Source organism: Bombina bombina, chromosome 2, assembly GCF_027579735.1.
Source record: "Bombina bombina isolate aBomBom1 chromosome 2, aBomBom1.pri, whole genome shotgun sequence".
In the NCBI taxonomy this organism is placed as follows: domain Eukaryota; kingdom Metazoa; phylum Chordata; class Amphibia; order Anura; family Bombinatoridae; genus Bombina; species Bombina bombina.
In genome coordinates this window covers 1,304,116,412-1,304,188,500 of record NC_069500.1, presented here as the reverse complement: position 1 = coordinate 1,304,188,500, position 72,089 = coordinate 1,304,116,412, and the positions used below count along the sequence as shown (strand labels likewise).

The window sequence follows — 72,089 nt, the reverse complement described above, 5'->3', positions numbered from 1 at the left end:
AAACAGGCCTTGAGACAGAAGGTCTGGTCTTAGAGGAAGTGACCAAGGTTGGCAAGTGGACATTCGGACAAAGTCCGCATACCAGAACCTGTGAGGCCATGCTGGTGCTATCAGAAACACATAAGATTGTTTCATTATGATCTTTGAGATCACTCTTGGAAGAAGAACCAGAGGTGGAAAAATCTAACCAGGTTGGTAAAACCATGGAACTGCTAGAGCATCCATCAATTCCGCCTGAGGATCCCTGTATCTGGAGAGGTATCTGGGAAGTTTCTTGTTTAGATGAGAGGCCATCAGATCTATGTCTGGAAGATTCCACATCTGCACAATCTGATAGAACACATCTGGATGGAGAGACCATTCCCTCGGATGTAGAGTTTGACAGCTGAGAAAATCCGCTTCTCAATTGTCTACACCTGGTATATGAATTGCAGTGATTAGACAAGAGTTGGATTCCGCCCAAGAAAGTATTAGAGACACGTTTTCATTGCTAGGGGACTGAGAGTCCCCCTTGATGATTGGCATATGCCACTATTGTGACATTGTCTGTTTGAAACCGAATATACAATTGATATGAATCCCTGCGACTGATTTACAGAGAGCCTTATGAAAAGCTTTCCCATAGGCTAAAACATGGTATTATCAGGCAATACTCCCTTCACATCCCTCAAACAAACACTGCACTTAGAGAGGCTTCAATATGCTTAGAAATGCCTTTCACTGGAGAAATTAAGCACATCATGCTTCACCACCTCCTAAGGAGGCAAAGTATTTAAAACTGAGGTATGAGTGAGGTGGGAGGTGTATTTATAGGCATTTGAGGTTTGGGGAACTTTGCCCTGGCGATCTGGCCTGAAGAGTGAGAGGCATTGCTGGGGGTTCACGATTCGCGGGGTGACATCATGCGCAATGACATGATGACGTCACCGCGCAACTTTATTTAAAATTAACAACAGACAATATAGGGAAATGGGGGCATGCTGCTTAGAAGCCTGTATCTCAGGCATCTAAGCAGCTACAGACCTCCAAGACCCACCGTTGGAAAGGTATGTGCCTAACCTTTCCAACTGTATAAGTCCTGGGGATCTGGAAAAAATATATATATTTTAAAAAAGTTAAAAAAAAGAAAAGCTTAAATTCAGCTTAACACCTAGGTGGGAAATGGCTTAGCAGCCAAAATATTTATTTCATGATTCAGATGGAAAAAGACTTCCCAGTTTACTAATATTATCACATCTAGGGGTTAATCACAATTCTTTAGAAACATTTATCACATTAACTCTTAAAGGGATAGAAAGGTCAAAAATAAAATGTGCATTGGTTCATTTCAATTTGGACAATAAGCATTTTTGCAATATACTTCCATTAGCAAAAATGCTTCTAATAATAGTTATTAGTGTTTTTCTGCAGCTTATGCACATATCCTGTAAAGGCTGCGCACCAGTATTTAAACACCACACCTTCTCACAGAGTCAGCAGTGGCTTGCATGTCACAAATTACGTACTCAGAAGCAATACACACAACTGCCAGCTCTCTGAGTAGGTGTGGGGATCACAACTTCTGCAAAAGTCCGCCGACATTGCCACTGAGCTGCAATGTAGGCATTGGGGGTTTTGTCTTGAATCTGTGTTTACCTCAAATAGACTGTGTTTGCAACAAAAAAAAAGAGACACTTCAAAAAGCATTCATTCTATTGGTTGATTGGACTAAGAATTAAAAAATCAGCCAATAGAAATGCAAGGGCACCCCTATATTAGGAGAAACCTTGTATTTAAGCTTCAGAGTCTGCGGAATATGTTGGCGCTCTAAAAATAACCGATAATATTATTAATTTGGACTGCGGTGGTGTCTGAATGAAGAGGACCTCTGCAAGAAGAAAAATCCACAAGTAACTATAGAGGGAGGGATAAAATAAATACCGCTATTTCCGCTGAGAAAGTAAATCCACAAACAAAATTAAGTTTTCTTAAAAATTCAAAAAACTTAAATTATAGGCACTAGAATCAAACTGAGATAACTGCCTGAAGAAATTTTCTACCAAAAGCTGCTTCTGAAGAAGTAAAATCAAAATGGTAAAATTTTGTAAATGTATGCAGAGACCAAGTGGCTGTTTTGGAGATTTGATCAACTGAAGCTTCATTCTTGAAAGCCCAAGATGTGGCAACTGATCTCGTAGCATGAGCTGTTATTCTCTGAGGCAGAGACTGCCCCGCCTCCAAATAAGCTTTGTGAATCAGAAGTTTCAACCAAGGGCTTCCGGTGGGCGGCAACAACGGAAGGGCGCGAATCTAGTGCTCGGTCCGAGGAACGCAAGCCGCGAGTCACAGGCCCTAGGCCCAAAATAGAGCCGGGCAGGAGTGCCTTACATCGCCCGAGACAAGTCCCATCCAGCCCGGGGGGGCGACAGCAGTGTATGCTGGTAAAGGCGCGTGACCGAAGGAGACAACTGTACTACACCGAGGCCAGTCAAGCATCTATAGCTCCCTGGCAGGAGCAGTACCCTCTGCATGCTGTGGACCGGTTGTTTCTGCACACAGTGAAGAAGCTAATGCACAGAAGCCGACCTCCCAGATAAGTCCGTCCTGCATTAAGGTGTTGTAGCCCGGATCAGGGGAAACTGATCAATAATATCACTGTATCTGAATGTGCTGCAAAAGAAGCCTGGATGTATGGAGGCAGGAAATTTGAATTCCAAAAGGCTGTGTGTGGATGTAAATAAAGGATAGAGTATAGACGTTATCCCAAAATGCTTGTGTGAAATCTGCTTATACATAGTCAGCAGTAAGGGGAATTAACCAGGGGGAAAGATATAAAACAGCACAGCTTATCAAGGGACATAAGTTTGGACATGGAGATAACATAGTAAACACAATGTAAGTGTGTCCTCCTTTCTGTGTAATCAGCATGAACTTTGTTGTCCTGTCTTATCCCCCTGGGGCCCCATGCAGTGAAGCAAGAAGATTTTTTGTTGATCCCCTACTTTTGGGGTATTTAAAATGTATAGCTAAAAGTCTGGTTTGCCTAGTATCACACAGGAGCGTCAGGAACTATAAGTGAATATCAGTTCAGAGAAAACTCTCTTGCTTTTGGGTAATCAGTCAAGGTTTTGTGTCAGATAGAAGACGGCCAGGCTGCTCTTTTTTATTCTCCTGAAGAAATTATAAATCTTTCACATAAAGAGGGGAGAAGTGATCAAAGGGGACTCAGACAGAGTGTTTAGTTATTAAGTCTGGGGTAAGCCCTGAATACATAATAATAGCCCAGTGAAGATACTAACACTCTAAAGGGATATACCCAAGAGACAAAAACAGATGTCTGCTCTTTGTCATTGTCTATTTCTACAAAGCAGCAAAGTTCTAAAGTGAAATATCTTAATGAGAAAGATTTGGCATACAGGCATACTCCATATCTCTTGTACTAAGCCCCAGTGAAGAAGCATACATTTAACTTATAAAGGCCTATTTAGTTGCATACATAGGCAGAACCTATATACTTGTGTGTTGGTGGAACCAGATAACACTATTTTTGCTGCAACAGTTTTTTTGGGGGGTTTTTGTGTTTTTTTCCTGTTTTTCTTTTGGTTTTCTGTTAAAGAATTATCAGGACATGGATAACACGCAATTAAGTTGTCTAGCCTACTAGTCTGGGTCGGTATAACAGTGAGATAAGACCCACAGAAATCGGGGTAACCCAGTGAAGAAGCTGACATTAGGCACAAATTTGAGAACTTTTAAACTGTTGTTTTAGAATATAAACATATGATATGTCAAAGTTGCTATATATTTGTTGTGAGAAATATTGTGCCCAAATGTAAAAGAAAAGATAATATAAAACACTAGAAAGGCGAAAGATAAAACATCAGGAATAGGGGGTAACTCTGTTAATTTAGGCTGATTGAGGTGAGAGAATTTAAGGAAAGGAAAAGAAAAAATATATATATAAGATGCAGCTTTGGTTTTTCTATTCGCAGCATGGCTTTTCAGTAACAGCAGTACTATGAAGAGTTTAATGGTTTCCCTTACAGATAGGAAATGAGTTATAACAAAAGATAATATATAAAGGAGTTTACTGATACACCTTGTACCCGATCCTGTCTGATCTCGAAAGTTAAACAGGGTCTAAGGGAGGCGTTTTTTTTTTTTCACATATTGTATTAAATATCCTCACGGTTTTTCACATATTTGTAGGTTTTTTTTACACCAACCAGAATCTGAGTACATCTCAGTCTTCCCTTTTTCCGCTTTTCACACATTGTATTAGCACTATCACTTAATCTCTGCACAACTTCATTACACCTAAGCTGACCTCAGTACAGCTTTCTAAAACAGAAAATCCTTTTTTTTTTTTTTTTTAAACTCCACATTTGCACCTAATTTTAAACACAACACTATTATATGTAATTTGAACTCAGCTTCTTAAAGTAGGGTTTTTTTTTCTCCTCCCTTCCCTTATTAAGATTATATATAAGGGAATTGTTATATCAATGGAAAAATTTGTTCATAATTTAAAAGATAAATCACCAGCAACAATGGCTGCTAAAAATAGAGAGAGAAACAGAAATAAAAATGTGACTGAACAAGTTCAAGAGAACATGGATAATAAGTCCATCACAAACTAATATAGACACACAAACATTGATAACTCAAATATCTGCCCTGTTTATGCCACAATTTGAAAAAATAAGACTAGATTTAACAGTAGTGACAAATGAGCTAAAGCAATTCAATATGAGAGTAGGAGAGGCAGAAAGCCGTATTTCTGACCTAGAGGACCAGATGAACGCTAAAAGTAATATTATTGATACACTTAATGATAAAATTAAAAAATTACAAGATAGAGCTGACATGGCAGAAGACAGAGCAAGAAGGAATAATCTAAGATTTATTGGTATACCCGAAAAATATGCAAAACAAGATCTAGAGTCACTAATTACTAAAGAGATACCAAGTCGCTTAGGCATTTCAAAAGATGGCCCTGGAATAATAGCTGAGCGAGTGCATAGAATTGGTCCAAGTAGACAGAACTCGACAGATGAGTCATCAATTAGGTATTCATTGAGACCAGTTATAGTAAAATTCCTGAATTATAAGGACAAAAAAGAAATTCTGAAATATTACAAAAAACTCCCTGCACCTTTGATAATGGAAGATAGAAAAATACTAATATTCCAGGATTTCTCCATAGAAACATCCAATAAAAGGAAAATAATGTCACAACTATGCTCTGAATTTATTCAGAAAGGCCTACAGGCTTTTGTGGTATATCCGGCTATACTTAAGGTAATAGGAAAAGGAGGGCTCAAGTCCTTTCATGATAGCGAAGAAGCTAGACAATATTTAAAGAAAGAGTCTGGAAATTGAATCCTTTTAAGAAAATTATGAAGCGAAACAATTTCTACAGAAAAAATGTGGCAATGAATAATTGGTCTGTAGAGGGTGCTAAGGTTTTATTTCTCTGTTTTTTTCTTCTTTTTTTTTTTTTTTTCTTCTCTTCCTGCTATTTTTAAAGGACATACAAGATATTTATGATATATATCAAGAATACTCTCTGTTCACTATGACAGAGGTTGTAATTTTAGATTTTTAATATGGCTTCTAGTTCAAAGAATATAATACATCTTACGTCATGGAATGTTGGGGGAATTCTCTCACCAATTAAAAGAAGGACAATTCTTAAGCATTTCAAAAAATTAAAATCAGATATTGCCTTCCTCCAAGAAGTCAGATTATCGGCAGCAGAGTTAATTAAACTAAAAACCAACTGGGTAAAAGAAGTAGTGGCCACGCCATGTACCGAAAGAAAAAAGGGAGTGGCCATCTTATTAAATAAGAAACTTGAATATAACATATTGGAAGTCAAAGTAGATGAAAACGCACAATATTTAATTGTTAAAATTGAAATAAGAAAAAGATATTCACGTTATGTAATATATATGGGCCAAACACACTAGATAGGGAATTTTGGGGAAGGGTGCAGGCTCTTTTGCTAAATTATGTCAATGATAATCTAATAATTGCTGGGGACTTTAATCTGACGCCTAGGTTTCCAATAGATAGAAAAAGTTCAAAGGGAAGAGAAAAGGACTATAGAATAACAAAAGAAATTAAAATATTACATACACTTAAAAAAAGGCTTAAAATATACGATATATGGAGGACCTTAAATCCAGACTCTAATAGATAGAGATGCCTATCTAAAACTTTTTCTTCACTATCTAGGATAGATTATTTTTTAGTCGCAGAGACTATATTGAAAGAAAACCTTAAAGCTGATATTAAAGAATTTACAATCTCAGATCACGCGCCTATAACATTAGAGATCTGTTTGGATAAATTGAATATTAACCCCCCCAAGCGAAATTCCTTTTTCTTCCCTAAATATATGTTGAAAAATGCCTCTTTTAAATCAATGTTGAAAGAAAGATGGAATGTATTTCTGAATTTAAATAAAGAGTATGAGAATCGTGTAGAAATTTTATGGGAAACAGCAAAAGCGGTATTAAGGCGCGAAATAGTTAGCTACATGGTGCGGTTTAAAAGAAAGAGGAAGAGGAGGGAGGAACAATTAACTGCACAATTAATAAACGCATATAATAGATATCTCCAAAACACTTCTAAAAACAACTGGGGTAGATATATACAGGCGAAACAAGAAAGGGATATATTCTTTCTCCAATAAACTGCTAGAGAAGATTTAAAATATATGGCAAGATTCCTAAAATTTGGGAATAAAACAGGTAACTATCTAGCTAAAATCGCAAAGTCAGAGAAAAAAATCAAATATTATTCACTCAATAAAAGTAGAAGATAAGTATATATATGACCCTGTAGATATCAATAAGGTTTTCCATCAAGTTTTTCAAGAATTTTATAGCACGTGCGAGATAGATAGATCTAATAAGGCGCTTTTTTGGGATAGTATAGTTACTCCAATCTTATCATCAGACGAAATGGAGTATATTAATCAACCAATCACAGAAGAGGAAGTGGAAGCGACTATCAATAAGATTAAACTAAACAAAGCACCAGGGCCAGATCAACTCCCAGCAGAGTTTTATAAAATATTAACTAAAGAAATTGTTTCCTGTCTGACGAAATTATTTAATTTTTATTATATAGAAAACGGGGCAATGTCAACAAACTTTTCCAAAGCAGTTACAATTATGATCCATAAGAAAGGTAGGGATCCCGAAAAACCAGAATCATATAGACCCATATCTCTGCTAAATGCAGATTATAAAATTCTAGCATCAATAGTAGCAGAGAGACTTAAACATTATTTAACTAAAATTATTCATCCTAATCAGGTGGGTTTTATGAACGGTCGGAGTTCAGTTGTTAATATACGTAAAGTATGCATTATTATAGAATATTTCAGGAATCTAACTGAAAGATCTAATGATCTAAATCAAGAGGCAGCATCAATATCAATAGATGCTGAAAAAGCGTTTGACGCTGTTCAGTGGGATCATTTATTCACATCTCTAATAAAATTTGGTTTTTCGGGACCCCTCCTGAATTATATTAAAGCAATATATAAAAATCCTGTGTCATTGATTTCCGTAAATGGAATATAATCTGCAGAAATTAGACTGGAAAGAGGTACTAGGCAAGGTTGCCCACTCTCGCCCTTTTTATTTAATGTATCTATCGAATCGCTGGCTATTAAAATACGACAGGATCTGCAAGGAGTTTTATGTAAAGGTATCGAGGAAAAAATATTATTATATGCAGACGACGTATTAATATTCTTAAGAGAGTCCAAGCAGAATATCCCAAAATTAATGGGGATTATAGAAGGATATAGTTCATTCTCGGGATATAAGGTAAACATTAATAAAACAGAGCTATTATGGCTAGATAGGAAAGGGAAATCGGCGGGGGAGAGCCCATTTGAAGTTGTAGATCAGATCACATATCTGGGGATTATCCTAAACAGGAACCCGGGTCTGTGGTACGATCTGAACTTTAAGCCAATATTCCAAAAGATATACGAGCAGCTTGCTGTCTGGAAACATTTACTGCTAGCACTATCAGGGAAAATTAGCTTGATAAAGATGATTGCTTTTCCAAAAAATTTATATAAATTACAGAACCTCCCGCTTCTCATAAAGAAAGTTGATATCAAAATATTTTAAAAAAAGATGATAGAATTCTTATGGGGTGAAAAAAAGGAAGAGACTATCACTAAAAATATTATCACATCCGAAAGAATGCGGAGGATTGGCCCTCCCAGATTTAGAAAAATATAATATAGCGTGTTTGACCAAAATAGCAGATGAATGGCTGATAGATGAAGAATATTACACAGCTAAAGCTATAGAAAAGGGGATAGTAAAACCATTTTCGCTAATAGCACTTTTACATACACAAGGGAAAGACATACCAAAGGAGATTAAAAATTATAAGTCAGTCATGGGAGTTATTAAAGCATGGCAGCAGTATTGTAAAAATCTTAAGGTGGAATATGCAGTATCTAATTATTTACCAATAATAGGCTACCCCCCCATTTCCTGAAGCATTAAAATCAGCTGTGTTCCACAGATGGAAAAGGAAGGGATTGAGAGATATTAATCAAATGATAAATTTTAATATGGTTATACCACAGATAAAAACATTTGAAACGATTAGATGTGAATTTAATTTACCTAGCAAAGACTTTTTCGCATATCTTCAACTAAGGAATTTAGTCAATAAGTTGTTAATAATTCAAAGGGAAGAATGGAGCTGGCCTATAATCTCAGTGAAGCTTGAATTGTGTAAAATAGGAGATGTATCTATTGGAAAATGGTATAAGGATTTAACACTCCAGGAGGGTCAATCGAATTTGCAACTGATTGTAAAAAAATGGCATATGAAAGGATTAATAGAATGCAACGAGGAAAATATCCAGAATAGTATCATTAGAATAAAATCTTTATGTCCACCAACTACAGAGAAGCACATATCAATATATTAAATCAAGCATACTTGACACCCTCATTAATGTCAAGATGGAATAGTAAATTGAAAGACAAGTGTGTAAAGTGTGGTAGTAGTAGTGCTGATATTCTCCATTATTTTTGGGGCTGTACAATAGTAAATCAATACTGGATTAGAGTAAGCTACTGGATATCCAAAATATTAAAAGTAGAGACAGTTGTATACCGTGACTTAGTATTTTTTCTATTTCCTGCAACAGAAAGAGTTAAAAATAAGTTATTCATTGAAACAGTGATAGGGGTAGCTAGATTCCTTTTATTAAAAACATGGATCTCGAAAAAATCACCATCAATAATTGAACTTAATAAGCAGATATTTCAACAAATGATGATGGAGCAAAGTCTGATAGATCACGATAAAGATAAAGAAGTTGCAAGTTTCTTTAAAAAATGGGAGATTTTTATTCTTTTTCAACCAATAGAAGTGCAGAAGAAAATAATATATCCGTTTAGATCTAGGGAATATGTCCTAAATGCTATTTTGAGGAATGAATTACCTTTAATTATATAGGGTATTTTTTTTCTTTCTTTCTCTTCTTGTGTTCTAACATAGCCAGGAAAGTTAACCATTTGGGGAAAAACAAAACAAAAAACAAAAAAAGAAAAAAAAAACCAGAAAGTTTTGTTAATTTAAATAAGAAGCTAAAAAGGATTGTTTAGGATATGTATTTTTTTTGAATGGTGTATATCGTGTATTGATACCCCAAATATGTTATTGATATGTAAATACCCTTTTTTTTCCTTTCTGTATCCCAAATGGTTTAACAACAATAAAATAGAAATTAAAAAAAAAAAAAAAAAAAGAAGTTTCAACCAAGATACCAAAGAAATGGCAGAGGCTTTCTGACCTTTTCTGGAACCAGAAAAAAATAACAAATAGACTAGAAGTCTTTCTGAAATCTATAGTAGCCTCAACATAATATTTCAAAGGTCTTACCACATCCAAAGAATGTAAAGACCTTTCAAGAGTATTCTTAGGATTAGGACACAAGGAAGGAATATTAATTTGCCTATTAATGTTGTAAGAATTCCCAACTTTAGGCAAAAATTTAAAACGAAGTCGGCAAAACAGCTTTATCTTGATGGAAAATCAGATAAGGAGACTCACAAGAGAGCATACAATTCAGAATCTCTTTTAGCAGAAGAGATAGCCAAGAGAAATAACACTTTCCAAGAAAGTAGTTTAATGTCCAAAGAATGCATAGGCTCAAAGGAGGAGCCTGCAAAGTCTTTAATACCAAATTTAGACTCCAAGGAGGAGAGCTAGATTTAATAACAGGTTTGATACGAGTCAAAGCCTGTACAAAACAGTGAACATCAGGAAGATTAGCAATCTTTCTGTGAAATACAACAGAGTAGAGATTTGTCCTTTAAAAATATTGGCAGTCAAACCTTTATCCAAACCATCCTGGATAAACTGTAGAATCATAGGAATTCTAAAAGAATGCCAAGAATAATCATGAGTGGAACTCCATGAAACAGGTTTTCCAAACCTTGTGACATATTTTCCTTGAAATAGGCTTGCAAGCCTGTATTATAGTGTTAATCACAGAGTCAGAGAAAGCTCTATGACTAAGGACCAAGCGTTCAATTTCCATGCCTTCAAATTTAGAGATTTGAGATCCGGATGGAAAAACAGGCCTTGAGACAGAAGGTCTGGTCTTAGAGGAAGTGATCAAGGTTGGCAACTGGACATTCCGACAAAGTCTGCATACCAGAACCTGTGAGGCCATGCTGGTGCTATCAGAAACACATAAGATTGTTTCATTATGATCTTTGAGATCACTCTTGGAAGAAGAACCAAAGGTGGAAAAATGTAACCAGGTTGGTAAAACCATGGAACTGCTAGAGCATCCATCAATTCCGCCTGAGGATCCCTGGACCTGGAGAGGTATCTGGGAAGTTTCTTGTTTAGATGATCAGATCAGATCTATGTCTATCAGATCTATGTCTGGAAGACTCCACATCTGCACAATCTGATCGAACACATCTGGATGGAGAGACCACTCCCCCGGATGTAGAGTCTGACAGCTGAGAAAGTCTGCTTCCAAATTGTCTACACCTGGTATATGAATTGCAGTGATTAGACAAGAGTTGGATTCCACCCAAGAAAGTAATAGAGACACTTCTTTTATTGCTAGGGGACTGAGAGTCCCCCCTTGATGATTGACATAAGCCACTATTTTGACATTGTCTGTTTGAAACCAAAGATACAATTGTCTCTTTAATAGAGGCCAAGCCTGAAGTGCTCTGAAAATAGCACAGAGTTTTAAGATATTGATTGATAACCTCACCTCTGGAGGATTTCAAACTCCTTATGCTGTCAGAGACCCCCAAACAGCTCCCCAACCTGTGAGACTTGCATCTGTTGTTATCACAGTCCAGGTAGGACGAACAAAGGCCACTTGAACAATAAGATGATGGTTTAACCACCAAGTCAGAGAGATACCTGAGTATAATCTCTGCACCATTGGTGCAACATGCAAAGCTGTAGAGGTCTCATATGAAAACAAGCAAAAGGGATTGTGTCCGATGCTGCAATCATGAGACCTAAAACTTCCATGCAAATAGCAACTGAAAGGAATGATAGACAAGCTGAAACCAATCTCAAACATCTCTTTTCTATTAGGCATAGAGTCATTGACCTTTAAGACACCCATCCACATATAGCAGACAGCCAAACCAGTACTGAAATATATCAGCAGAGGTAATGGTACAAGAGTATATTGTCGATCTATAAAGGAAGGCAGCAGATGAATCCCTGTGACTGATTTACAGAGAACTTTATGAAAAGCTTTCCCATAGACGAAAACATGGTATCATCAGGCAATACTCCCTTCACATCCCTCAAACACTGCACTTAGAGAGGAACTGGGCTTCAATATGCTTAGAAATGCCTTTCACTGGAGAAATTAAGCACATCATGCTTCACCACCTCCTAAGGAGGCAAAGTATTTAAAACTGAGGTATGAGTGAGGTGTGAGGTGTATTTATAGGCATTTGAGGTTTGGGAAACTTTGCCCCCTCCTTGTAGGAATGTATATCCCATCAGTAACTAGCTCTTAGACTCTCGCCACCTATATGAAAGAAAGGGGTATTTATACTCTTTTAGACAGTTTGACATCATTATGAGTAATCAGCAAATACAAACAATCTCATAACCTTAAAGTGAATGTAAACTTAACCCTACTGGCTCACGCCATTGGATAGACTTTTAAAAATGAGTCAGAGTTAAATTCATCAAATTTTTTATATATGTATTTATTTTCTCCAATTTTTATAGCTCCGACTATAAGCACAGCTCCTCCGCCCGCCATATTGTGTAATTGATTGACAGATGACAAATCTTCAAACAACTAATCCTTGTTTCCCCCTGGGGCATTCAGCCCCTTTGCACAAACATCACGTCCAGGAAAAGTAGGACTAGCGCAGGTCTTACTGCCCCTTAGGGCCTGACACTGTGATACAATTTCACTTCAAGTTGGAGAGTTTTTGAGAGTTTTCTCACAATTCTACTTCAGTAACAATCTGTCAGGTTTAAGCATGATAGGTTTTCTGATAGGCAGCAGTACATCATTTTTATGTCTTTAAATTTTGATTTGTTTTTGTATTTTCTGTACGTGAAGCGGAGAAGCACAGAATGAGTATGCTTAACCCTTTGAGTGCTAAAGACGATTGTCCCAGTCAGGTGCCGACGATGGCTCAGAGCCGTCGCTAGCCCTCACCCACCTTGAGGCCAATCTGGGGGCTCCCACATACTCCCACCCCAGCGATCTGGACTGAATAGTGAGAGGCATCGCCGGGGCTTCAAGATTTGCGCAGTGACATCACGCGCAATGACGTCACCGCGCAACTTTATTTAAAATTAACAATGGTCAATATAGGTAAATGGGTACATGCTGCTTAGAAGCCTGTATATCAGGCATCTAAGCAGTTACAGACCCCCAAGACCCACTGTTGGAAAGGTATGTGCCTAAGTAAAAAAAAAAGCTAAAATCCAGCTTAGCACCCAGGTGGAAAATGGCTTAGCAGCCAAAATATTTATTTCATGATTCAGATGGAAAAAGACTTCCCAGTTTACTAATATTATCAAATCTAGGGGTTGATCACAATTCTTTTGAAACATTTATCACATTAACTCTTAAAGGGATAGAAAGGTCAAAAATAAAATGTGCATTGGTGCATTTCAATTTGAACAATAAGCATTTTTGCAATATACTTCCATTAGCAAAAATGCTTCTAATAATAGTTATTAGTGTTTTTCTGCAGCTTATGCACATATTCTGTAAAGGCTGCGCACCAGTATTTAAACACCACACCTTCTCACAGAGTCAGCAGTGGCTTGCATGTCACAAATTACGTACTCAGAAGCAATACACACAACTGCCAGCTCTCTGAGTAGGTGTGGTGTTTGAAGAGGTGCACGGGCCCTTTGCTATGGGCATATATACTGGGAAGCATTTACTGCAGTAATACAATCAAAAGCCTAAGAATATATAGTGCAATTGAAATGCATGTTGCTTTATCTATCAAGGTGACTGTAATGGTGTTAAGGATTTAGGCTGCTTTACACTTGGGGATAAATACTAGACATTTAAAAGGTATTGCACACTTACCATCCAATGTTGCATGGATTTGTTATTTCACTGCACTGTCTTTTTAATATAAAGGGGTGATTTTCATTTACCAACCAAGTTGGCTGAGAGGGTTTGGAATAGGGCTGCAACTAACGATTATTTTCATAATCGATTAATCGGCCGATTATTTTTTCGATTAATCGGATAAAAAACCTATATTTAAAATAAAATCCATATACTGAGTGTTAAAAATATATACTTCAGTCTAAAACTTTACATTAACACAACTGTTGGTCCAATTTTTTAAGCAGCAGAACAAATTTTTATAATTAAAGGGACAGTCTAGTCAAAATTAAACTTTCATGATTCAGATAGGGCATGCAATTTTAAACAACTTTCCAATTTACTTCTATTATCTAATTTGCTCTATTCTTTAGATATCCTTTGTTGAAGAAATAGCAATGTACATGTATGAGCCAATCACACAAGGCCTTTATGTGCAGCAACCAATCAGCAGCTACTGAGCATATCTAGATATGCTTTTCAGCAAGTGATATCAAGAGAATGAAGCAAATTAGATAATAGAAGTAAATTAGAAAGTTGTTTAAAATGACATGCTCTTTCTAAATCATGAAAGAAAAAAAATGGGTTTCATGTCCCTTTAAGCAAAACAAAACCCCAAACTGTTTGAAAAGAGGTAAAACTAGTAATGGGTAGACTACCACTGTTTATAACATTCTCTACTAATGCAAGGGGCCTCTTAACATAGTAAGCCTGGTCTTCATTCTGACATAAAAATATCTTGAATATGCAATGGTAAACAACCAGCTATAAGGTTAGGGGAAAAAAATATCTAGCCCACTCTTAAAATAACAGCTATATACTTATAGAGGTTGAATTTGGTACATATTCCAATTAATTAAAAATATAAAAAAACAAAAAAAGGCAAAAGGGCTAAGGACATATCAGTAACAGGACACATCCTTACACATTTATCTATAGAGTACATATAAGCAGCAATAGCAAGCAATCTGCTAAAAATTGTGCAAACAGGTAATAGTGACATCAATTCATATAACAACTCCCATCAATCTAGGGCTATTGTTTAATATAAACAATACAAATGATGACTCCTATTTTATTTCTGGGTTGCACATAAGACAGGGGTAGTTGTAAACTTAAAAAGAAACTTATACTGTCCTGAAAAAGTGAAAAGTAAAATGTCTGTAGACGTCCTTTAGGCTAAGGACATAACCATAAAACACAATACCATGTGCAGGAGCTCATTGGAGTGAAGCAGCAGGTGCTGTGCACAGAGCAACTAATTGCAAACCAACTAATCAATTATGAGATTCGCTGACAACTATTTTCATAATCGATTATGCCGATTAGTTGTCTATAGAATAGGGGGCGCCCTATAGTATAGCACTCAGAGGACTATAGAGTGTCAATAATAATAATAAGTATAGAATACACAAAATATATATAGAATATATATAGAATATCAGTGCCGATGAGCCTATTGGCAAATGAGAATTCTATTGGCAAATAAAATTTCAACAAAATAAAATTGGCAAATGAAATTTCAACAAAATATAAGATAATTCTCACATAAATATAACAATAATATAAACTAATAAGTGGTAGTATAAAATAAAGTTTTTAATTTTCAGATAGGTGTTGAAGAGGCAGCAATCTGTAGAGGACCCGGCCAGGATCCAACAGGATAATCTAAAAGCAGAGAAAAAGACAGATGCGCCACATGGCCCAATATTGTTTGATCCACAGAATTTGATTATCAGATTGTATTCTATCAAACTCACAATTTTAAAAGCACTCCAATTAGTGCAGTGGGAGCAGTCTGGGATCTATAACAGTCACCCAGCAGACCGACCTCTTGGGGTGCAGATAGATGTTCTGTAGTAAAACACAAGGGGATACAAAGGTGCCTATATGGCCTAGTACAGTCTTATACTAGAAGCAATAGTATGTGTGGTAAGATATATACTCACAAAAAGTAAAGCATCTCCATTGATGCTAATCAGACAGGATGGGGTCAATATAGTCACCCAACAGACTGTATCAAGGCTTCCACAGGAGGCAGACAGCAGAGGTCCAGTGGACAATATTTTAATCCAAATGAGACACAGTAGCAAGTGTTTGGGTTAAAAAGGTATAAAACTTTACTATTATAAATTAAAATACAGCGACGCGTTTCTCAGTCACAGACTGTTTCCTCAGGCTTAATAAAATGATTTCCAAACACTTGCTACATATACCTAACCAAACTAATTAACATAATTGATAACACTTGTAGTGGGTGTGATTTATGACATCATAGGTGTCTTGTTTACAAGTTTGTTTTGACATAAACCAATTTGTATGCAGTGTGTTAAACAATAACAATGAATACACATTATAACAAAAAACCAATTTAGACAGTTACACATAGTTGCAATTTCCACATCTTTTTGATATCCCTCTTAATTGGTAGAGGTAGTATAGTGAGGTTTAGAGACAATTTATATCACACATAAGGACAAAGATACTGAATATTAAATACCTTAATAGTATTTATCAGGTTTCTTTTCTAACTATTCCTTTTTTGTATATATTATCCAACATAGCGATTGTTTCGTATGTTTAAATCTTTCAATATCATGATCCAAACTATTCCCACTCTGTTTTCTCTATCTTTTAGATTTGTCATACAAATAAAATCACATGTTATACAGATTATTTCGCATGTCTATACCTTTCGGTTTCATGATCTGGTTTGCTCTTAGTGATTATTATATAAATAAAAGTGTATTAGATTAGTTCTAAACACGATCACTTACTTTGTGTTGTTACAAATCTCCAATAAGGTTTCTGGATGGCGTGTATCTAGCGCTAATGCGCATGTCAGTATTGTGACCATGGTAACCATATAACGCATTCAATTCAAATGAGGAGCTATGATCCGATAGGTCAGTGTAGCTCCTCAGATCAATGTCATGATTTGCTTTGTTGCGGCCATTCGCATTAAAACTCAATTGATAATCAGCTTTATTTTATGATAGAGCACTGTTGGAGTTTCTAACTGGTATGCGTATAGCGCTTAGTGCGCATGTCAGCTGTCTAGCCATACAGAGCAAGTGGCTTATTCAGCTCTGTATTAAAGCACAAGCTAAATGCTATCGCCTAATTGGTCTGTGTGAAATTAGAATGAATGTAATGATTGGCTATGTTCTAGCCACTGACGTTAATGTCAGTATAGTAAGAATTATTCAGCACGGCGCTAGATAATAGAAGGCTGTTGCAAATGTAAATGTTGTGATCAAAGACTCACTATATTCAATCAGTCATTGCTTATTAGTATTAGTGAACGGTAAACCATATATATTGTAAAATGAATGTGCATATGTGAGAAATGTGGATTTAATACTATAAGTGAGTAGTGTGAGTATTGTTAAATACGATTCTTATATTATAAGAAACTGAATCTTCTAAGTTATTAAATAGTACAAGTGAAATTAATAAACCTTCTTCTAAATACAATAAGGCATATGGTGCTTGTGTTCTTGTAAGTGCTCCTTAATAACTAACTTATATGTAAATGTTGAGATATTTATAATCATCCAATACCTCAGTGACTTAGTATTAAATAATTTTCTCTATATTATAGTGATGTAGGGATAAAGTGTATATAATATTAATAAATAATATATTTTGTTCCTTATGGTCATAGTGATATTTAATAATGTGTAATAATATTAATAAATATTATTGAAAAAAATAATAATTAGTGATGATGAATGATTATATATGAGTTATAGTTACAAGTTAGATAGTGTGTTGAGTCCCCTATAATGATGGAAAAGCTATTAGTATATGTGATATTGTAAAAAGTAAACGTACAAAAGCTGGTGACAGATCCAAGTGCTCACAAGATTAAGTAATAATCTTTTAAACCTCATAAGTTGTATTTGGGGTGTTTGGTCAGTATATACATATATGAGTAGACTAATGAGAACTTGGAAAGGATATGAGTGTTCTTGTCATATCTTTATATGATCTCTCAAATGAAATATGTAAGTCACAATGTTATATGGTGCTTACAACTAACTATAATCTAATTGACTAGAATGCTACAGTAACCATATCATTGTAAAAATAGGAGAGGGTAGAACCTAACTATACTCAAATTAGCTAAGAGGCTATAATAGCCTTATTGGTATGCGAGATGGAGATAGTTAATGCAGTTTATAGCTGTAACAACTGAATACAGTCTAATATGAAATACGGTGTAGATATAGTCCTTCAATTTCCTGGAATACAATTAGGGGGTAAAATACCCTTAATTGATGCCGTATTGATGCCCAGGGGTATCAATAGGAATATAGATGATGTCGTGTGTATAATGCCACTCGCCTTATCATATATCAAAGGCGGCCAGATCTACACATTCATTTAGACCATCTGGTACTAAGGAATGTAATTTATGTATCCAGTATGTCTCTCTACGGCGTAGATTGAGAAGAGGATTATGACTATTTCTGGAAATCTGTTCGATTGGTATTATAGATAGTGTTTTCGCACTACCTTTATGAAAAAAGGCACAATGTCTAGATAGACTGTGCTTGAGATATTTTCTCTTGATGTTATAAATGTGTTCGCTCCAACGTTTTCTGATGGTGCGGCTCGTACGCCCTACATACTGGGCCCCACATAAGCAATTCACTAAATAGACAACATAGGTCGATTCGCAGGATAGTCTCTTCATGATTTTAAATTGTTCTCCTGTTTGGTTTGAAGAAAATGTCGTAGTTCTATTTTTAATGGTTTTACACATGTTACATTTACGTTTCATACATTTAAAAGCTCCACTTTGGGGGATAAAATTGCCCAAGAAAGTCCTATTTAGGCCTAGATGATGGTTAGTGCCCATAGTCTTGTCTCTCACAATCTTACTGGGGGCCAATTTATTTTTAAGAGTGGGCGCCCTTCTGTAGACTTGCCCTTGGTTTAGATGGAATCAGTTTTTTGAGATGTGGATCATCACAGATTATGGGCCAATGTTTGGCTATAATCTTCTGAATCTCACGGTAGTTGCTGTTAAATCCAGTAATGAATATTGGGGTCTTGTTAAATTCAGCAGATATTTTTTCTTTAGACTTTTTTTGGGACTTATTTGGTAACAGGTAGGTATTTCTATCATCATTCAATGCCCTTAGGTATCCCTTCTGGATGAGCTCCAAGGGGTAACCTTTCTCCAAGAACCTATCCTTCAAAATCAAAGCTTGTTTTTTATAGCTATCAATGGTGCTGCAGTTGCGTCTTATTCTTCTAAATTGGCCATAAGGCACATTCTTCTTCCAACTCATATAATGATTGCTCCTAAAGTTTAAAAAACTATTACAATCAACTTTTTTGAAAAAAGTTTCCGACATAATTGCTCCAGTTGTTGAAAATGACAAAGATAGATCTAAAAATTCAATTGTGTTAGGCTGGATATTGGAAGTGAATTCTAGTTCGAATTCATTGGAATTAAGTGAGATAGTGAAGATTTTAGCCTCTTCATATGTCCCCCTAAATAGAATAAGCAGATCTTAGCAGAATGTGCCTTATGGCCAATTTAGAAGAATAAGACGCAACTGCAGCACCATTGATAGCTATAAAAAACAAGCTTTGATTTTGAAGGATAGGTTCTTGGAGAAAGGTTACCCCTTGGAGCTCATCCAGAAGGGATACCTAAGGGCATTGAATGATGATAGAAATACCTACCTGTTACCAAATAAGTCCCAAAAAAAGTCTAAAGAAAAAATATCTGCTGAATTTAACAAGACCCCAATATTCATTACTGGATTTAACAGCAACTACCGTGAGATTCAGAAGATTATAGCCAAACATTGGCCCATAATCTGTGATGATCCACATCTCAAAAAACTGATTCCATCTAAACCAAGGGTAGTCTACAGAAGGGCGCCCACTCTTAAAAATAAATTGGCCCCCAGTAAGATTGTGAGAGACAAGACTATGGGCACTAACCATCATCTAGGCCTAAATACGACTTTCTTGGGCAATTTTATCCCCCAAAGTGGAGCTTTTAAATGTATGAAACGTAAATGTAACATGTGTAAAACCATTAAAAATAGAACTACGACATTTTCTTCAAACCAAACAGGAGAACAATTTAAAATCATGAAGAGACTATCCTGCGAATCGACCTATGTTGTCTATTTAGTGAATTGCTTATGTGGGGCCCAGTATGTAGGGCGTACGAGCCGCACCATCAGAAAACGTTGGAGCGAACACATTTATAACATCAAGAGAAAATATCTCAAACACAGTCTATCTAGACATTGTGCCTTTTTTCATAAAGGTAGTGCGAAAACACTATCTATAATACCAATCGAACAGATTTCCAGAAATAGTCATAATCCTCTTCTCAATCTACGCCGTAGAGAGACATACTGGATACATAAATTACATTCCTTAGTACCAGATGGTCTAAATGAATGTGTAGATCTGGCCGCCTTTGATATATGATAAGGCGAGTGGCATTATACACACGACATCATCTATATTCCTATTGATACCCCTGGGCATCAATTAAGGATATTTTACCCCCTAGTTGTATTCCAGGAAATTGAAGGACTATATCTACACCGTATTTCATATTAGACTGTATTCAGTTGTTACAGCTATAAACTGCATTAACTATCTCCATCTCGCATACCAATAAGGCTATTATAGCCTCTTAGCTAATTTGAGTATAGTTAGGTTCTACCCTCTCCTATTTTTACAATGATATGGTTACTGTAGCATTCTAGTCAATTAGATTATAGTTAGTTGTAAGCACCATATAACATTGTGACTTACATATTTCATTTGAGAGATCATATAAAGATATGACAAGAACACTCATATCCTTTCCAAGTTCTCATTAGTCTACTCATATATGTATATACTGACCAAACACCCCAAATACAACTTATGAGGTTTAAAAGATTATTACTTAATCTTGTGAGCACTTGGATCTGTCACCAGCTTTTGTACGTTTACTTTTTACAATATCACATATACTAATAGCTTTTCCATCATTATAGGGGACTCAACACACTATCTAACTTGTAACTATAACTCATATATAATCATTCATCATCACTAATTATTATTTTTTTCAATAATATTTATTAATATTATTACACATTATTAAATATCACTATGACCATAAGGAACAAAATATATTATTTATTAATATTATATACACTTTATCCCTACATCACTATAATATAGAGAAAATTATTTAATACTAAGTCACTGAGGTATTGGATGATTATAAATATCTCAACATTTACATATAAGTTAGTTATTAAGGAGCACTTACAAGAACACAAGCACCATATGCCTTATTGTATTTAGAAGAAGGTTTATTAATTTCACTTGTACTATTTAATAACTTAGAAGATTCAGTTTCTTATAATATAAGAATCGTATTTAACAATACTCACACTACTCACTTATAGTATTAAATCCACATTTCTCACATATGCACATTCATTTTTACAATATATATGGTTTACCGTTCACTAATACTAATAAGCAATGACTGATTGAATATAGTGAGTCTTTGATCACAACATTTACATTTGCAACAGCCTTCTATTATCTAGCGCCGTGCTGAATAATTCTTACTATACTGACATTAACGTCAGTGGCTAGAACATAGCCAATCATTACATTCATTCTAATTTCACACAGACCAATTAGGCGATAGCATTTAGCTTGTGCTTTAATACAGAGCTGAATAAGCCACTTGCTCTGTATGGCTAGACAGCTGACATGCGCACTAAGCGCTATACGCATACCAGTTAGAAACTCCAACAGTGCTCTATCATAAAATAAAGCTGATTATCAATTGAGTTTTAATGCGAATGGCCGCAACAAAGCAAATCATGACATTGATCTGAGGAGCTACACTGACCTATCGGATCATAGCTCCTCATTTGAATTGAATGCGTTATATGGTTACCATGGTCACAATACTGACATGCGCATTAGCGCTAGATACACGCCATCCAGAAACCTTATTGGAGATTTGTAACAACACAAAGTAAGTGATCGTGTTTAGAACTAATCTAATACACTTTTATTTATATAATAATCACTAATAGCAAACCAGATCATGAAACCGAAAGGTATAGACATGCGAAATAATCTGTATAACATGTGATTTTATTTGTATGACAAATCTAAAAGATAGAGAAAACAGAGTGGGAATAGTTTGGATCATGATATTGAAAGATTTAAACATACGAAACAATCGCTATGTTGGATAATATATACAAAAAAGGAATAGTTAGAAAAGAAACCTGATAAATACTATTAAGGTATTTAATATTCAGTATCTTTGTCCTTATGTGTGATATAAATTGTCTCTAAACCTCACTATACTACCTCTACCAATTAAGAGGGATATCAAAAAGATGTGGAAATTGCAACTATGTGTAACTGTCTAAATTGGTTTTTTGTTATAATGTGTATTCATTGTTATTGTTTAACACACTGCATACAAATTGGTTTATGTCAAAACAAACTTGTAAACAAGACACCTATGATGTCATAAATCACACCCACTACAAGTGTTATCAATTATGTTAATTAGTTTGGTTAGGTATATGTAGCAAGTGTTTGGAAATCATTTTATTAAGCCTGAGGAAACAGTCTGTGACTGAGAAACGCGTCGCTGTATTTTAATTTATAATAGTAAAGTTTTATACCTTTTTAACCCAAACACTTGCTACTGTGTCTCATTTGGATTAAAATATTGTCCACTGGACCTCTGCTGTCTGCCTCCTGTGGAAGCCTTGATACAGTCTGTTGGGTGACTATATTGACCCCATCCTGTCTGATTAGCATCAATGGAGATGCTTTACTTTTTGTGAGTATATATCTTACCACACATACTATTGCTTCTAGTATAAGACTGTACTAGGCCATATAGGCACCTTTGTATCCCCTTGTGTTTTACTACAGAACATCTATCTGCACCCCAAGAGGTCGGTCTGCTGGGTGACTGTTATAGATCCCAGACTGCTCCCACTGCACTAATTGGAGTGCTTTTAAAATTGTGAGTTTGATAGAATACAATCTGATAATCAAATTCTGTGGATCAAACAATATTGGGCCATGTGGCGCATCTGTCTTTTTCTCTGCTTTTAGATTATGCCGATTAGTTGTTGCAGCTCTAGTTTGGAAAGAACTTTGGCATCATGATAAATGTAGCCCTTATGAAGATCAGAGCTGTTCCAGTACTCACTGCTAGGGTAAATTTATCAAGCTGTTTTTGCAACTTTTCCGGCTATATGGAGCAGGTTCGCATAAGCAAGCCTGCTCCACATATTTAATAAGCAAAAACTGGTTCTTTTTTCCTCTCCCCCATTTTAGAAGTGGGGAGATAAATCACCCCGACACTCGCTCATTTAGGGGTGATTAACATTCCTTGCTCTAGCGCAACTGGTTGGGCCAGAGCAGGGGGTGGCTTTGCACAAGAATCCTTGGGCAATAATAATACAATTGCAGGCAGACAGGTTCACTACTTGCAAACCTTTCCGCCTACAAGATAGTAAATTTACCCCAATATATAGTCTATTTTTTATCACTGCATTAGACTATATAATTATTGGGGTAAATTTACTTTCTTGCAAGCGGACAGGTTTGCAAGTATTGAACCTGTCCGCCTGCAGCAATGTTTCATCACAGGGTGAAATTTATAATTTCCAAGCTACTATTCGAAAACTGCTGCTACAGATCATTGAAAAATGCACCTCTCTCATATTCGTCATAGCCAAATCTTTAAAGGGATACTAAACCCAATTTTTTTATTTCATGATTCAGATAGAGCATGAGATTTTAAGCACCTTTCTAATTTACTCCTATTATAATTTTTTCTTTGTTCTCATGCTATCTTGATTTGAAAAAGCAGTACTGTAAGCTTTAGAGCCAGACCATTTTTTGTTCAGCACATGGGTAGCACTTGCTGATTTGTGGCTAAATGTAGCAAACCAATCAACAGCTCTACCAAGGTGCTGACCTAAAAAATGGGCCGGCCCCTAACCTTTTATTACTGCTTTTTCAAATCAAGATAACATGAGAACAAAGAAAAATTGATAATAGGAGTAAATTAAAAAGTTGCTTAAAATTGCATGCTCTATCTGAATCATGAAAGAAAAAATGAGGGGTTAGTATCCCTTTAAAACAGCAAATTTGATTGAATCTTCCACGTACAACGCTGCACAGGGGGTTAATCCATAATAATCTTACACGTTTTGTACTCCATTGAGCACTTAAAGGGACAGTCAACACCAGATTTTTTTGTTGTTTAAAAAGATCGATAATCCCTCTATTACCCATTCCCCAGTTTTGCATAACCAACACAGTTCTAATAATAAACGTTTTACCTCTGTAATTACCTTGTATCTAAGCCTCTGCAGACTGCCCCCCTTATTTCAGTGTTTTTGACAGACTTGCATTTTAGCCAATCAGTACTGACTTCTAGGTAACTTCAGGTGCGTGAATTCAATGTTATCTATATGACACACATGAACTAACGCTCCCTAGAGGTGAAAAACTGTCAAAATGCATTAAGATTAGAGACAGCCATCAAGATCTAGCCTACCTAGATTTAGCTTTCAACAAAGAATGGAACAAAGCAAAATTGGTGATAAAAGTAAATTAGAAAGTTGTTTAAAATTACATGCCCTATTTGAATCATGAAAGTTTATTTTGAACTTGACTGCCCTTTAATAGTAGATTAAACATCTATGATTAAGTGTTCTGAGGAGTATGAAACGTAAGATTGTTATGGATTAACCCCCTGCCGCATTGTGTTTAGAAGATTTAATTGCTGTTTTACAGATTTGGCGTGTGCGGCTGAACTTTTGCTCTGAAACGTATCATTGCATAAGAGGATTGTCTGGGAACCTGAGAGTAGAAGACTAGAATTGAGATCCTAATCTTGAGATATTAAATAAAGGGAGGGCGTGTAGAATGATGACCATGTAGTATCCCTGTTGTTCCGTATCATTCAAACGTGGACGGTTAGCATGTTCGTATACTCGCCTTTGCGTAAAAATTTGCTCAACTAAAATCCGATTATAAACGACCGCGAGTATACAAACGAACCACTTTTTCAATTAATATTACACAATCCGGTGCCTACAAACGCGGTCACTCGCAGACATACACGACTACAATGCACTGCAGAACAGCAGTTTACATAGCTATATATCGCGTGACGTGATCACAGAGCTGTATTGTTCCCATAGTAAACTCTGTACACTTCCCGGTTACCGCTTCCGGTTAGCGCAGTTTTCAAGATGGCGTCGCTACTTGAAGATAATGAACTGAAAGGGATGAGGCGGCGTTTTCAGCAGCAGGCTGAAGCGCTGCTCCGAGAATCCGCAACAGGGGGTAGCGGTGTGTTCTTAGCGTTTTTTTTTATATATATCCCTCTGCTTCCCTGTCTACCTGCTCATAATTACACTGTTTCCCGTAGATCACAGCTCATTTCCTCTATTAGTTGTCACTGTACACTACACACAGTAACGTGTCAGTGGGATGCAGAATCATGTACTGTATTGTAAAGCAATGAGCCGAAGTTTCTTAATTTTGAAGCCTTGATACTATTAATAGTTGCTACTTTTTACTATGTTTACACGGTTAAATATAGTTTTACTGATTGTTATATTGATCTATTGCCCTAATATTTGGAAGCTACCTAGTTTAAACAATAAAACATTGTAAATCTTTATACAGCTACACAGACATCCCAACTCTCCCTGAAGTTCAGGGAGTCTCTCTGATTGTAAAAGCGGCTCACTGATGCCAGTAAATAGAATGCAATCTCCCTGAAACTCCAAGTACCATGGTCCAATGTGGCCCAAATCCGGAAAAGTGTTTCTTAAAGGGACACTAAACCCAAATTTTTTCTTTTATGATTCAGATAGAGAATACAATTTTAAACAGCATTCAAATTTACTTCTATTATATAATTTGCTTCATTCTTTAGATATTCTCTGTTGAAGAAATAGCAATGCACATGTGTGAGCCAATCACACGAGGCATCTATGTGCAGCACCCAATCAGCAGCTACTGAGCCTATCTAGATATGCTTTTCAGCAAAATATATCAAGAAAATGAAGCAAATTAGATAATAAAAGTAAATTAGAAAGTTGTTTAAAATTGCATGCTCTTTCTGAATCATGAAAGAAAATATGTGTGTTTTATGTCCCTTTAAGGAATGCCTTTAGTTGCTGGGACGTTAAAGAACCCTCAAAGCATGCATCAGTAACCAAAAAGCCCCCACTGATTCTAATAAAATAAAACACAAATACTACCTTATTTACTGCACGTAATTAAACTTCGTATTCTAAAATATTTAAGCATTCAACAAGCGTACGATCACTGGGAAATAGGTTTGTTGTATGCGGTTGTGCAATAAAGCTACTTTTTTTTAATGTGCTTTTAGTGGGAAGCTACTTCTAACGATAAGTCTCTATCTTATTTAGGGTTTCAAGGTGTCCAATATATAACTGGGGGGGGGGTTGGCGTTACAGTAGCGGGTGAAGCCACCTCCCTGAAATTAGTTTTTCCAGGTTGGGATGTCTGCATACATTTTAGCTAGGATAGGCTGTTTTTCCCCCCTGTAATTTCACTATGTGCTTATGAGACCCTTCATTCTTTTTCTGCATCAAACATTATTGTTGCATTATTATTATTGCATTATAATGCGAGCATATTAAAAATATGTAAAATAACCAGGTTGATAGCGCTTTGTTCCACTGGTACCTGACTTATTACAGACACTTTGAAAAAAGGTTAAAAACCATTTATTAATTACTATATATAACATAGCATAACCTTACTTAATAATACAAGCATAGTATTTTAATCATTTGAATGCCAGTCTAACTCTCTTAATGGAGCACCAGCATTAAAGCATTAAATCACTGCAGTATAATACATTTACAGCAATAGCAATTTAATCCCTCCCTTTTGTGGGTCCTGGGATCAAGTCAAAGGGACATGAAACCCATTTTTTTTTCATGATTGGGATAGAACATACAATTTAAACAACTTTCCAATGTAATTCTATTGCCGAATTTGGTTCATTCTCTTGATATCTTTTGTTGAAGGGGCAGCTATACACTACTGAGAGCAGGATGAACATATCGGGTGAGCCAATGACAAAAGGCTTCCACCAATCAAGTTATGTCAAAGAAATGCATTACTGTGAAGGATACAAGAGAGCAAAGCAAATGAAATAATATTAATACATTGGAAAGTTGTTTAACCCTTTAAGTGTGAATGTTATCAAAATACCCAGAAGGCCCTTTAAAATAAAGCCCCCTGTATAAGTTTCAATAGCCAGGGGATGAACTGGTGTGAATAAATGGTCATGGGAGACCCTTTGTGCAGATCAAAGTTACAAAACTATCCCAAAGTCCCATCTTTATACGAGGATAATCCCTTCTTTTTTACTATAGACTTTAGGGGAACATAAATACACACTATTTATTATAACCTTGTTTATTAAAATTTTAATTAAAAAAATTAATTTTATTCACACTTCTTGTTCCAGGTTTCGAACGTGTTATGATACTGGTAGTGTTTGAATCGTCTTGCTTTCTCACTGAAAAATGTGAGCAGCATCTGATAATTGCAAAACAGCTCAGCACAGGGGTGGAAAGGGTTAAAACTATATGCTCTATTTGAATCATGAGTTTTATTTTGGTTTTACTGTCCCTTTAAGGGGAGAAAAGCAGCGGAAGGAGGAGGATACTGCATCCCACTGCTGTGTGCTGTGGCCGGACTGTTATCTGACGGACATTTGTCTGACAGATAATATTCCGACAGACAAGTGGCTGTCGGATAACAGTCCGGCCACAAGATAGATTCTATAGATAGATAGATTCGATAGATACATAAATAATAAATAGGCCCAGGACTGAACACTATGTTTCTTAGTTCCCATCTTGTGGTAGGTGCACGTAGCAGGGGTTACTGCATTCCCCTCTCATATAGAGCATCAATCCATATAATGCATGATTAAGGCCTATGAGGCCAAAACGTTGCATGTTTTCTGTTGAATAAAGGTAATATCCTTTGAAGATATTTGTGGTGCTGTGGCTTTATTATATACTTTTGATAGAGTATTACCCAGACAGAGAACCACAAGACGTGCGGGTGGGACCCATGGTTAGGTTTCCAGAGGTGGTTGTGGCGCCCAAGGCTCTGATTAGAACAGAGCACTCTGGAGCGTATTTACCCTTGGCCGAACTCGGAACATGCTTCAGCATTCTGTATGTCAGCTTCTGTCCGAGAATCGCTGTGTGCACAAGTGGCAGGCAGATGGGAGTGACATGGGCTAGGTAGTACTGTATCCCTCACACCTCTTCCCTATCAAAATTCAGGGGCAGAATGTTTTTCTACTATTAAATATAAAACATTAATTTGCTTTAACCCCTCTGTGGCGGAAAAATAGTATAGTGTTCACATGAGAAGCAAACCTCATTTGACATAAACTCATCAGACAGATTTTAAAGTCTTGGTCACTTTTAGTGATTTACTACAAATACAATTGTGTATGTGTCATTAGTCATGGGCAAAAATTTGGCATTCATTATAGAAATGAATGTCAAATATATCTTCAGGCTGCAGGATTCTGCTACTTTTGGTGTTGGATTTCTTAGTGTAAGTGTAACGCACAAATATCTGTGCACATCCAGATATGTGTGTGTTGCACTTTTACACTAATAAATCCGGTGCTGAAAATAGCTGAATGCTGCAGACTGCAGACACATTTGGCATTTGTTTCTATAATAAAGACAATGCAATATTGCTTACTTGAATTCCAAATAAGCAGTATATTTTTTCTGATGAATTTCAATCTCTCCTTTCCTTGTCCCTTGTATCTCATGACTACCGTCAGCCAATCACTGACTCATATGTATATGAGCTGTGAACTCTTTGCTTTTCAGCAAAGAATACCAGGAGAAGATAGTTTTTTCTTTTTATTAAATCGCATGCTCTAACTAAATCATGAGTTTAATTTTGACTTTCTTGTCCCTCTTAACATTTGTGTGTAAATTTCTGTTTCCTGCTTTTTTCTTTTCTTAGAGTTCTATGATGAAGAAAAGAAAGATTCAAAGCCGCTCCCTAGAATAAACATCCATTCTGTTTTCTGGATTTTGGCAGCTATTTCTATAACGTATTATACAGATTTTTTTCAAGTTGTTAAAGAAATTTTACTGGAAGGCTGGTATGCAGTTTTAATACTTTAGTCATTGTTTGAAAATGTATATTTCTTGAAATAAGACCATAGATCAGAGCTAAAATGAAAGGGACATTAAACCCAACATTTTCTTTCATATTTCAGATAGAGAATACAATTTTAAACAACTTCCCAATTTACTTCTATTAGCTAATTTGCTTCATTCTCTTAATATCCTTTGTTGAAGAAGCAACAATACACTACTGGGAGCTAGTTAACGCACTGGGTGAGCCAATAACATGTAAGCATATATACGCAGCAACCAATCAAAAGCTCATAAGCCTACCCAGGTATCCTTTTCGACAAAGGATACTAAAAGTACAAAACAAATTAGATAATAGAAGTACATTGAAAAGTCTATCTGAATCACAAAAGAAAAAAAAATATTGTGTTTCATGTCCCTTTAACTACATTGTTTTTAATGTGAACTATGTAGCTTGTTTTGCTGTGCTCACACTAACCAGTTTGTCATATGGATACTCAGAAACTTTTAAAGCTACGGCTACTCAGTCTTTCATATTTCCAGCATTTTTTTTTTTTTTTTTTGTTTATATTTTTTATTGAGATTCAAAACAAGACAGGCAAACATTACAAAGCCATAGAGTCTATACACAAAGACAGTGATCAGATATATGGCAGATATAATCAAAAGACAATTAACAGAGTACATTAATATGGCCATATTCAGCTTTGGTAAGAAACATAGTGCTTGCTACACAAACCTTAGGCCCTCTACTATGCCGCTGAGGCCACTCTTGAACCTCCTAGTTCTATTAGAAACGGAATGGAACAGGGGGCCGTCATGCACAAGATGAGACCACTTTTGGATCTCAACTGGTTAATCTCATTTTTTTAAATTTTTTGTTGTGCCGTCCCTTTTCTCTATTTTTTATGTTCAACTATGTTAGGTATAACACACATAGTATATGCGTATCCAACTAGATAGAACTGGAGCAACCCAAAATAAACCAATAGTAGGTAGTCATGATTTAGTATAAACACATGGGAGATTGCTAATGTTCTGGGGGCCTATTAGAGTAGACAATAAGGAGAGGAGCATAATATCTAAGGGATAATAATTGCCAATAGGGGTTGAGTTTTAAAAGGTAAAAAAAAAAAATAGAAAAATTATAGCTCAAGGGGCATATAATTAAACAACTAAAACAACCCTATACACTGAAGATAATATAGCATACCATGAAAGCATAATAGGCAGAAAATAAAATATGGGTGCAGTATATAGGTAACCTTATATGCATTTGCAGTTCCACTGATCTCAAAAAAAAAGCAGCAGGTACAAGTAATATATGAAAGATGTCTAACACAATATACTATCTAATGTATACCCTAAATTAACTAAGCAAGGAGAGTCACCGGCATTATTAAAGCATAACAGTTTGACTTTCTAAACTATTGGCGGGTATATAAAAAAAGAAATAAAGTGGCCTTGACATATCTAAAAGCTGACTATGGGTGGGTATCAAATAACTAGACACCCTTGGGCTCACAGACAAATCCTCTTCCAGTATATTTATAGGACAATATATCTGAATATAAAACTACCTTGGACTATATGAAATCTGCAATGAAAAACTTCTAGATTTAGAGCATTATAGTCTCCTTAGGAAGCGTTTCTCTAGATGTCTGTGTAGATCTCATTAGTTTCTGGACCTGCTAGGTGCTTAGCAATAGCATATCAGTTAGAATAAAGCCATAGATGATAACTATCATTAACATAGAGAACAATAACAATTAAACCATATTAAAATTGGGTGAAACAATATCAATAAACATCAAGATATATTGTGACAGTGACTATCATAAAGTCTTGTACCAATTGTACTACGAGTAAAGTTCAGTCCAAGTTGGCCATGGCATAATGTAGGTTGCCGCAGTTTACAGTACAAAGAGATTCATATGAAGATGTAAACCCATTTGGCAACTTGGTATAGTTGTTTAAATACATCACCCCATTCCAGATCTCCTGAACCGCATCGGATGTCCAGCTTTCATCTCAAGCCATTGAGACCGGTTACGGGTACCATTCTGGATATCAGTTATTCGCAGGAGAGCTCTGCACTCAAGACCAACTCTCATGTTTTCCCCCAAGGGAGCTGCTTCACCAAGCGTACCATATAGCTGTAATAATTCGGTATCGCTGACAAGAACTGTAAGTTTGTCTGCCAAGAAGTTTACCGCCCATGTAACCTTTAGATCAAGCGGTTCCCAGCACCTCTCTAAAATGACTGCGCTTCCCTTTTCACGTTGTATAGCCGGTGTCACACTGATACTAAATTCCAGATTGATTGTCAGATACTTGTAAGCTTTAGCAAAAAGCTCCTCTGACTTAGGTTGTATAACACTGTTTGCAAATATAGAACTTTTGTCAGAGTCCGTAGCTGCGTCCCACTCCAGCGCTAGCATGATAAGGCAGGTCTCCGGTAGTGTGTCCTTATTTAGTACCTCTATGTGATAGCTGTTACTTAGCTTGCTCAACATGCCGCCCGTTGCGAATCCCGGCTCAATCAGGTAGGGCAAAATGTCCGGATCCTCTCCCTGTTCCACTGGACTGTTAATGACTAGAGCCGGTTTATATAGGGCTCGCTGCATCGACACCGCAGCCTCAAATATGTCAGGTGCAGGTCCTTCAGCTGTGGTCTGAGCGGCTTGTTGGTGTAGGACTGAGGTAAAAGTGCCGGGAGAATGCAGGGGGCCGGTCAAATCTCCCCCATCCAAAGCCAAAGAATAGGGCAATTGATTCACTATAGTAGCGGCGATTGGGGAAAGAGGATTCTCCTCATGCAGGGAAGCATAAAGTCCCGGATAGACACAAATAGATTTCACATCCATCTGCAGCCGTCCACTCTCACTAGCCGCCCCTTTAAGCAATGAGTCCGAAGAAGCTCCCTGCATCTGTGGGTGCCGCTTTCCCTCTACCAGGGGTGAGTGATCAGGAACATATGATAGGATACTGATGAGGCTCCGCTCCAGTTCCTCAAAGCGTCTATTTAGCAGCTTAATCATCGATTCTTGCCAATTACTTGCTGCCGCCATATTGGCCCCGCTACTTCTCAAGTAATAGTATTAGGGCTGTGCTTCCCAAAACTTATAGACGCACTATTATACGCAGTATATCTCAGGTTTGTTCAGTGTCCAATTTGTCTTTTTACCCTTATGAAAAGGTGATGCATAGAGAACGTTCCAATCTTCAGCACAACCGGCTGGTAATATCTGATATCTTCAGAACTATGGAGGGGTGAATGAGGTTCCAGGCCGTCAACAGGCCTCTGCTGCGTACCTCATTGATTCTGGACTGCTGGGCTAAAGTCGAACAACAAATAATGTCCAATACTGCTCCACAAACACTAATTATCTCGAATTAGGCTTAGTATGTGACAAATAGGTGTGAAAAACAGCAGTTTTAAGCACTCCTCTATTGAGCCCTGTTAGAAAGCAGCCATCACGGTCGGTGGTTAGACACGCCCCACCTATTTCCAGCATTTTATTCACAAAGATGGTGTATTGCTTTAAGCATTTGTTTCTGACTTCTGTTATTATAAGTCAAAGTACCAGTTTTCTTTTTCCATAGGACCACAGGTTTAAAGAAATGTGTGTGTGTGGGGGGAGCTGAATCTATGCTTTTCCCGGTCGACCAAACATAAAAGCAAAGACACTCAAGACCTCAAAAAAACAAAACAAACAAAATCAACACATGAGAATTCAAATGACTTTCCAAATACCATGTGCTTTATTCAATGTAAAAATAGCAATGCATAATATATAATATACCAGATTTAGAGTAAAAAAAATAGAAAGGAGTTGTGTGTCTTTCTTGATTTAAAGGGATAGTAAACACGAAAAATTTTATTGTTTAAAAAGATAGATAATCCCTCTATTTAGCATTCCCCAGTTTTGCATAACCAACACTGTTATAGAAATATACTTTTTAGCTCTGTAATTACTTTGTATCTAAGCTTCTGCAGACTGCCTCCTTATCTCAGATCTTTTGACAGACTTGCATTTCAGGCAATTAGTGCTGACTCTTAAATAACTCCACGTGCATGAGCACAATGTTATCTATATGAATCACATGATCTAACACCCTCTAGCTGTGAGAAACTGTCAAATGCATTCAGATAACAGGTGGCCTTCATGGGCTTAGAAATTAGCATATGAGGCTACCTAGGTTTAGCTTTCAACTAAGAATACCAAAAGAACAAATGAAATTTGATGATAAAAGTAAATTAGGAAGTTTTTTTAAATTGCATGCCCTACCTGAATCATGAATTTTGACTTTACTATCCCTTTAATATGTATGTAGCTTTATATACTGTATATAGCTTTGCATTTTAAGGTGAAGAGATTTCTCTTTTTATGGCACCCTACATTTGTCATGCAGTTGTACACAGTTTTTCCATTAAGGAAAGAAGATGAGGAAAAACACAGTTCATTTTCTGTTCCCAGCACTGGGTAAATACAGTAGATTTGCATAATCAGCAAATGCATGATAAAAAGACCTTGCAATGTCACTCAGTCTGAACTTCAAATGAGTAGTAAAACATTTTCTGACACATTTCAAAGTTATGTCTATTTCCACTCCTCCTGTATCATGTGACAGCCATCAGCCAATCACAAATGCATATAAGTATATTCTGTGAATTCTTGCACATGCTCAGTAAGAGCTGGTGACTCAAAAAGTGTAAATATAAAAAGACTGTGCACATTTTGTTAATGGAAGTAAATTGGGAAGTTGTTTAAAATTGCATGTTCTATCTGAATCATGACAGTTTAATTTTGACTTGAGGGTCCCTTTAGTAATACCCCCTCCAGTTTTGTTACTGGCAATCTGCTCCTCCAAAAGGCATCAATAACTTCAGGTTCTCAGCTCTCCACCAGAGGATATATACACATGCAAAAGAAACAACTCATCAGTGGTTGTTAGAGAATTTTATTAAAAATCTTGGCTGCCGCATGTAAGATTTGCATAGCTGACTTCTACTGCATTCTGATTGGTCAATTTACCAAAACAAATGGGTCAGTAGAAAGATCCTAGATGTATTTTGATTTTAAAAAGTTTCTTTAGCTGAACATTGTCTTCTTCAGGAGTAAGCAGTTAAAATATCGGTCTTGTTCCCCTCATGCGTGCCCCCTGTGCACAATTTGCATATAAGTTTTGAGAAAATCTTGGGAGGCGGCAATTGAAGGGCAATGTAGTTTCTATCTTTTTAACATTTATGTATGATTTCTAGCTGATACCTTAGTGAGTTTTATAACTGTTCCATTTTTTTATTTATTTATATTGTTCTAAACTATGGACTACATTAGCTTATTATTCAGATTGCTTTTAAAGTTTATTTCTTTTGATTTATGCCACACTGTACATTATATCTCTGTGATCGTTTACTCTTCTTATATTTGTCACATCCTGGAAGGGGCACTTAAAATATAGAAATAGTGTGTACAAGAAAATGTATCCATGCTCTTTAAAATAAACCAGCAAACAACTTAGACCTTATAAGGAGTGGTCTTTTTTCACTTGTGGGGCCATTAAAGGGACTAAATATATTAACATAGTACCAAGGTTTTTCCCCCACCTCCCTGTAAATCATGGGTGCTGCTATGTTGAAATCTATCTTTCACTACATTACAGAGCTGACGTGTGCAGCAACTATCCTTCAGATACCTGCAGTAAAACCTAGGCTCCAAAATGGTGGCACCCATATTCAGATGGAGATGGATGAGATGTATTTAATGTCCCTTTAAAGTAACTCATTGTGTATATTAGCACTATATTGCAAAATAAATGTTTTAAAGTAATTGAACATGTTATTGTATTTGCATAATTTGCAAATAGAGGAGAAATCTGTGTTTTCCAGTTTCCTTTGCTTTGCCCAATTATGGACAGATGTGCACTGAGATAACTAATCACTGTGCATGATGCAGCAGTGTCCTGTAAATTTCCCATTCTTAAAGGGTTATAAAACAGTAAATATATGCTAGACCAGTGTTTTTCAACCAGTGTGCTGTGGCACACTAGTGTGCCGTGAGAGATCCTCAGGTGTGCCGCGGCAGACTGACAACAGTGCGGGGGTGTCCCTCTTTCAAATTTTGAAATATTGGGAGGTATGTGACAGGCTCATCAGGCATCATTTACAACCATGACATTGACATTCATTCACAGACAATCATTATGAATGTTTGTGAATGAATGTCAATATGTCATGTATAGTTTGTAAAAGGCATGGCATGACGGCACAGTACAGTGTATATATATATATATATATATATATATATATATATATATATATATATATACTGTACTGTGCCGTCATGCCATGCCTTTTACAAACTATACATGACATATTGACATTCATTCACAAACATTCATAATGATGTATATATATGTATATATATCATGTATTAGGCTACAATGTGTGGATTTTGTAAAATTTTGGGATGGTGGTGTGCCACAGGATTTTTTAATATAAAAAAGTGTGCCACGGCAAAAAAAAGGTTGCAAATTACTGTGCTAGACATAATGATTTGTTCTAAGCAAAGATTAGTCTTAGAATAATGTGTAGCTGTATTTGTATCATTATATTAGTTGTTTACATATTGATGGTATAAGTGTAAATGTTTAGTTTCTATAAAGTACTTTAGAGTCTATAAAGTAACGGCTGCCGCCATTTATGAAATAGATTTCTATTTATCTCTGTCTTCTGTGGAAAGGGAAATAAATATATACCAGGCAATAAAGTATAACAAGACTGTGTGGAAACCCAACCAACCTTGTTTGTATTAGTCTATTTTATTGCCTACTTTATAGCTGTTCCTAATTGTTTGCAGCAGGACAGTGAGATAAGCTCAAAACGTGGGACAGTATACACCAATTTTCATATAACTGCATGTAATAGACACTACTATAAAGAATATGCACAGATACTTATATAAAAATCCAGTATAAAACTGTTTAAAAACTTACTTAGAAGCTCTGTTTAGCTCTGTTGAAAAGGTTATCTGAAAAACCCACTGCAAGTGGGAAATAGCAGACACTCCCCCCTCACCCTTCCTCTGCATATGAAAAGACCCTTTACAGTAAACAGAAGCAAGCTGGACTAGGTATACATCAGTATTCTCCTAAAACTTTGGGGCTTGGTTAGGAGTCTGAAAATCAGAGCAATGTTGTTTAAAAATAAACAAAACTATACATTTAAAAAAAAAATGAATCTGAATGGTCTATCTAAATAGATAATCTACAAAACATTTATACAAAGAAAAATCGAGTGTATGTCCCTTTTAAGCTTAGACATGGCGGCGTCCATTCCTTTTCAGAAATTTAGGGGGATTTAGAGTTAAATTATAGGAAAAGTAGACCCAATAAAAAATGGAAGTTTATTAAAAAGTTTTTTTTTTTTTTAAACTACACATTTTATATTACAATCTCATACTGTTTAATATCCCTTTAAGTGAAATAGTGGCAGTCTAGCTTCTCTAGGTGCAAGAAACACACATTTCAGAGATATTGTACAGCAACAGCTAGCAAAATAATAAAAACATATTGCAATGTTGTTTGATTTTCCTTAATTAAAGATTTGTAAAGGGACATTTAATCTTGAGTTTAATGTCGCTTTTTTTGTACTAAGTATTCCTGTGTTTTTATTATGTTAAATAAGTCTTTTAGTAATTGACCCATGAACAACAGAGGTCCCATTACACCTTCAGTGTGTCGAACAAAATAGATATCACATGGTCATTTAAGTGGCAAAAAGAGGAACTTTAAACTCAAACATGTTCTACCATGCACATGACAGAGCAGCAATTACACAGGCTGTAAAAAAGGGTATTGTAATATTCCTAACAAATTGTGTTTTTTTCTTACAGTTGGTGGTTGATGATTGGAACTTCGTTGTTGGGTGCTAGTGTACTTATAGCATTGTATTGCATAATCTATCTTGAGTGGCGCTGCGGCATTAGTGATTATGATTCACAATATCCAGCATTGGTTCCATTTGCTGTTAGCACTTTTGTAATTGCGGCAATTTGGTAAGTTTAGATAATTTTAAGTGTTGCTTTTTTCTATTGTGAAGCTATGCAGTCTGTCTATGCCTGTGAAGTCACCATTGTGTACCTTTCTAGTATATTTCCAATGCACATTATTGCAGAACAGCATGATTATTTCTTAAAGCTTATGCTAGTTAGATATTTTTTGTTAGTCTGATAGCACATTCAATTAAAAAAAAAACTTTCCAATTTACTTCTATTATTAAATTTGATTTGTTGTCTTGGTATCCTTTGTTGACAAGCATACCTAGGTAGACTCATGAGCAGCAGTGCACTACTGGAAGCTGCTGATTGGTGACTGAACATATATTTATCTCATCATTGGCGCACCTGATTTGTTCAGCTAGATCCCAGTAGTGGGAAGCAAATTTGATCATTGAAGTAAATTGGTACATTGTTTAAAATTGTATGCTCTATCTGAACCATGAAAAACATTTTGAGTTTGTATCCCTTTTAAATGTATGTAAAATGATTGTTATATTTGTAGGGCAACTTACGTCGAAATAGAATATTAGAAATTATCTAGATCAGGAATGCCTGACCATTTGGCCTATGGGTTGGTTATTGCTGATTGAAAGGAAAAAGGTCATTCCTTTTAATGGAATTTCCCCAAATATCAGAGAGCAGAAATACAATGTATGTTGTACAATATCAATATAGACAGATTTGGTTCGGTGTCCCTTTTAATGTATAATTCCCCTCTGCTCTTTTGTTATTTCAGTTTCTCATAATGTGCTGGAAATATTAATTCTAAATCTAATGTGATTCATACAAAGCAAGGCACAAACTAAAAGGAAAATACACACAGGAGTATGTTCTCTATGATTAATTGTTATTTTTAAAACTGATATATATTTAAACATATTATGAAAGTTGTTGGGTTTTTTAATAAAATATTGTAGTTTTCTATAATATGATTTTGATTTTCTATTTAATTTTTTTTATTATAACACAATTTTAATTTGGGTTCATCAGATGTATTTCCTTTTCACTATAACAGGTGTGTTCAATTATTGTAAACCTGTCTCTCAAGACCTTTGATTGTTCAAAGAGAGTCACGAGTCCTGCACATAAATGTTATAAATACTGATCTTTGGAGACAAGTGTTCTAACTCTTTTTTTAAAAAGATTAAACTGCTCTAAACAAAGACAGCAGGGTCTGTTGAAACACGTTGAGAGCTTTTTATTGGAGTTTTTTTTATTTTAATAAATTGTTTCATCAATTACATTGGATCTAATTTTTATTGATAGTAAATTATATTTCCTTTACACTAAAAGTTATCTTATGCCAGAGGATTTAGCATGTTGTCAGAGCGCAACTCTGGTGTCGTAAGCATCTTAAAATTATCTTTATTTTAACTCTGTACTGTTCAGAACTATAAGGAAAACCCGTAATCACCCTTTTAAAGACTTTAAAAACATTTTCAGCATGTTATATATCAATAGGTACAATCGGATCATATAGCTTCAATCCTAAAGGACCAATCAGCATAACTCATAAATACATAAAGTCCATTCTCTTCATTTAGTTCTGTGTCCGTGTATCAGTTCTCAACTCCACTTATAGTTTGTAAAGCAGTCCGCTTTCAAGGCTTTTTTTTCAATTCTCAGTTCCCTCTAAGTTACAATTCAAATTTAAAGAAGTCTTTTGGAATCTTTATAAACCAAAAAGAAAGACAATATTTGTTTAAAGTGACCATGATTTTTTTAAAGCAAAATTATCTGATCAATTTATTTCATGTATAAATACCTACATGTTTCTAAATCTTAATATGATTCCAACTATAAGGAATAAAGTAATAACCATAATTAATTAATATTATTAAAAAAACCTTTAATCAGTGTGAATTATAAAATCAAGTTGTGAAATATTAACATTTTTTTCTATAAAGGGAACAGATTTTATTTTTTGTTTAACCCTTTTATATATTTTTTGAGGAGAGCATTTTCTGTTTCTGTTCATATTCCTAGTCATATAGAATCTGACGGTGTATATTTAGAACAAACAATGTGATGCATAAGAACGTCATGATCTTTTCACTTGTCTTTTATATTATTGAGATGCTCTAAAATCCTTACTTTAAGGAATCTCAAGGTTTGGCCTAAATATTGAGTCCCCACATTTGCAATGTAAATGACAAGTAGCACTTTTATATTTACATATTTTAGTTGTACTGATCTTTTTGTTTGTTATAAGCTTTTATGTCATATGCTCAAACCAATATTTACATTTTTCTATAAATTACAGGCAAGCCAATTTTGTATAGATATAGCCATATTTCTACATATGATGTTTATGTGTAAGAGTATAACAGCCTGCTCATTTTATTTTTCAGTTATAATGCTGCTTTATGGCCAGTATGGTCCCTTTTCACTCCCTTGATACTGTTTACCCAGTTTATGGGTATGGTGATGCTTGTATCTTTGCTTGGATGATAATATACAGGTAAGAATTGTATTGTTTATATTGCTTCTGGAATTTAAAGACATATTTCTACATTAGGCTTGTTATTTTTCACTTTGACAAACCCATTGTTAGCTGATAAATTTAATGGCACACTAAAAACATTAACATTTTTGTAGTCCCATGGCTTTGGCTACTCAAATACCTTTATGGCTTACTGGTACCATTGAAGTGACCACCAGGGTGTGTGTTTTCTATATCTGCTCAGAGGCTATTTATTATTTACTGTAGAGGTATGGAACAGACTGAGTGTAAGACATTGGGCAAGCGATTGACCTGCCAGACAATCTCTTCTCTGAGTTGTTTAATTAATCACCTGACTGCAATGTAAGAAGTGACCACATTTGTTTTTCTTTCTTCTTTTCAGGTTCCTTGCTTTCTGAGAATATGAAGATATCTGGAATATAATGGAGATGTCACACATAATATGCAAACCTATTTCTTAAGTTCTTCCATATCTCCAATATAAATATTTGCCATGTTTTTAAAAAAAAGATATGCACGAAAAATGCATTGCAACAACGTGTTTACTGTTTTGCATTCTCATATGTTATTAAATATTTATATTGCAAGAAACAAACAGTTTGGAGAACTGTATGCCAAGAAATATTCTCCATAGCCATGTACAGACCTTTTTAAAATGAATTTGATCAACACATATATTTATAATCCAATTATCAAATCACAATATTCAATGTTCTTTTACTAAAAATGAAAACATTATTTCTGGTCTGCATGATTAAACCCTTTTTGTATTGCTTATATATATATGTGCCTTCAAACTATACTATCAATATATTTTTATTTTTTTATTTTACAAAAGATAATACATAGAAGCAACCAACCCTGTAACGTTAGCCCTAATAAAGTAAACTAAATGTGAAAGAACTTTGTCTAAATTAGATTGAACATTGGGTACAAATGAATCTGATATCATAAATATGAAATGCAATGTTGTTTTATTTTGTTAAATTTATGAAAATATATAAAATTATTTTTATTTGATTCATTTTTCTGAAGTGTATATATAATTGTGTAAATATGCCTGTCAATATCTACCCTAGGATATTTGGCTTTTCCCACTGTCTGGGTACAAGAATATTATGCAAAACACATTCTGGATTTTATACCACCCCCCCCCCAACTGTAGAAATTAAATAAAATCTGTTAATGTTAGCTATATATATATATAATTATATTTTCATTGTTCAGATAGAACATGCAATTTTAAACAAATTTCCGATTTACTTCTGCTTTGTTCTTTTGGTATCCATTGTTGAAGAGTAAGCCTAGGTAGGCTGATAGGAGCCCAGGAGTCTTTAGCAGTCTATGACAGCAGTGTTTGAACTAAGCAAAATAGATACTAGAAGTAAATTGGAAAGTTGTTTAAAATGTCATGGTTTATTCAATCAGTTTAAAGTGATGGTAAATCCAGGCGTATAACAAACACTAGGATTTACCATTACTAAAAAATAATCATTAGCTTCAGTCACCATTTACTAAAAAAAATGTTACTCACCCTATCTGTGCCGAAACTATATCGCTAACTCAGTTTGTCCGGCCGCCAAAGGCACAGCATTCTTCTCCAATGATGTGACATTTCCACCTCTAAACCAATAGTCGTATGTGTTAACTGACAGTGTTCTGTATCCATGCACAGCTATTGGTTTAGAGGTGGAAACTTTACCTCATTGGAGAAGAGTGCTGTGCCGTGGGCGGCCACAGCTGCTGAGTTAGCGATATCGTTTCGGCACAGACACACTGGGTGTGATTAACATGTTTTTTTTTTTAGTAAATGATGAATGAAGCTAATGTTTATTTCTTTCCTAAGATATGGAGAGTCCACAACATCATAAATTACTTGTGGGAATATCACTCCTGGCCAGCAGGAGGAGGCAAAGAGCACCACATCAAAGCTGTTAAATGTCACTCTCCTACCCATAATCCCCAGTCATTCTCTTTGCCTCTGTTAATGGAGGAGGTGAAGTTTGATGTCTGAAGAAATTAATTCTGCAAGCTAGGCTTTGGGGTTTAGTTGAGTCCACGTCAATCTCTGCAGTAGAGTAGTGGTGGCTTTTAAGCAGTTAGGAAGTTGTAAGGTTGTGCTTACTTTGTTTCCTAACATATTGCTGCCCTAGGTGTAGAAAGCCAGAGTTAGGATACTTTTTCATGTTTAAATGTATTTGTGTGGAAACGGCTCCAAAGTGTATATATATATATATATATATATATATATATATATATATATATATATATATATATATATATATATATATATATATATGTGTGTGTGTGTGTTTATATGTGTATATATGTATATACTAATATACACAAACGTGTGTGTGTGTGTGTATGTGTATATATATATATATATATATAAACACACACAGACACATTATAGACCTTTCCAGTCAAATACATTTTCATATACCTTTTAACCCTTTTTTAATGTACCTATGTAGTGTTTGATGAACATTTTTTTTTTAACCCTTAAAATTTACGCTAGGTCTTCAGGTGCACTAATCCATTGAGTGCCAGTTTTGTTTGCGCTTGAGTGCATCCGTTTACTTTTAACTTGTAACATGCGCATAAGTTATCTCAGTCATGATATCGTTTATCACAACCTGGGCTCCATTTGTAATCTATCCCATGATCAGTTACTTACCTTCATTTTATAGTCTTTCTGGATGCAAGCTTCTATTATTAAAAACTTTTTTAATTCAATAGCGTCTGCGACCTTTCAGATTCTCTTTCAGCCTCCTCGTAAGTGCTGCTAATTCACTACTTAGCACGCCACCAGGAACTACTTCACGATTTTTAAAGAAGGCATCCATCAAGAGATGACTAAACAAGGGTATGAATTGGCTCAGACTGGCTGTGTTTTGGCTAAAGTTCTTGGTAACATCCTTAAAAAGGCTTTAGGGCTGCTACTAACTGATCAATCATGGTTCTCTCAGCTCTGCCTAATGGGCTCCCGATCTCAATTAATTGATTGTATGCCATAACATGAATAGCCCTCTGCTGCTCCAAAATATATTCCACCTAGTACTGATGCATTGCTTAAAATGGTGCAGTACTGTAATGTTTTGGGTTTAACTGAAATTCAGCTCGGTAAAAGCAAACCAGGAAACTGACCACCTTGATAAAACAGAAGTATCCAAATGTAAGTTTTGATTTTGAACAGGGAAGTTAATAAGTATGGTTAAAGGCTTAAATTCAGAGTTTTGGGATATCTTTGTTCCTCTTCCTTGGAGGTTTATTTAGGGGGTTTGTGTACTGTAATCTAAAAGCCTACTTCAGTAATTCTGCCACTACTGCTCTTGCCATTCCTGCTCTGTGGTGTGTCATCAGTCAATGAAAAATCTTTACGGAACAGCTAGCTGCTGTGTGCAAAAGAGTTTTGGCTTATCTCTTTGTTCATTTGGTCTTGTATTCCTCCATTTGTTTCAGGCTACTGTATATGTCCTAGAGGCAGGAATTATGGCATCAGATTGGAGGTTGGCCTGGAAGTCAGATAAAATACTTTGCAAATAAATGGAGTAGTACACACAAGTACAAGACAGTGGTTGCTGCGATACTGATGAACACTCCACACAATTTTGCATCTAGCTGAAGTTCAATCCCTCTACCAAAGATTAATTTTCAAAGGAGCTCTCTCCCTTCTGTGTAAGTTGGGTTTCTGAGAGATACTACTCTTGCTCAAGTTGAAGGAATTTTACTAGGTCTTTGTCAACACATCTCTGAATTGAGTCTCCAATGGTAACTACAAACTTGTTATGGAGCGGGTGTGTGGGAAGCTAATGAATGTGGGTACTTTATTTCCTTTCACCCTTACTACTTACACTTCACTTGTGTACCTTGTTTTGCCCTGCTACGGACTCTACTTTTAGTGCCATGCTAACATATGGCATGCAAAGAAAGACTATAACTATATGGGAGGAAGAATAAGGCAGTGCAGAATATAAGATGGAACGTAAAGGTTGCATAGATAAAAGGGCAGAATGAGGTGACAAAATAGGGTGGTAAAAGAAGGTAGTGAATGATTAATTTATATTATTTTAATTATCACATGCTTTTAATTTAAATTTATTGTTTTAATTCTTTTATAAAAATCACTGTAGTTCTTAATGTATGTTCTCCTGTCTCAGCATTGAAACATATGTTCTTTTAATTAACGGCATTCCATAATGTATGTTTTTTGTTTAAATGAGTTTTCTTTTGGCTTCTCATTGGCAATATTGTTATGAACCAATTTTGTTATGAGCTTTCGATTGAGCGCTAATATATTACTTTGAACGTGTAATGTAAGAACAAAAGTAAAAGCGCTATTGATTTAATTTGAGCGGTGTTTGTGCACCATAAAAAACACTAATATTTTTTAGCTCTACTTGTAATCTAGGCCTATATGAATGAGCTTCAAATATGTAACACCACCAAATAATTCCAAAGTGGTGTAACCATCATTCTTCTAGATGTAACAATAGGTATTTGAATAAAAATGATGGTAGTAACTGACAGTCAGAAATTTCAGATTTAGAAACTTCAAACACAGAAGACATTTCAACATTCTCTAGGATGAATACAACATCGTCAATCATGTATTCCATACAAAGAAATGACAATAAAATAATCACAAGGAAAGAACAATCTTTTTTGCCCATCGCTCAAAACATACAAGGCAGCAGGATCAAAATCCATTCACAACACAAAATGAAAACATCTCATGGTCACAAAAGGAAGTGTACAAATCCAGTTATACAATCATACAGGAAAAGGGAGGTCTGCCTTATTTTACCAGGATAAGGACAGGCAAATGAGATAATTAAAGGGACAGTCAACACCAGAATATTTGTTGTTTAAAAATATAGATAATCCCTTTATTACCCATTCCCTAAGTTTTGCATGACCAACACGGTTATAATACTACAAGTTATACCTCTGTAATTACCTTTTAGCTATGCCTCTGCAAACTGCCCTATTTCTGCTTCTTATTTCAGTTCTTTTGACAGACTTGCATTTTAGCCAATGACTCCTAGGTAACTTCACGTGCGTGAGATCAATGTTATCTGTATGACACTCATGAACTAGCACCCTGAAGTGGTGAAAAACTGTCAAAATGCATTCAGATTAGAGGCGGCCTTCAAGGTCTAAGAAATTAGCATATGAGCCTTCTTAGGTTTAGCTTTCAACTAAGAACACCAAGAAAACAAAGCAAAATTGGGGATAAAAGTAAATTGGAAAGTTAAAGATAAAGCCTGATGAAACAGCTCTGTCAAGCTGAGAAACGCGTTGCTGATTTTATTATGTTATTAAAAGTTTTTAATCTTACCACTTGCTGCCAACCAATGTTTTGCTCAATACTTGTTTCCTGAATTGAAGAAGAAAAATCCTTTGGGAGGAACTACTTGCCCATTGTTGGTGAATCATGAGAAGCCAGTCTGCTGGATGACTAAGATTCCAGCCTGCTACATTTGCACCAAAGGGGTGCTTTCCTACACGTGAGTGAATTTTTACTTTTTTTGCATTCTTTATCTGATTATATGCACTACTAGGAATGTGGTGCTTCTGTTTTTACCTATTATCTAAAGATTACTGATTTTGGGATTTGGACCATCGATCCCCCCACAGAGAGCAGCCTGGGCTTGGACTTCTCATAAATTTTTCTTTTGGATTCCATATCACATCACTCCAGATATATGGCACTATAATTCCAACCTATTTATTGTTTATTGTTTATGTTTGTTATTTTTCATTATTCTTCCCTCTCATTGTGATTTCATTGGGATTTTCACAGTTACATATTTTTGTTGTCTTTTAAAGCTATAGACACTTTTTTGAACACATTATTCACTTATGTGACATAATTTTGACCTAGGGAGCCCCCTATCTTTTTAAATTGGAAAGTTGTTTAAAATTAAATGCCCTATTTGAATCATGAAAGTTTATTTTGGACTTGACTGTCCCTTTAATCTAGCTGAGCATACTTTGACAAAATACAATGAGAGTTTGTTATCAAAAGGTTTAACATTTTGTCCGACAAATACATAAATTTAAGTTAGTCTTGTTTAGTTAGACTTATTATTTTGTAGAAAGCTACTTCTTAAAATTATGAAAAAAAAACAAAATTTATGCTTACCTGATAAAAATTTTTTATTTCCGGATATGGTCCACGGCTTGATTAATTACTGTTGGCAATATCTCTCCTGGCCAGCAGGAGGAGGCAAATAGCACCACAGTTAAACTGCTAATTATCACTCCCTTACCCACAACCCCCAGTCATTCGACCGAAGGGAAATGGAGAAAAAGGAGTAACAAGGTATAGAGGTGCCTGAGGTTATAGTCAAAAGAACAACTGTCTTAAAATAAAGGGTGGGGCCGTGGACTCACCATATCCGGAAAGAAATACATTTATCAGGTAAGCATACATTTTATTTTTCTTTCTTAAGATATGGTGAGTCCAAGGCTTGAGTAATTACTGTTGGGAACCAATACCCAAGCTAGAGGACAAGATAAATAGGGAGGGACAAGGCAGGCAGTCCAAAACAGAAGGCACCACCGCTTGAAGAACCTTTCTCCCAAAAGAATAAAATTTGGAAAAGTAGGTAGAGAAGACCAAATTGCAGACTTGCAAATTTATTCCACAGAAGCTTCATTTTTGAAAGCCCAAGAAGATTAAACAGCTCTTGTCGAATGAGCCATAATTCTCTCAGGAGGCTGCTGTCCAGCAGTCTCATAAGCTAAACGAATTATACTTTGTAGCCAAAAAGAAAGAGTAGTAGCAGTAGCTTTCTGATCTTTACGTTTCCCAGAGAAACAGACAAAGAGGGCAGAAGAGTGGCGAAAATCCTTAGTCGCCTGTAAGCAGAATTTAAGAGCACGTACAACATCCAAATTGTGTAACAAACTTTCTTTAGAAGAAGAAGGATTAGGACACAGAGGGAACAATTTCCTGATTGATATTTCTATTAGAAACACCCTTAGGATGGAAACCTAACTTAGTGCAAAGAACCGCCTTAGCATGAAAAATAAGATAAGGGGAATCAAACTGCAGAGCTGAGAGTACTGAGACTCTTTGAGCAGAAAAGATAGCAACAAGAAACAAAACCTTCCAAGATAACAACTTAATGTCTATGGAATGCAATGGCTCAAACGGAGCCAGCTGTAAAACTTTAAGAACAAGTATAAGGCTCCAAGGAGGAGCAACAGACTTAAAGACAGGGCTGATTTTGACCAAGGCCTGACAAAAAGATTGCACATCTGGCACATCTGCCAAACGTTTATGTAGTAAAACAGATAAAGCAGAAATCTTACCCTTCACTGACTGACAATCCCTTCTCCAGGCCTTCCTGAAGAAAAGATAAAATTCTAGGAATTCTAATTCTACTCCGAGTAGCCCTTGGATTCACACCAATAAAGACATTTACGCCATATCTTATGGTAAATCTTTCTAGTAAAAGGCTTGCGAGCCTGAATCATGGTCTCAATTACCGACTCAGAAAAACCACGCTCAGACAGAATTAAGCGTTAAATCTCCAAGTAGTCAGCTTCAGAGAAATAAGATTTGGATCAAGGAAGGGACCCTGAATCGGGAGGTTCTTCCTCAGAGGTAGTTTCCAAGGTGGGAGGGATGACATTTCCACTAGGTCTGCAAACCAGATCCTGCAAGACCAAGCAGGAGTTATTAGAATCACTGACGTCCTCTCCTGTTTGATACGAGCAATGACTGGTTGAAGGCGAGCAAGAGGAGGAAACAGGTATGCCAACCCCTGAAAACCCAAGGAACCGCCAGAGCATCTATCAAAACAACCTGCGGATCTCTTGACCTTAAACCGTACCTCGGCGTTCTGACAGGACTCCATCAGATCTGATCTAACTCCGGCACCCCCCATTTGAGAACTAAGCTGGAAAACACCTCCAGATGGAGTTCCCAGTCCCCGGGATGAAAAGTCTGTCTGTTCAGAAAATCCGCTTCTCAGTTGTCTATTCCTGGAATGGGTATGGCAGATAGACAGCAATTGTGGGTCTCTGCCCACTGAAGAATCCGAGTAACCTCCTTCATGGCTAAGAAACTCAGAGTTCCTCCAAGGTGATTGATGTAAGCCACAGAGGTTATGTTGTCTGACAGGAACCTGATAAACTGGGCTTAGAAAAACTGAGGCCAAACCAATAGAGCATTGTAAATCGTCCACAACTGCAAGATGTTGATGGGAAGAGCAGACTCCTCCCGAGTACAAAGGCCCTGAGCTTTTAACGAGTTCCAGACTGCTCCCCTGCCCAGCAGGCTGGCGTCCGTGGTCACGATCACCCAGAAAGGTCTCCGGCGTGCGCCCTGAGACAGATGTTCCTGAGAAATCCACCACGAGAGAGTGTCCCTTGACAACTGATCTAACTCTATTCTCTGAGATAGATCCGCATGGTTGCCATTTCAATGGTCTGAGCATGCACAACTGGAGAGCTCTTAAATGGAATTGAGCAAAAGGAATGATGTACATAGAAGCCACAATCAGACCGATTACCTCCATACATTGAGCCACTGAACAATGAGCAGTAGCCTGTAGAGAGAGGCAAGAGGAAATTATTTTGGTTTTCCTGACCTCTGTCAGAAAAATCTTCATCAATAGAGAATCTATTATGGTCCCTAAGAACACTACTCTTGTAGTAGAGGAAAGGGAACTTTTTTCCAGATTCACATTCCATCCGTGGGAACAAAGAAAAGACAACAATATCTCTTTGTGAGATTTTGCTTGTTGAAAAGATGGAGCATGAACCAATATGTCATCCAGGTAGGGTGCCACAGCAATTCCACGAGAATGGATCACTGCGAAAAGAGCCCCCAGAACCTTTGACAAAATTCTGGGAGCCGTGGCTAGACCAAATGGAAGGGCCATGAACTGGAAATGTTTGTCCAGAAAGGAGAATCTCAGGAATAAGTGATGGTCCCTGTTATTGGTAACATGAAGATATGCATCCTTAAGTTCTATGGTTGTCATGAACTGACCCTCTTGTACTAAAGGAAGAATGGAGCGTATAGTCTCCATCTTGAAGGATGGAACTTTGAGAAACTTGTTTAGACACTTCAAGTCTAGAATGGGACGGAAAGTTCCCTCTTTTTTGGGAACCACAAATAGGTTTGAGTAGAACCCGGGACCCTGTTCCTGTTCTGGAACTATCACTCCCAGGGAGGAAAGATGTTGTATACATTTCAAGAACGCCTCTCTCTTTATGTAATCTGCCTCTGGGAGGAAACGTCTTGAATTCAAATTTGTAACCCTGGGATACTATGTCCACAGTCCAGGGATCTGGGACATCTCGTATCCAGGCTTGAGAGTACTGAGAAAGTCTGCCCCCCATCTGATCCGATCCCGGATCAGGGGCAAACCCTTCATGCTGATTTGGAATCAGCTGCAGGTTTCTTTGATTGTTTCCCTTTGTTCCAAGACTGATTGGGTTTCCAAGAAGACTTAGATTGTTCCTGCTTGGAAGATGAAGGGGAAGGCTTTCCTCTGAAGTTACGAAAGGAACGAAAATTACTCTGATGTCCTTTTGGCCTATTCTTCTTATCTTGAGGTAGGAAAGACCCTTTTCCACCCGTAATATCAGAGAGTCTTTAATGGAGTCCTCGACAGGAAACATTTTCTTAAAATGACAGGGAATCAGTTTAACTGTGTTGCTCTTTACCTCCTCCTGCTGGCCAGGAGAGATAATCCCAACAGTAATTACTCAAGCCGTGGAATCACCATATCTTAGGAAAGAAACACAAAGAACAAGGGTGCCTCTATGGTGCAATATCATACTGGTTTTGGTTTACTATACACAAGAAATAAAAGAATGCTACTCACAAGTAGACTGCACTCAAATAAGTGCAGAAAGCACAGACTGGAATTATTAGCAGTCTCCAAGCTGGCTGGTCATCTGCTTTTATCCTGGATGAAAGTAAAGAAAAACAACCTCCTAGGGTATTTTACAATGGATTCCAATATAGTTAATATTAATAGCAATAGGAATATTACTCATAAGTGATGCGCACCTCCAATATTGGTGCTAAAAATGCAGGCTGGTATGTTAGAAGTCTCCCATCTAACTTTTTAAGGATTTCATGGTTGCTGATGTTCACACCTGATCAAGGCAATAAGTCTGAATAGTCAATCATTAAAACAATTTATTTAAAAATTTTAAAATGTGGAGTGGCGTGTCTGCACAGCAACCCTGAGCAGTTGCACTCTTGAGAGCTCCAGCTGAAACTCCACTAAAACACCGTTTACAAAAGAAACCTTACAGTGAAAATCACTCTTCAAATTTACTGAAGCACTCTTTATAAACATTCTAAACCAGCTGTATTTTTTATACCGGAGCCCCGAAACAGACAACTGAGGCCTAGGGTGGCGGCCCATCATAGGCGACGCTACCCCCCTCGGTAATCCGAGATACCTAGCCACAACTAACACTCTCAATCCTGCTAGGACTTTTTCAACCCTGTTTATAAAACTGGGGGTCCGCAAAAGAAAGGAAGAAGATAATGACCAAATAAGTGCAAACGATACGAAACAATGCCACTACATTGCAGCTAAAATGGCCGCCACAGGAGACATAAAGCCTCAAGACAACTTCAACGTTCACTGGCACAAATTTGAGGCATTATGTCAGAAACTGATAGATAATGCCCGACTTGACTTCCTGATAAATAAATTCTATGCTATAAGGGTAACAACCACACCTGTGGATGAACCATTGAAAATTAAAAGCTCCGCAATAGGTCGCAGACAAAAAGGGCCTCAATACACAAAGACAGCCTCTACCGCACTGTATGGTTCACCGCACAGAAAGGAACTTCTGGAGGTGCCGGAGGGCTCTAATGCTGTAATTTCAAATAAATCCATTGCACCAGGCACAACGCAGAAGATCAATGCACCTTTGGGTGCGTTAGAGCAGTCTCCATGGATGGAAGAACACTTAATAAAGGCCGCAGCCTTGCAGGAGTTCGTGGGGGCTCTTGAGATGTCACAAATGAAAAACCAACACACTCACTATCCGTGATCACTGCTGTGCTTGATGCCTATAAGTAAACCATTGGTCGAGCTGAGGTCTCATATACACAGCACAGTAATGGACACTCATAGAGGGACATCACATGAACCTGCCTTGCGACTTTGCTACTCATCAACATATTCCAACAAATTCATACAGGGTGACCACCATCCTTTTCTACAAACCAAATCATGGGACTAATAACATACTAAAATCCTGAAATCATGGTCCTTTATACTATGGGGACATTGACAATAAGAGCGGATCACTTAATAGTACTCTGAGCTGCTAACTTGTTTATATATAGTTTAATAGTTAAGCTTTTATTTGCATGTACAAATATATTAGAAGGGTTTATTTTCCTGTTATAGTTCTAACTCCAGTTATCACATTGCAGCTATAGACCTGGTGACACTTCCATTGCTATTCACTTAAGGATGACTGCGCAGCAAGTTTGGTTTCTAACACATCCATAACATGTTAATACGTAGGATTAGGGTGGCACAAGATTCCCTCTTGTGGCTAGCGACAGGAGATATCTTACATAACTTATAGTACCTAATGTCTTAGTATTTGGAGATTATATTATGAAACCATGCATATATACAGTATATATTTACCTAGCACTGTTTTCTATGTTCCTAGATTTCACCCAACATGGTACCTTGGGTTACTTATTTATACCCAAAATATAGCATATAGCCCCCCCCCTATACAACATTTAATCAGTAAATATATCCTTTATCTTTCAGAAGATATACAGTATGTCGGAGCGGGTCACAATTTAATTTTTGTTATTAAACTGATTAGTTGTGGCTTCAAATCAGCATACTTCATAATGTGTGAGTTAAATAGTTGTGCTTTCCTTTTATGTTTCCCCTCTATATAATCCCAATACTTAAGCTTTACATCAGTATGGTAGACCCAAGAGTGGTCCACATTGCTATAAAAAGGGACAAAAGTGAGGACAGCTTTTCGGGATGTACAAATATGTTCCTAAACAATGTCTGCACTTTTATCAACAGTATATTCCTATGTCAGCCTGATAATTGTATTGTATAATTCCTCAATAAAAAAAATAAAATAAATAAAAATATTAAAACCAACAGAAACAATCCGTTTCATTACCTATTAAGGGTCTTTTCATCATGCTTCCTGTTGCAATTGATCTAAACTATATTGGAATCCATTGCATACTACACTAGGAAGTTGTTTCTCTTTACTTTTACTTAAACCCAAAGCATAACACCGGTGCAGTCTACCTGTGAGTAGCATTCTTCTATACCTTATGTATAGTACAAAACTAAGAGAGTGAGCACTGGACAGCTAAAAAGGCTTATTTAAAGTATATAGTTTAATAAACAATGTAATATTTAAAAGAAGTAAAACATATAAAAACAGGTTCAATAAAACAATATTATAAAAAGCATGAATCCATGTATAGTCTAGACAGCTGAGAACTACCAATTATAATCGGTATATACTGTACACTGATGTGAAGTAAAATCTAACATTCATAAATCAAGTGGTACAAAAATGGAATGGTACAGAAAATACAGTTGGCCTGTAACCATGGTGTGACAATGAAATCAAATATATAAAACAAATTAAACAAATAGTGTGGGCAAATAGTCCAAAAATAGTCCAAAAAAAATATAGCAGTCTAAGTGTGGAGCTGGTGTGTGGTCTATCTTCCTTCCAAGTGCCGTGGTGTTGTGTTAGATGATAATGAACGGTGCTCCAACAATGTAGTCAAAAATATTACATTGTTTATTAAACTATATAGTTTAAATAAGCCTTTTTAGCTGTCCTGCGCTCACTCTCTTAGTTTTGTACTATTTGTTTGTTCGAAGTCCACTAGGGGACTTTTTGAGAGTTAGCTTAAGGCTTTGTATCTTGCGCTTGGTTCACTCTTACCTCTCCTTTTGTAAAGTACACCAAAACTAGTTTGATATTGCACCATAGAGGCACCCTTGTTCTTTATGTTTTTCAGTTCTCAACAGAAGATTTAATCTCTCTATTATCAAGGAGCAGCTGTGAACCCTCTGGGAGTCTGTTTAGATAAATATTTGTGTTCATGTGGGGGATTTAGGGCTAGATTTATCACAGTCATTCTCCTATAATCACGTTAAAAATAATGCTTACGCACTGATCCCCATATTCAGTAAACTACTGTGCACCTTTAATTGCGCAAATCTGAAAGAAATGTGTTCGCCTTTGCCTAGGCGCACGGGCGCACTCACAGCAGCGCTGATATACATTATATACAGACGTAATTTTAGATGCAGACATAGAAATATGACTTGTTTTGTATTCATCATTACTTTTCACCAATAGTGAACTGTAGTTTCTCCTACAATTACGTCTTCTCAATTTCGCCATATATACCTAGTTGCATCTCAGTAGAGCCGACAATTTTCACACATCTGCAGATGGAGTACTTTTTGATTTTAGCAAATTTGTCCGTTGCTCGACGCATGGAGGAGTTTGATTTGGACCCAAATATGCGCTTACAAAGGCGCACAAGGGTGCCGAGAGTTTTCTTTCCCCGTTGTGGTCTGCATGCGCTAACTGATTATGAAATTAAAAACGGTTCAGGCTCAACAGATCAACTATTTTAGATTTATATGGACTAATACAACATGAATTAGAACCTAGCACAAGAAGAACAAGATCAATACCAGGAATAGTGAAATTATTGGCTGTGATACATTTCTTGGCTACAGGATCTTTTCAATCGGTGTCCAGTCCGATTGTAGGAATGAGTCAGCCATCATTTTCAAGGCATATGGGTGTTGTGTTAAAGGCAATTTTAAAACATCTAAACAAATATATATGTGTTCCAAAGAATTCAGAACAGTGGCACAAGATAAAAATAGGATTTTATAATGTTGCCGGTATTCCCAATGTGCTAGGTGTTATAGACTGCACTCACATTGCATTGGTACCACCTTCATCAGTTGAGGAACAGTACAGAAACCAGAAAAGTTTTCACTCCTTCAAAGTCCAAGCAGTGTGTGATGCGAAGCTTCAGATTTGGGAAGTGAGGTCTGGGTTTCCTAGTTCATGCCATGACTACCACATACTAAAGCAATCGCAATTATATACATCTTTCGAACGTGGTGAAATGCCACATGGATGGCTATTAGGTAAGTGCGGTGTATCTCAATATACGTGTGTATATTCATATTTAAATTTTGCAAAATTATATATCTAGATATATAGGTAATATTAGAAGTTGTACGAAATAGATGTATATTTATTTATTGAAATATTTATTTCTATCAAATATAATTTCTTATGTTCCTTTTTTGTTAATAGCTGATAGCGGCTATCCTTGTCGTCCATGGCTTTTAACACCAGTACCAAATCCTAACAGTGAATCTGAAATTCATTTTAACTAAGCACATCGAAGTACAAGGAGTGCAGTTGAGAGGACATTTCGAGTTTTGAAAATGCGGTTTCGTGAATTGGACTGCACAGGAGGTGTTTTAATGTATTCTCCAGAAAAAGTCAATGACATAATACTTGTATGCTGTATGCTCCACAACATGGCAGTCCGGTGTGGGAATGTCGATAACGTCGAAATTATGGATGTTCCACATGATTATTCCCCACCAGAATTAATAAGTCTAAATTCAACCCAAACTGGAGGGATTAAACTGATCAGAATAGTACTACTTAACACACCACTCATATCTGGTGGCACAGTAGATTTTACGCGTTCCTAAAATCCATGCCATATACACGTCCCCTGATAGGGGACATAACAGGGATTAAACTGATAGGAATAGTACTACTTAACACACCTTAACATAATGCAAAGAGAGGCAACGTAGAGAGAGGAGTCTGAAGAAGAGGAGTCAGAGGAGGAAGATGGCTTTGAGGAGGTGGAAGACCAAACACAGCAGGCGTCCCAGGGGGCTTGTTGTCACCTTTCGGGGACCCTTGGTGTTGTACGTGGCTGGGTGGAGGAAGAGACCTTCAATGACATCAGTGAGGACAAGGAACGGGACATGGCTAGCTTGGTATCCAACCTTGTGCAAATGGGGAGTTTGCGGTTGTGCAAATGGACTGTTTGCGGTTGTTTGCGGTGCGTTAAAGGGACAGTCTAGGCCAAAATAAACTTTTATGATTCAGATAGAGCATGTAATTTTAAACAATTTTCCAATTTACTTTTATCACCAATTTTGCTTTGTTCTCTTGGTATTCTTAGTTGAAAGCTTATCCTAGGAGGTTCATATGCTAATTTCTTAGACCTTGAAGCCCACCTCTTTCAGATTGCATTTTAACAGTTTTTCACCACTAGAGGGTGTTAGTTCACGTATTTCATATACTGTAGATAACACTGTGCTTGTGCACGAGAAGTTATCTGGGAGCAGTCACTGATTGGCTAGACTGCAAGTCTGTCAAAAGAACTGAAAAAGGGGCAGTTTGCAGAGGCTTAGATACAAGATAATCACAGAGGTTAAAAGTATATTATTATAAATGTGTTAGTTATGCAAAACTGGGAAATGGGTAATAAAGGGATTATCTATCTTTTAAAACAATAAAAATTCTGGTGTAGACTGTCCCTTTAAACGGGGAGTTTGGTCTGTCACTGTGAAGCGGGCGTAACCCTTACACTACCTGATCGATACAACATCATACCTGATGTTTTAAAGCATGTTATTCCAAACAATTTAGGAATGTTAGGTGATTTATGCCTTTTATGGCTTAAAACCAGACTCTGCATCAACTATGTAATTTTCCATGGGAGTTTTGCCATGGATCCCCCTCCGGCATGCCACAGTCCTGGTGTTAGTCCCCTTGAAACAACTTTTCCATCACTATTGTGGCCAGAAAGAGTCCCTGTGGGTTTTAAAGTTTGCCTGCCTATTGAAGTCAATGGCGGTTCACCCCCGGTTCGCCCATTCATGAACAGTTGCGGAAGTTCGTGTTCGCCATTCGCAAACGCAAAATTTTAGGTTTGCGGCATCACTATTTCACACCTGTTATTTTTTATCAGTTGTACTATAGTACAGTCTATTTACTACAATTTCTTTATGTATTTTTTTAAAAAAAATATCATAGTAAGAACACAATCAATAAATATACATACACATATATAAATATATATTTATATATATATATATATATCGACATAGTTATATGATGTTACTTTAATTTCGTACAGTTATGTATTTTACATGCACTTATTTTGCGCTTTAAAAACTTATTTTTTTGCGCATTGATATTATACAATATTGCCCTCGCGCATGTTATATAAATAGATAATTTCAGGGATTTGTGTACATAGCGGTTTCGCATTGAAATAGACACTTTACTTTGCGTTTTTTGAGTACTACAATAATGCCTAGGTGCAAAAAATGTTCAATTGGAGAACTAATAATTATTACTTTTAAAATGGAAAAATATTTTCCAAGACATAGAAGGGGTATCTACACCATAGACCAGGACTGGAGGAACCAGATACTGGGAGAATTGGTGAGTTTGCAGGATTTCTGGGCTTCCGAGAACCTGGAAGCAATGCCTCAAATGCTACAATGATCTCAATAGGAGGCAACGCAAATTGAAAACTTTGATTCGCAGTTATGTCCGGAAATGTAAGTATTTGTTTTTTAACATTCATTACATACAATACACATAAATATGTCTGGCCACTTCAATAATGCAATTTGGATGTCTTATGTGAAATTAGCATTCTTTGTGACTAGCAATAACATGGTAATTGTGTTAAATGAGAATAAACTAAATTAGCTGTGAGAATGATTAGCATAGTATTCCTTTATTGATAGCTCAGGAATTGGATGTATAAACAAACTAGGAGATACAAAGATATATAATGGTTTTTTACCTTTTTTATTTTAATTAAAATACTTCACTGTCCGAAACAGAAGGGCGCCGCGATTTCTGCGTCCTATTGAAGAGGACCCACAGAGTGACGCAGATTCGGACCCTCTGCCAAGGGTATTCTTGGACGTGACTAACCCAGGTATAACGCTTGCAGTTTGTTTTAAATTTTGAAATAGTATTGTCAAATGTAATATTTCTAAATGTAAAAAATTATACATAGGAAATCAGGATGTACCAGCAGAACCGTACGCTCCAGAAAATGGATCATCTGCAATTGCTGACACACCTGAGTCATGTAAGTGGTGCTTTTATAGAAAAAAATTACAGTCTTAAACAGTGCATACCAATGTTTATCACAATACAAAAATTGATATAGTTAAATAGAGAGTTCCATCGAGACTTTAATCAATTGTGACATCTATTGTTTGATACTATTACATTAAAGGGACAGAGAAGCAAACATTTAGTTTTCGTGATTCAGATAGAGCATGCATTTGCAAGCCAAAATTTTAATTTACTCCTATTATCCATTTTTCTTTGTTGTCTTTCTATCTTTATCTTAAAAAGTAGTGGTCTAATTTTTTTTCCAAATAAAGATAACAATAGAATGAAGAACATTTGATAATAGGAGTAAATTTGAAAGTAGTTTAAAATGTCATGCTCTATCTGCATAACGAAAGAACAAAATTTGGTTCAGTGTACCTTGAATATATTTGTTTTCTATTAATTCATCTTGTAATCATTTTGTAATAGCAGATCCAGACGTGGCTGCGGAGGAGGAGTAAGAGACTCAACAGTCTACAGAAGATTGTAAGTTAATGACTGAAATAGAGACATCATTACATATATTAACATTGTGTACTGTCATAAAATAATTAAAAATGTATTGATTATATAGCTACTGTGGAAGTTTCCTTAATCGCAGAGCATGGATCTGTGGAGGATGAGGAGGAGGAGACACAACAGTCTGAAGAAGTTAAGTTGGTTACTGAAATAGATACATCATTACATTTATATACAGATAGATCTATAGATAGATATATAGATAGATCAATAGATAGACATCTAGATAAATTGAGATACTGATACATAGATAGATAGATACTGTAGATAGATAAAGTTACATTTTATTTTCAAAGATAGATAGATGGGTCAATACCGATAAATGATGATAGATAGAGAGATAGATTAATACGTTTACATGTAATATTTTTTTTAATAAAAATATTTTATTTTCTCGTTAAATTTTGATTTTGCAGAGGTTGGCGCCTTGGAAATAGACGTGGCTCAGGAGGATGAGGAGGAGGATGAAGAGACACAACAGTCTCAAGAAGGTAAGTTGTTTACTGAAATAGATACCTCATTAAATTTAAATACAGATAGATCAATAGATAGATATATAGATAAATTGAGATACTGGTAGATTGAAATAAAGATAGTTGGATTGTTTGAAATACAGATAGATAGATAGATAGATAGATAGATAGATAGATAGTTATAGAGAGAAATTGACATACTGGAAGCTTAAAAGATCGATAGATAGATAGATAGATAGATAGATAGATAGATAGATAGATAGATCAATAGATAGTTCTAGAGAGAAATTGACATACTGGAAGCTTGAAAGATAGATAGATCAATAGATAGTTCTAGAGAGAAATTGACATACTGGAAGCTTGAAAGATAGATAGATAGATAGATAGATATATAGATAGAACACAAATTAATTAATCAAATTTCAATTATTTATGTCAGGAACAACGAACAGAAATGAAGTTATAAAATTCTTAAAAGAAACAGAAAAAGCTTAGTGAACTTTTAAATTCTGTAATCTCTGCAAGAATCAATGTGAATTTCAATTATTTATTTTCTTTATTAGTTAATTTATTATTATTATATTATTTATTTATTTATTTATTTATTATTATTATTATATATTATTATAATTTATTATTATTATAACTAAATAATTTTTTTTTGGTGTTACAAAACATTATGTGTCTTTTGGATTATTTTACCTTGAAATTACAGATTGAGATTGGCACAATGAGAGTTTTTTAACATTACAGTATATAAGTATGCCACAATAACATGTGGACAGTTTAATGCACATTACAGAACTACTAGTATGGCCCAATAAGGAGAGTTTGATTAACACAAAATCTGTTTTGTTTCTATAGCAGAAAATAATGTGACTTTTAAATTATTAATAGTTATAAAAAAAAAAAGGATAATTTGATTTTGGGATAGTACAATTAGACAGGACATGTAGCATTTGTATGCATTTGGCATAGACAGTTTAAAACAATAGTCATTCTTCAAAGAAAAAAATGTTTTAAACTGTCTATGGCAAATGCATACACATGCATAAGGTCTCACTTTTTACAAGTGATAATTGATTTAGGAAGATTACAACACAAATACACATATATTAGACTGATTTGTTGACATTCTATTTCACACACACAAATATATATATATATATATATATATATATATATATATATATATATATATATATATATATATATATATATATATATATATACAGGGAGTGCAGAATTATTAGGCAAATTAGTATTTTGACCACATCATCCTCTTTATGCATGTTGTCTTACTCCAAGCTGTATAGGCTCGAAAGCCTACTACCAATTAAGCATATTAGGTGATGTGCATCTCTGTAATGAGAAGGGGTGTGGTCTAATGACATCAACACCCTATATCAGGTGTGCATAATTATTAGGCAACTTCCTTTCCTTTGGCAAAATGGGTCAAAAGAAGGACTTGACAGGCTCAGAAAAGTCAAAAATAGTGAGATATCTTGCAGAGGGATGCAGCACTCTTAAAATTGCAAAGCTTCTGAAGCGTGATCATCGAACAATCAAGCGTTTCATTCAAAATAGTCAACAGGGTCGCAAGAAGCGTGTGGAAAAACCAAGGCGCAAAATAACTGCCCATGAACTGAGAAAAGTCAAGCGTGCAGCTGCCAAGATGCCACTTGCCACCAGTTTGGCCATATTTCAGAGCTGCAACATCACTGGAGTGCCCAAAAGCACAAGGTGTGCAATACTCAGAGACATGGCCAAGGTAAGAAAGGCTGAAAGACGACCGCCACTGAACAAGACACACAAGCTGAAACGTCAAGACTGGGACAAGAAATATCTCAAGACTGATTTTTCTAAGGTTTTATGGACTGATGAAATGAGAGTGAGTCTTGATGGGCCAGATGGATGGGCCCGTGGCTGGATTGGTAAAGGGCAGAGAGCTCCAGTCCGACTCAGACGCCAGCAAGGTGGAGGTGGAGTACTGGTTTGGGCTGGTATCATCAAAGATGAGCTTGTGGGGCCTTTTCGGGTTGAGGATGGAGTCAAGCTCAACTCCCAGTCCTACTGCCAGTTTCTGGAAGACACCTTCTTCAAGCAGTGGTACAGGAAGAAGTCTGCATCCTTCAAGAAAAACATGATTTTCATGCAGGACAATGCTCCATCACACGCGTCCAAGTACTCCACAGCGTGGCTGGCAAGAAAGGGTATAAAAGAAGAAAATCTAATGACATGGCCTCCTTGTTCACCTGATCTGAACCCCATTGAGAACCTGTGGTCCATCATCAAATGTGAGATTTACAAGGAGGGAAAACAGTACACCTCTCTGAACAGTGTCTGGGAGGCTGTGGTTGCTGCTGCACGCAATGTTGATGGTGAACAGATCAAAACACTGACAGAATCCATGGATGGCAGGCTTTTGAGTGTCCTTGCAAAGAAAGGTGGCTATATTGGTCACTGATTTGTTTTTGTTTTGTTTTTGAATGTCAGAAATGTATATTTGTGAATGTTGAGATGTTATATTGGTTTCACTGGTAAAAATAAATAATTGAAATGGATATATATTTGTTTTTTGTTAAGTTGCCTAATAATTATGCACAGTAATAGTCACCTGCACACACAGATATCCCCCTAAAATAGCTATAACTAAAAACAAACTAAAAACGACTTCCAAAACTATTCAGCTTTGATATTAATGAGTTTTTTGGGTTCATTGAGAACATGGTTGTTGTTCAATAATAAAATTAATCCTCAAAAATACAACTTGCCTAATAATTCTGCACTCCCTGTATATATATATATATATATATATATATATATATATATATATATATATATATATATATATATATATATATATATATATATATATATATGTTATGTTAATGCATTTACACTTTAATTGGAGTAGCCATGTTAGTACATAAACATAGATATCAAAATGAGAAGATTATTGCAATTCTATAGTTTATGACAAAACCCCCCCAAAAATGTATACTTAATTTATTACTTCAATAAAACTAAATACCATGAATGCAATAATATTGTAATTGTGATATCTATAGCGCGCTCTCTCTCTCTCTCTCTTTCTCTATTTTATATATAATATATATATATATATATATATATATATATATATACACACATACAATAATCTATCTACATATGTAGATAGACAGTGAAAAAGAAATATATATAGAAACATATATATGCGCAACATTGACATATAGGCATGATAAATATGGGGCAGTTAAATTGCGATCAGCGGGATTTATTATAATACGCCGCAGCTCGCCAGTTTCAAAAAGCGCAGAATTACAAGCAGTTTAGTAATAAATATAAGCGCACATGTGCGCCCTCGCAGAAGAGAGTTGAGACGCAGTTACAGGCGTACATAATAGACACTACGACTTGCCTCTGATAAATCTAGCCCTTAGTGTGCACTCTTATAGGATTTGTTTCCTTATTCCTTTTAATTTCTTCTTAAAGAGATGTATGCTTTTTGCAAATATGGATAGATACTTTAAACTTCTACTGTTGTGAATTAAGTATATTGAGGATGTACTGTTCCTATTAAAAGACACACAAGATCCATTACAAATATTAAAGACAAACAAATGAAATATTAGACTATCACATACAGCAGATCAACATTTAGATCTGCTTTTTGGATTTATCTATAGAGACAAATTTGGATGGATCATTGAGTACATAAATATATAGAACAGAAACAGCAGCAAATACATTACATAATACCAGTGCGCATGCAAAGGGTACAGTAAAACCAATATCGTGTGTTGTATTTCTTAGATTGTAAAGAAATTGTTCATCTACTCAAATATATTTAGAAGAAAATAATCAATTCATGCAACTGCTAATCTGCAGATAGTACAGGAAAAGATCAATCAAAAAGGCAAGATCCAAAGCACCGATGGATAGAAATCAATTACTACAGCTGAGAAAGAACAGATCAATGACAACAACCCTCCAAAACTAATTACAACATAAAGATATATTTTTTTATATAATTATGCCACTAAATATCAAGAAGAGTTAAAATAATCTATAATGACATCATAATAATAATATTAACATGATAAGCTTTTATTAAAGTAGATTCATATTCATATTATGGATTCATCATATTATGGAACAACTAGATGGCACTAACAGTAATAAGTGTAAAGTAACATACTGATGGGAAATCGGAGGAAAAAGATTGTGCTGTTGAGCAAAATTGGCAATAAATAAAGTGAAGAGTAATTATCACATTAGAAGACTGATATAATAATATGAACGTGAAGATTATGCTGCTGTGCGGCACTGTAATAAAGTAAACAAAATGAAGAGTCATCACTCAATAATATTAAAGGGACAGTCTACTCCAAAATTGTGATTGTTTAAAAAGACAGATAATTCCTTTATGACCCATTCCCGTTTTGCATAACCAACACTGTTATATTAATATATTTTTTACCTCTGTGATTACCTTGTTTTTAAATCTCTGCAGACTGCTCCTTATCTCAGGGCTGTTTACGACTTGCATTTTAGCAAATTAGTGTGTTCTTATTTGTAACTACACAGGAGTGAGCCAGTGGCGGAATTATGAACAGAGGGCCCTGGTGCAAGAATTTTTTGAGCCCCTAGCCCCCCGCCCCAATTTTTAATTAGACATGTGCACGGCGGTATTTTTCGCTTTGTTTTGTTATTTGTCCATTCGTTATGTGGTTTTATTTGTTTTTCGTTTAGTTATTCCGCAAATTGTTTTCGGATCAAATCGTTATTTTCGGATCATTCGTTATTCAGATCCATTCGTTATTCGGATAATAATTTACAATAATTTACACAATAAAATAAAAGTTATTACAGAAAGAAGTTCCAATTCATTATTGCTATTGTACAGACATTTGTATAATTTTTGCTTATCTATGAATGCAGTCTAATTATTCTTATATTGTACATGAAAACATAATAAACATATAACAATTCGAATGAATCTGAAATATCTTGAACTAATTTATTTGTTTTTTGTTTATTTTTGTTATGTTGCTGATTCAGAAATTCAAATTTATCTGAATCTCTGAATCAGCCAAAATTCGGACGAAACAAATTTCACGTCTATTTTTAATTGACCAGTTTACCCAAACAAAATGCAGAAATGTATGTTGTGCACAATGTTAACCCCATTTCTGCCAATGCTCTTATTGTACTTCTATAATGGCAAATTCTAGAAGCACTTTGCTCTAAGAAACAGCTTTGTATTTGAGGACGACTTTCATAGAATGAATGAGTTAATCTTTTTTTTTTCCAGGATAATATATGATTTGTGATACAGCAGTCAAAATAACTTTCAGTGCTCATTGAAGACCAGGGTAGCCACTAATACCCTCCAATTCATAGAAATGTAGTAGTAGTCCACAGCACTAGATTAAAAGTATCCTTTATTTGCACATACATGTAGTATGATTAAGGGGGAGACCCTGAAGACATATTTTTAGTGGTGCAATAATCCCCCAGTGTTTATTAATGTACAGTTTAAGGGTATTCTGTAAATTACATTAATAAAAACAGCAATATGTTTTTGTGATTTAAAATAATAACATGGTAATAAATGTTATGGGGATAAAATCATGGGATAAATGACACATCTGAGTATGTTTGTATGTTCTTCATACTATAGTTTACATTTATACATATATTTTGTACAGTACTATTTCTTTATAACAAAAATATTAAATCTCAGTACCAAGAGGGACTTTAGTTTAAATTTTTTTCATTTTTTGCAATTACAGAGTACAGTGAATATAACAATATGAATCACGTGACATAATCATATATTTTGTCTTTTTGTTCCTTATTTCTATGTGTAGAACAGGTATAGGAAGTACTCCTTGCAACCTAGTGATGACTGCCCTCCCTTACCTTATACTCATTTCGGGTTGAATGCCCACTCCGCTGTGCTTCTTACACTACATGAGCGTCAGCAAAAGTTCAGAGACCTGTAGTGGTCCTTCCCTCAATTTGAGGCTGTTCAAGGCTGGGCACACTAAACTGGAGTCAAGCAGGAAAGCTTTGTAGACGCACTAAACGGGAGGTACTGTGTGAGGGCCCCCGCCTAGTGCTCGGGCCTTGGTGCAGAGGCACTGCTTGCACCATTGGTAGCTCTGCCCCTGGAGTGAGCACAGTGTTATCTATATGGTATACATGAACTAGCTCTGTCTTGCTGTGGAAAGCTTATAAAATGGACTGAGATAAAGGCAGCATGCAGGGGCTTAAAAACAGGCAGACATTTAGAGTTTTAGATGTTATTAAGTAAATTTATATAACAATATTGTTGGGCAAAGTTGGGGAATGGATAGTAAATGCAATATCTATCTTTTAAAATAATAACATGTTTGGAGTAGACTGTCCCTGTAATACTTAGAAGTAAGTAAGAGATGATTGGATAATCATTAGTAAACTCTGGATTGGTTTTGATAAATGATAGACATTATTTAATGTACTATAAAGAGCATGCTGTACTAAGAGCCAATGAGTAAATGGTGGTGGGTTATGGGTGTGGTTAAAAATCTGGTGAATTCAGCCCTGCAACACTCCTTGAAGAAGCATCATGTGAAATGTATGTCAGGGTATTGTTTTTGGAGCACTGTTTTTATTTGCTTGCTTAACTAATTTTGCTTAAGAGATAAATGTAAAAGGGTGAGGCGGTTTAAACAACAGGGAAGTCATAAATTAATATAATTTGAACAAATAAGTGCTAAATAATAACATACAACCTGGAACAATATATTTAATTCTGAACATAAACATCTTTTATAGTTAGTGGATAACATTTTATTATAGCTACAACTTGAAATATTAAGAGTAAGATAAGAAATACAAAGGGAAAATGTATATTTATTTGTAACAATATTGCTTTCCAAGGCATCCCTTACTTCTACATTATTGTATAATCCTCTAGACTCTGAATTTAAATTTTAAGGTTATGTTTATGAAGTTATGCATTACAGTGCACTTTAAATAGTAAAATGTGGAACAAGCACACTTAAGAAGCTGGTTCTTTAAGCTTGTAAACATACTTCTGTCCTGCTATTCTTAGAATTAGAGGGTAACAGATTATTTAAACAAAGTGCATTTCCCTTCAAAATATTTTTGCCAGGCCGCCCCTTTAAGTATGGCAACTCTTGTATGGAGCAAAATTGGAATCAAGTTATATTTAAACACTGCTTTGCATTTTTCAATTAAAGGGACACTGAACCCAATTTTTTTCTTTTGTGATTCAGATAGAGCATGCAATTTTAAACAACTTTCTAATTTACTCCTATTATCAATTTTTCTTCGTTCTCTTGCTTTCTTTATTTGAAAAAGAAGGCATCTAAGCTATTTTTTTTGGTTCAGAACCATGGAAAGCACTTGTTTATTGGTAGGTGAATTTACCCACCAATCAGCAAGAACAACACAGTGTGTTCACCAAAAATGGGCCGGCATCTAAACTTACATTCTTGCATTTCAAATAAAGATACCAAGAGAATGAAAATAATTTGATAATAGGAGAAAATTAGAAAGTTGCTTAAAATTGCATGCTCTATCTGAATCACGATAGAAAAAAATTGGGTTCAGTGTCCCTTTAATAGGCAATATCTGCACATCTTTAAAAAATACATTTAAAATAGGCAATATAATCCTGGTAAGACCATTGCCAGGAATGCTAAACTTTAATTGGAGATTTAATCCTTTGCAACAGATTATACATCTTTTTCTAGTCTTAAACCTCTTAGAATCCAAAGGTACAGATATTGCCTCTGTCACTGATTTTGCAAACAAACACTTGTACTGTTTTCATGACAAACAGTTGTAGCGATAATCTAAAATTCCAATTTATTTTAATAATTTTACTTTAAAAAAAATAATAGGTTTTCTTCTGGTAAAGAGGGATATGTTATATAATAATGTAGAAGAATGCCAGACTAGTGTATTAATTATGTAACTAAAATGTTAGTCTTTGGTCAATAGTTGTAGTTTATCGAGATTTTATTAAAGCATTTTAACACTGTTCCACACAACCAGCCTCAGACTAGGCTCACAAATGTTGGTTTAAAGATAGGTGGCAGTGCTTCATCAGCTCTTTCGCCAATTTGGAGTTGGTGGATTAAAATCGCCCTGGATTAATTTGACCAGGGTGATTGATAAATCCTAACCAATTGCGTGAGGGTAGGGGGGCGGCAGTGCACAAGCGTTCACCAGTGCAATATTAAATATAGGGAACAGGGCGATGACTTCCTGTTGGAGGCGGGGCATGCAGGTATCTGCAGGTAGCTGCAGGTGCTGTGGACGCTCCGTGCCTCTGTGAGAGGCCTAATACAACACCAACATATGCTCTGTTTCCCTTGGCCACGCACAGGCTTGGGAGTAAGGATTTCGATCCAGCATGGGAAGTTAAAGTTGCAGCCTAGATGTGCACGGTGGCTGGTGCACACCATTTCTACAGGGGCTCCTAAGTACTGGAATAAAGACTCCTTTAGATAAAGCCCTCTAATTATATACAGGACTTTGCATTGAGGATTACCAGTTCTCCTACTTATTGCACCTGCCTTTCAAACTCTAGCTAGAAAAGAAAGTTGCGAGGCTTGCTTATACAAGTGCAGGTTCCTGGGAAAAACTATCTACAAGCGGGGGTACATCAAACGGAGAGACAGCTATAAACACTCACCTGGTTGAGACTTCTGGATACCTAGGCGGCAGCTCCCCCCATCCCCTGACAGGTCCGACCCGTTCATTGTAAGGCTCAAGCTGTGTGGGCTTGCCTGGAAAGCCCAGCATTGGAAGCGGTGGAGTCCCTCTCCCTGGTTGAGAGCGGATTGAAGTCAGCGGTGAGTTGAACGCGGGAGGTCTGTGCCCCCTGGCCGGGCAGGCAGCCAAAGTGATTCCGCCTCTCCCGGCGTGAGGCGTCGGGGGTGTTACCGTATATCGGTCTTGACTGCTGTTTGGTCAGGCTCTCCCGTTTTTGCGGCCCGCATACAAGCTGGAAAACAGTGGCTGGTGGGACCGACTGGATTTCTGCTCTCCTCGATGTGGGCGGTCTGTTCTACTGCACAACCGTCACCTTATCCTGACCGCATCTGTGGGTGCTTCTGCCTCAGTAATCCACAATTGGGGACGATCGAAGTGGTAAGGCACCCGATGAGAGGGTAGTCACTGGCAGCGAGGTATCGTATCTTGGTCTGAGTATAAGTATTCTGCAGGGGAGCAAAGTACTTTGATCTTGCTTATCGTAGATGCACAGACTGCCTAAGTGCTTCTGGTAGTTGTAACATATAACGCATTGGTCCCCCTGGTAGATTTACTGAGCGAATTAATAGCTCATGCAGACTGGGCAACTGGCTGCTGTGGCAGTGAAGGCAATGGTGTGAACCACTGTTTGGTCTCAATAAGTTGAATTTGAGGACTGAGTACGGGGGAGCCATTACCCCCAGCTATGTTTATAATCTATTTTGTGTATGCTGTATTATTATAAAACCCTCTTTCTTTTCAGGTTTTACTACAGAAATATTGTACCTATGAATGCGAGATTATGGGGTATCATATTTGTATATAATGCGGCTACAGAAGGTTTCTAGGCATTTAAGCATAGCCTATGTAGAAATTGCTTTCTGGTATTCAATATCTGAAAGAGATTGTCAAGGCTGAGTTTTATACATCTTAATTAAGTAATATAGATGGGGCACTATGTCATATCTCTTGTGGTCAGTATAAAATATTAGCTTCGTTTGATAAATGTCTTCTTTAAATTAATAGTGCCGAACTATAGGATTTTGATCTCCATCTTTATCAAATTAAGCTTATAGTTATTTATCATTGTAGGTGTATATACACAAACTATCCTGGGTAAGTTTTACTGTGTTGCTTTAAGATAAGAAATTACCTATATATACCTATATCTATCTATTTACATCCATTTATTTAAAAGTATGGCGTTATTAGCTTGAACCTCACATACGTCAGAAAGGGTTTTGAAGTAAGGAATAGTCCTTTTACACTCTAGATGAAGGTATAGTCTGGGGAATTTAATGAATAGAATGGACATTTGATGTAAAATACTACCTCTGCTGGAGCATAAGGTACTATGCCATATCTGCTGTGGTAAATATAAAATATCAGTTTCCTTTGAAGAGTGCCTCCCTAAATTAATAGCACTGAACTATAGGATATTGAAATCTAGCTTTATCAATTAAGCTAACAGCTATCTATCATTGTATGTGTTTACGCATAAGCTATTTTGGGTAACTTTTTACTGTGTGGCTATATGTTAAGAAATTACTTATCTCTAGCTATACCTATCTACCCACATTTATTTATATAAAAGTACTGTGTTATTAGCATTAACTTCACGTTATATCACACATCAGAAATGATTTTGAAGTAAGGAATAATTTTTTTATTTTTTTTTTAGTTAAAGTTAAAGTTTAGGGAAATGAATGATTAGAACGGATACTTGGGGTAAAAACACTATCACTTCTGGAACACAAATTGTCTTAACATAATAGAAAAGTTAGCACCCTCTTTTCTCTGTCTTTAATTATTCTTCCTGTATAATATAGGAGGTTCTACACAAATTATACTATTTGGAGATAGTCTATTAGAGAATTATAAGTTTTTTTTTTTGAGAGAGATTTTTTGATCTGTTCACTATTTCTAAGCCACATAGGTAACAGTTGTCACAATACTGACAAATATTAGTTAGGTCCTGTTCATGGATAAATATATGCAGCAAAAGTGCTCTCCCTCCAATATGGCACCCAAAGCAAGAGAAAAAAAAAGGGAGCAGCAGGAATTTGGACACTAGCATTGTTTCCCCATCGGGAAAAAGTGTTTCCAACCCCTCCCCTAACAATATGATAGAATTTGCAGCTGAAGTGGCAAAAATTCTGACACCCCAATTTGATATGATCAAACAGGAGATCAGAAATGAGATATCAAACCTCACCTTGGAGGTCAGGCAGTTTTCATCTAGATTAGATGAAATTGAGAATCGGATCTCAGAGTTGGAAGACAGATTCAATGTTGCTGATCCCACAATGGATATTCATAGTAAAATTATCACTTCTTTGCAAGCTAAGATCGAGGATCTTGAGGATCGATCGAGACGTAACAATCTCAAAGTGATTGGTCTGCCCGAATCCCCTGAGTTTCAAGACCTAATGAATTTTGTCACCACTACATTACCACAGGCCCTGCAGATTCCAGCTCCTGCTGCTCCCTTTCTGATTGAAAGGGTACATAGGATAGGCCAACGACGTGAAGATAGCGAGGCCCTGAGACCCAGGCCAGTAATATTTAAATTTGTGAATTTTCAAGACAAATTATTATACCTCAAACATTACAGGAAATGTAGTCCTCTTTCCTTAGGCTCTCATAAGTTACTATTGTTTCAGGACTTCTCTTCGGAAACACTAACCAAGAGGAGAGATATGTCTTTTTTTTATGGGAGGCTGCAGAAAGAAAATTACAATATCAGACTGATTTACCCCGCAAAGCTAATTGTGCAGAAAGATGGTACTACACACACACTCAACAATGTTATGGAGGCTGAGGCTTTTTGTAGGGAAGCAGGGGTACCATGAATATACTAAAAGAGGCTTCCTGATCACAGAACTAGAATTTCTAGTCATTTAGAGTCAGGTAGCTGATTAATATGGTATTCGAATTTAGGAATATGGTAGTTATAGAAATGGTGTTTCAGGTTCTGTTGGGGGGGAGGGTGGTTGTGTCGTGCCTTTTTTTTTTTTTCTCTCCTCTCCTCTCTCTCTTCCGCTCCTCCGCCTGCCTCTCCCCGCTCCCTCTCTGTCCCTTCTTGTTTGCCGTCCTCAGAAATGGCCCCTTGAGTTTCCCTAAGAGTGAAATTATAGGGAGTACTCCTTTTGGCATTTTGGATTGGCAAGATAAATAGTGCTGATGGCATATAACCGTAGCCTATTTTCTTGGAATATAGGGGGCATTAATTCACCAATCAAAAGAAAAACCGTAATAAAACATCTGGGGAAATTTAACCCCGACATAGTCTTCTTACAGGAATTACATCTTAACGCTATGGAAATTCCCAAACTGAAATCTAAGTGGGTGGGGGAAGTTGTGGCGGCTCCATTTACCTCGAGGAAGAGGGGGGTCGCAATCTTATTGAATCGAAAACTAGAATATCGAATAGTTAACACTGAACCTGATCCTGAAGGGAGATTTTTAATATTGGAATTGGAAATTAAAGATACTAGATATATACTGTGTAATATATACGGACCTAATCAAATTAACCATAATTTTTGGTCAGCCCTTTCCGTAAAATTACACAGATTTATAGGGCTAAATTTAATTATCGCAGGAGATTTTAACCTGCAAGCAGATCCTTTTCTGGACAATTCTAACAAGAGGGCGCTAAATAGTAGAGGCAGAAAATTCCGGATCTTTCAGAAATTATGCTCACATTTGGGTATGGTCGATTTATGGCGAGTACAGAACCCGGATGTTCGTACATTTACGTGTGTATCCCATGTTCAACGCTCTTTTTATCGACTTGACTATTTTCTGGTATCAGAATCAATGCTTGCTCAGAATTGGGCTACTAGAATCGAAGACATAGCTATTTCTGATCATGCTGTTATAGCTCTAAACCTTACTAGCGGACATAGGCGGCCTGGTATGAATTATATCTCTTTCCCCAGATATCTAAGTAGTAACATCAAATTTCAGAACCATTTACGCCTGAAATGGGCAGAATACCTTAATAATAATGGTAATTACATAGACAAGATCGAGACATTCTGGGAGGCCTCTAAGGCCGTTTTACGCGGAGAGATTAAATCTTTCACACTCTATTGGACAAAAAACTGTAGTTCAGTGGCTAGACAACTAGCCAATCGGGTCAAGAACACATATAGAGCCTACATTTCCAGGCATACGAGAGAATGCTGGGAGGACTATATTGCAGCTAAGACACTGCGGGATACACATATAAAACAGACTAGTGCCCAGGAAGAACTTAGAATGAAAGCCAGATATGGGGGGTTCACAGGTAGATCAGCGAAGTTTCTAGCGAGGTTAGCTAAGTCTTCATCTAAATACGCAATTGCTTCTATCAAGCAAGGAACCACAAGATATACGAGGCATACAGATATAGAAAAAGTATTTTTTTACTTCTTTCAGGATTTATATAAACAAGACTTCCCTAACCCAGATAAGAAAGAGGCATTTTGGGGAAAGATTAAAGTACCACGTTTACCCATAGAAGCTAGAGATATCATTAATATGCCCATTACTGAAGAAGAAATATTATGGGCCATTAAAAATGCAAAACCTAATAAAGCAGCCGGTCCAGACGCTCTTCCCATCGAATATTATAGAATCTTACAACCACAGGTGTTACCTATATTAATTAAACTATTTAATTTTTACTTCTCTGAAAATACGAGGTGCTCTGCCTCCTTCTCAGCTGCTAATATTTCTTTGATATTAAAAAAGGGGAAAGATCCCGAGTTACCAAGCTCCTTCAGACCTATTTCGGTCTTAAATACCGACTATAAGCTGCTCGCGGCTATTGTAGCCTCACGATTGAAACCCCACATGGGCGATCTAGTCCATGAGAATCAATCTGGTTTTATGCCTGGTCGTAAGCCGGTAAGGAATACGAGGAAACTACTAATCCTGATTGAATCCTTCTGGAATAAATATAAGTCTATGGAGCCTCATGAAAGTATAGATAAGGCTATTTTAACGGTCGTCGCGGAAAAGGCCTTCGATAGGGTCAGTTGGGACCATCTGTTTTATGCGTTAGATCAATTTGGGTTTTCGGGTTCTTTTAACAACTACATACGCTTAATCTATAGTACTCCCTCTTCCGCGGTGATTATCAATAATACATCTACTCATCGATTCAATCTATTTAGAGGCACCAGACAAGGCTGCCCACTTTCCCCCTTCTTGTTTAATCTTAGTGTAGAACCTCTGGCTATTCGATTACGGCAAGAGCTTGATGGGATTTCACTCGCAGGTGAGAAGTTGGTTCTTCTCCTCTACGCGGATGATCTTCTTCTATTTCTATCTAACCTTAAGGTTTCATTACCCATCTTACAGAGCATTACCCAAGAGTTTGGGGAAATCTCAGGGTTTAAGATCAATACTTCTAAATCTGAATTTATGTGGATATATAAAAACCCTCATCGCAGGTGAATCATCCCTTTCGAGAGGTTCCCCGGATCACATATCTTGGCCTAAGACTATCCAGAAACCCGGAAGAATGGTATAGATTAAATCATAGGATGGCGATGGACTCTTGTAAGAAGAAGCTGGAGGAATGGACCAGGTTACCGATTGCGTTAACTGCTCGGGTGACTCTGATTAAATCAGTCATCTTCCCAAAGCTTCTCTACATCTTACAAAATATCCCATGGTTCTTGCATAAAAAAGATATTACCATATACAATAAGGCTTGTTCCA

At 36.2% G+C, this 72,089-nt stretch overlaps 1 protein-coding gene across 1 annotated transcript; it reads left to right on the top strand.

The window, feature by feature from the left end:
* The first annotated feature begins 24,900 nt into the window (after positions 1-24,900).
* On the top strand, positions 24,901-40,407 carry TMEM128 (transmembrane protein 128). Its single transcript, XM_053700896.1, has 5 exons — positions 24,901-25,021; positions 28,724-28,865; positions 36,759-36,920; positions 39,275-39,384; positions 39,770-40,407. The coding sequence occupies exons 1-4, from the start codon at positions 24,922-24,924 to the stop codon at positions 39,372-39,374; spliced, it is 504 nt and encodes a 167-aa protein (XP_053556871.1). The 5' UTR covers positions 24,901-24,921; the 3' UTR covers positions 39,375-39,384; positions 39,770-40,407.
* Positions 40,408-72,089: the final 31,682 nt, after the last annotated feature.

Bases quoted from the DNA above. Each gene is read 5' to 3' on its own strand.
- TMEM128 (XM_053700896.1), top strand. From the start codon at position 24,922: ATGGCGTCGCTACTTGAAGATAATGAACTGAAAGGGATGAGGCGGCGT. The intron at 25,022-28,723 runs GTGTGTTCTTAG...TTCTTTTCTTAG, and splicing joins ATCCGCAACAGGGGGTAGCG to AGTTCTATGATGAAGAAAAG. The intron at 28,866-36,758 runs GTATGCAGTTTT...TTTTTCTTACAG, and splicing joins GAAATTTTACTGGAAGGCTG to TTGGTGGTTGATGATTGGAA.